The 52,347-nt window shown below is 39.7% G+C and overlaps 3 protein-coding genes and 1 pseudogene across 11 annotated transcripts; 2 read left to right on the forward strand and 2 right to left on the reverse strand.

Annotated features, from left to right (window-relative positions):
* The first annotated feature begins 910 nt into the window (after positions 1–910).
* Positions 911–20,155, forward strand: LOC103712190 (CDPK-related kinase 3-like). Its single transcript, XM_008798648.5, has 11 exons — positions 911–1,895; positions 5,425–5,555; positions 6,112–6,153; positions 6,236–6,344; positions 6,504–6,582; positions 10,996–11,292; positions 11,515–11,624; positions 16,264–16,371; positions 16,553–16,615; positions 19,532–19,699; positions 19,783–20,155. The coding sequence occupies exons 1-11, from the start codon at positions 1,323–1,325 to the stop codon at positions 19,921–19,923; spliced, it is 1,821 nt and encodes a 606-aa protein (XP_008796870.3). The 5' UTR covers positions 911–1,322; the 3' UTR covers positions 19,924–20,155.
* Positions 20,156–22,914: 2,759 nt separating this feature from the next.
* On the reverse strand, positions 22,915–31,901 carry LOC103712186 (MIF4G domain-containing protein / MA3 domain-containing protein). Of its 5 annotated transcripts, XM_008798642.5 has the most exons (14): positions 31,674–31,853; positions 30,657–30,745; positions 30,422–30,513; positions 29,474–30,146; positions 29,284–29,351; positions 29,107–29,189; positions 28,121–28,220; positions 27,693–27,778; positions 27,028–27,110; positions 26,750–26,886; positions 26,570–26,671; positions 25,903–26,196; positions 25,694–25,816; positions 22,915–23,490 (listed from the first exon to the last, which is right to left on the reverse strand). In XM_008798642.5, exons 2-14 carry the CDS (start codon positions 30,658–30,660, stop codon positions 23,101–23,103), a joined length of 2,235 nt encoding a protein of 744 aa, XP_008796864.3. In that variant the 5' UTR covers positions 30,661–30,745; positions 31,674–31,853; the 3' UTR covers positions 22,915–23,100. The 5 variants fall into 5 exon arrangements, with proteins under 5 accessions (XP_008796864.3, XP_038982508.2, XP_088579891.1 ...); XM_039126580.2 differs by lacking the exon at positions 30,657–30,745 and having other exon boundaries at positions 31,674–31,901; XM_088723765.1 differs by lacking the exon at positions 25,694–25,816.
* A 3,389-nt stretch (positions 31,902–35,290) lies between these two features.
* On the forward strand, positions 35,291–36,080 carry LOC103712188 (auxin-responsive protein SAUR32 pseudogene; annotated as a pseudogene).
* A 5,399-nt stretch (positions 36,081–41,479) lies between these two features.
* Positions 41,480–46,728, reverse strand: LOC103712189 (putative methyltransferase PMT17). Of its 5 annotated transcripts, none has more exons than XM_008798646.5 (6): positions 46,389–46,728; positions 44,571–45,271; positions 44,253–44,463; positions 43,388–43,685; positions 42,822–43,289; positions 41,480–42,027 (listed from the first exon to the last, which is right to left on the reverse strand). In XM_008798646.5, the coding sequence occupies exons 2-6, from the start codon at positions 45,264–45,266 to the stop codon at positions 41,802–41,804; spliced, it is 1,899 nt and encodes a 632-aa protein (XP_008796868.1). In that variant the 5' UTR covers positions 45,267–45,271; positions 46,389–46,728; the 3' UTR covers positions 41,480–41,801. The 5 variants fall into 5 exon arrangements, with proteins under 5 accessions (XP_008796868.1, XP_008796869.1, XP_038982513.1 ...); XM_008798647.5 differs by lacking the exon at positions 46,389–46,728 and adding an exon at positions 46,052–46,274; XM_039126585.2 differs by lacking the exon at positions 46,389–46,728 and adding an exon at positions 45,949–45,980.
* Positions 46,729–52,347: the final 5,619 nt, after the last annotated feature.

A 52,347-nucleotide genomic window follows, 5' to 3' on the forward strand; every position in this document is an offset into this window, starting at 1 on the left:
GCATAAATGCACCCAATAGAACAGTTCTTCTAACACGATTAATTTAAACCATATTTATTTTAATTAAAAATAAAATAAAATTTGAAAATTATTTTTTTGTCCTCCATCGCGATCGTCTTATAAATATTCAATTTGCATATTTACCCATTTAAAAATATTTTAATTATTTTAATTTGAAATCATTAATTTTTTAATGACGTTAGATGGTATTGTTACATTATAAAAAATAAGGATAAAAAGAATAGAACATTTTACGAGAGTATATATATAAATATCAATTTTAGGAGAGTATTCATATAAAATTTAATATTAGGAGGGTATTCAAAAAAAAATCTAAACAAAATAATATATTTTTTTTCCAAATTCAAATCATATTTCTAGGTAAAAAAAAGAAAATTCTATAATTAGATAGCACTCGGCTCTGCAAAGAAAGCCTGAAATAATCCCAGCCAACTCAGTGGACTTATCATTTCCCTCACCAATTGAAATAAGTGCTTCTTCGTTCCATAGGATTGCAAGAGCAAAGAGTTATACCGTATTACCAAAAAAAAATCACAATTTTTCTTTCATTTTTTTCTCAATCAGTTTATATATGTATATATATATATATATATATATATATATATATATATATATATATATTTATTTATTTATTTTTCATCAGATTCTTTTACGGTAAAATTATGTTCTTTTCTGAGCTCGGACGCGACCCGCGACATAACGTGCCCCCGGTGCGATATCTGCTCCCCAAACCCAGGAGACGCTATCGGCCAGTGCTGTCCCCACCGGGCCCCAACACCACGCACCCTTCGCTCCCAAACAGATCCCTCCACGTAATCCACCTTGTCCCCTCCCCACTGCTGTGCTGGCTGCCCATTTTAAGAAACTCCAAGGCGTCACCCATCAAATCATCATAAAATATTGAAAATCGAAATTGGAAACCTTACCTTCAACCCCCCTCACTCTCTTCTTGGCGTTGATCCACGCCGTCTTTTAATACTCTTTCCCTCTAACCACCTTCTTTCGTGCCGTTTATGACCATTCTTGATTGCCTCAAATCGTCTCCTAAAACTGAAACCCCATCTCTCTAAATTCTTCCCCTTTTTCTTTGCTTAACGCTGCCGCTGTATCTAGCTGGCTCAATCTCTCTCTCTCTCAAATCCTTTCTGGTTTCTTTGTTTATAAGTTCTTTCTCCTCGAACCTTTCACCTCTCTCTTTCTTGTTTGTCTCGACCGAGAGTGAGAGAGACCCAGACCCAGAAGCGACAGAAAGGGATAGGAGAGAGAAAGACGCGTCGAGCGCCGGCGGCGAAGAAGCGGGGATGGGTCAGTGCTATGCCAAGAACATCCCCGTCGCCGAGGACGACCGCGACTACCAGCCCCCAAATCCTCCCGCCGCCAACGGCGGCGACGGCTCCGTCGGCGGCGGCACCGCCGCGCAACCGCCCCGCAAGGGCGGAACCACCCCGGCCCGCTCCTCCGCCGCCAGCCCCTGGCTCAGCCCCTTCCGCTACAGCTCCTCCGCCAGCCCGCTCCCCGCCGGGGTCTCTCCCTCGCCGGCGAGGTCAACTCCCCGACGGTTCCTCCGCCGCCCCTTCCCGCCGCCGTCCCCGGCCAAGCACATCAAGGCCTCCCTCGCCAAGCGCCAGGGCGCGCCCAAGCACCGGGAGGGCGCAATCCCGGAAGACGGAGGCGCCGGCGCCGGCGAAGGGTTGGATCCCCAGGCGGAGCGACCGCTGGATAAGGGCTTCGGGTATGGGAAGAACTTCGGGGCCAAGTATGAGCTGGGGAAGGAGGTCGGCCGCGGGCATTTCGGGCATACGTGCTCGGCCAGGGCTAAGAAGGGCGATGTCAAGGGCCAGCTCGTCGCCGTTAAGATCATCTCAAAAGCTAAGGTGCGGTGGTATGTCAAAGGAATTTTTTTAGAATGTAAAATTCCTCCTATTCTTGCCATTTTGCATGCTCGCCTTCTATTTTTCAGATCGTTTCGATAAAAATACATGTTAGGGTTCTCAAGTTACCTTCATTTGTTGTTTAATATTGGTTCCTAGTGCTCCCATATACTGGTTGAGATATCTTTAGATCATCGGATACTGGTTGAGATATCTTTAGATCATCTCGGTATTACAACTATGTTTCTTAATTTATTCTGATCGGATTGAGGTCCAGAATTTCTATTTTTAAAAAATCTTATTTATTTTGTTGGATTAGCTTGTCCAAAGAGTTAAAGTGTGCTCCTTTGCAAATTTTTCTTTTTTCTTTTTGTCGTGAGATTATGTTTGTTCCTCTATAAATGTCTGTTACTTCACAAACCTCGTTCAAATTTCTGGCAATTCTGCAGTTGAAACAAGACTGGAACAATCTGCAGGCGAAATGTTTGAGTATCATGTGGTCAAAGCTGAGGCTATAAAGCTTGACGCTCTAAGTCGTAATTAGAGTCACAACTGATTACTAAATCTAGTTTTCAGTTTAGACTAGGGTTTTTTCATTTTTGCTTTCGGTTATCTGGAAAGGAAAAAAAGCCCTTGTCCTCATCTTATCAATTATCCATACAACTCCATCCTTCTTGCTGCCCCATGCATTTTTATGGAATGGTATAGCATGAGGGCCATGGCATTAAGCTTTATCAGTTCTACTTTAGTTTTTAAGAAGTGAAAAGCTACATGCCACGTACTGCAAATTAATGATTGATATGTGTAAGTTGTACTACCCCAATAGCATTAACTCAATTTTTTTACAGACTAGAATTTTGCACATGGTCAATGAGTGGGAAATATAAAAAAGGGCAAAGTTGCAAAATTGGGCATTTGAATGGAGTTGTATAAAGAGGCGGAGTCGCACACAAGGGCACATTTAGAAGATTAGAGAAGTGGAGTTGATGCTAAGGGGTGGGGTTTGGAGTCACATCCTCAAGCATTCGTGTTATTACGTTAGATATAAAAAGGGTGGCATGTTGCACGAGGCTCCTGCTATTATGGGGTCTGGGGAGAGTCAGATATATACAATCTTAGCCCTGCATGCGGAGAGATTGTTTTCGTGTTTCCAACCTATGATCTCTAATCCTAATAGAGGAACCTTACCATTGCTTCAAGGCTCACCCTTGTGTTATTACAATTGATACAAAATCCATAATAAAATTAGATATCGGAGTTCAAGAACTTTTCTTTTTCGACATTCAACAATCATATGCATGCTTGTATAACTCGCAAATTGCCAAAATCAAGAGCAGTTACGGGAGTAGGTACAGGTGCAGGTGTGGTGATGCACATATTAAAAGAACAATTGAGTTAATGATCTGCATATGAAATAGGTATAGGTTTGAGTTTCTACGAAGTTATTGAAGTGGGTATGTAAATGTAGGTAGAAGTTTCTTGCTACCAAGGGCTGTGACACATCTTGTGCCTTGTGCAAAGCTGTGGGCACTCCAATGAAATTTGAAGGTGTTGGACTTGTGATTATTAGCTAGATGTTATTTATCAACATCCATGCAGAATCACTATGCATGTACATTTATGTTTGTGCACATGTATATTTATTCAGCCCTTTTATCAATATAAATAATGATGGAGCATCTTCAAACTGATATTCCACGAGCATCTAATTTAAATACTTATATTGGTTAAATTTAATGACAGCTTACATATATGCTAATTCAAGTTTGCATACGAAAATTTGTAATGCAAAGCTAATGGTACCATATATTTGACTAAGAAATTTTAATAACAATAATGTCTTATTTCGTACAAGTTTACTATTGTAGTTTCCAGCAATGGTGTTAACAGTGATACCATAACAGCAGTGTCCATAGTATTCTGCGTAATAATTCTGATGCTAATTCATGGATTTTGATCAGTATAGTTATTACATCATATTTGACGAGTAGCACTAATGGTAATATTACATAACACAGAGAGAGTATTTATTGCAATCCTTTATATTATAATACATATGCATGTATATATGTATGTATATATGTAAATATATATATGTATATATGTATATGCGTATGCTGAGGCAAATGCCTTATAGTAGAAGTCGCATACCTAATGGGCTGAGTATTGTTGCTAGCATGTTGAACTTTATGTAGAATGTTCAGAATCGAGCCACTGCAGTTAGAGTAGGTGTGGAGTTTTGCTTATTGTATATTAAATAAAAATTTAGATGAATATTAATTTAACCAATTACAAACCTGTTTTGCTATGCTTTTTTTTTTTTTTTTTTTTTTTTTTTTTTGCTAAAGAAAAGGGGTAGGGGGGAGGAAGGGACAAGCCCACCCCCGCGTAGCAGCCCCCACTGGGCCCCCGCCCCGTCAGGAGAATGTTCGATGCGGGCAGAAATGGCCGTGTGTTGGGCACCCCGACCGGTTTTACTCATACCCTCCCCATCCGTGGGTCCGGCTCAGCTACTCCTCTGAGCTCTGGCTCGAGTCCCACGTGTGAGTACGTCACACCCGGCACCACCCCGGCTACTAGCGGTTCAAGAGCGGTCCTACACCACAAGTCCAAGCAGTGGCCAAAGTAGTGAGCTCCGGTCCACAATTTAATCGTCGCCGCAGCGATTCGAACTTGAGACCTTGTGGTTAGAATTGCTGCCCAGTACCACTAGGCTACCACCTTGGTGGCGTTTTGCTATGCTTTCAAATGCGGTGTATATGGCTGCATATGCAGCAGTGTGGATGTGGTCCCCTGGATGCATTATATTGCTTATATTGCTGTTACTATGTTTTCATATCTTATATGGACCAAAAAAATAGTCCACTTAGCATTATGCAGATGCGTATGCTGTCCGTTTAGCACTATATGGCTGCATATGTGGCTTCCTTAGCATTGTGGGGTTGTAACCCACTCTTATTTAAGCCCATGCTGATGGAAATGGGCTAAGCTAATAGGTTGAATGCTGGTGTCGGACAGTTTGGTTACAAGAATCATTAATAATCTGAACATATTAATTATGTTATTAGTTATTGGTATTAGGTAAAAGTACTAAATAGTAAACACCAATGATAGTTGTTATTATTATTAATTTTGCTATTATTTTTCCAAAAGAATTACCATCATTATCTTTGTCGTTATTTGTGTTGAATGTATTTCATTAATTTTTAAATAGTTAAAAAGTACTACCACATAAGCTGGCTATATACGACATGTGTGCTATGTAATCCTTTGACTGCTTTCATATTGCAGCTGCTTTTATACCACTGCCTTTTCCGGATTAGAGAAGTCAACGTCTAAATGTTTGTATTTAGTATCACGTATAGTACATAAGGATTCTTCCCCCCCAATTGTTGATAGTTAGTACTGTTTGGCAACTTAATGCTTGCCTTCCCTTGTAGTCTTTGTTTAAACATCAGAAATTCTTTCCCAGATTGTGTACACGGGTAGTGTTTATATCTAATCGACTCTATTTTTTTTTTTTTTTTGGCAGATGACAACAGCAATATCAATTGAAGATGTTCGCAGAGAGGTGAAAATTTTGAAAGCTTTATCTGGGCATACAAATTTGGTCAAGTTTTATGATGCATGTGAGGATGCCCTTAATGTCTACATAGTCATGGAGTACGTTCCTTTTCTGTTTTTTTTTTCCTGATATTTTCTTACACCAGTCATAAATTTATCTTGACATTGATATAACATGTAGTTGCATATGGCAGAAAACTTGTTATATGTTTTCCTTATTGCTATAGGTTTTCTTTCTTTCTATTTTCGCAAAAACTGGTTGCCCAAGCTACATCCATTTCGATAAGGAAATAAAATGAAAATTTTGGTTGTTGAGAATGAGATTTGAACCCACACCCTTTCGGACCAAAACATAAATCTGGCTCCTTAAACCAAGATAGCCATCTCAACAACAATATCTGTTTTTGTGAAAAATATTTACGTTTTGATGAAATTTATGTATGTATGTATGTATGTACGTACTTATGTATGCATGTACGCACTTATGTATGTTTGTATGTAAGCAAGGCATGTTTTACTCTGGTGATGAATAAGCAAGGCATGAGTTAGTCTGGTGATGAATGACTGGGATATGAACGGATTTTCCTTTTTCAACTTGTAATTGTCATAAAGACTTGGAGTAGTTTCTTATACCTCTTTTATTGTTGTTTATCAGATTGTGTGAAGGTGGAGAGCTATTAGATAAAATCTTAGCCAGGTAATTTCTATTTTATTGGGTAATGAGTTTCTTGTATCATTCGACTTCTAACAAAATCACTCTATACTGTGGTCTGTTATAGAGGTGGGAGGTACACAGAAGAAGATGCTAAAGTAATCATTGTGCAGATTTTGAGCATCGTTGCCTTTTGTCATCTTCAAGGCGTTGTGCATCGTGATTTAAAGCCAGAGGTCTGCATCATGTACTATTCATTTCATATATGCTTTTGCATTATAGGCTATGGCTCTGTTCTAGATTCTCTTTCCTTTTGTTACTTATCTGAATCTTTTGCTTGCACTATAATGGACTTATCTTTGCTGCTGACACTTTTTATCTGAACATTGAAACAGAATTTTCTGTTCACAACTAGAGATGAAAATGCTCCTATGAAACTTATTGATTTTGGTCTTTCAGATTTTAACAGACCAGGTAATTGCTGGCTATATCTTTCTTATTGCCTATGCTAACTACTCTTGACATTTTATATTTCTGCAACTGTTATTCTTTGGTCATTAGTCAGTAATAACTGTTACTTTATTGCTTACTGTTTTCATCACTTAATGGCTTTTGGTACTCTTTGTTTCCATCTCTATTCTAAATCATGCTGTGTTTCAATTCACAGGTATCATGGTTTGCAATGTCAGCTTCTTTCACTGCTTCTTGTTTATTGTTTCACCTTGACCAAATCTAAACATGCTTTGACACTATGAAAATTGAAGCTTTCGATTCCACATGATAAAAAACATTGGTAATAAAGAAAAACTGTAAATCCACAGGCTACTGCCATTTACCCTCTGTTCATAGATATGCATGTTACTTCATGAAGTGAACTGAAATATTACAATTTGGATAGTTGATATGCTGTACATTTAATGTACACTCATGTCATTGCATGGTCTTCTTTCAAGGCGAGAATAGCTGACATTACCAAATGGTTTCCAATTGAGTCCTGCTCTTTGTGAGATAAAACTCTATAACAACTCATATGTTTTCCCCTTTGAACAATGTTTTCTTTTCTTTTCTTTTTTCTTTTTTTTTTCTTGATTGCATGAGTGCTATTATGTTCTAGCCACTATGAGTGTATGTGTGCTTGCAGTAATTTCTTGGTGCTAGGCGGTCATGGCATGCTCTTGCAGAAATATCTTGAAGATCTTTGGTCTTGGTTGTGAATGCCAATAAGATTTAGAATAAATATGTGAAGATATGCTTAACTCTTGATACAATGCACAATATTCAGCTTAAATTTAATTGGAAATTAAAAACTGTAGAGTTATTTCTAGAAGAACTTTTTGTAGAAGAATGTGTGGGTTGGAAAGTTGTGATGATATAGGGTTAAGCTAGTGATATTTGCCTTGATAGCGCTTTTCTTCTTTTCTATGTTTGTCATAGGAAATATAAATGGCATTAAAGTTATAGGTGTCTTAATGGTTATACTTATGAGTTAATTATACATATAGATGTCATGTGCCATAATTTATAGTTACAGATGTCATGTGCCATAAGTTGGAGCAGCTTAAGGCTTCTGGGATGAAAACAATTATCCTGTATTATTTACTTGGTACAAAATATGTAAACCAAGTTTAGTAAAATTACATGATATAATGTTATCTAGATCTTTTACACCCTATTTGGATTAAGTGAAATGGAGAGAAGAGAAGAGAAAGAGATAAATTGAGTTCCTTTCATTTGGTTGGGAAAATAAGGAAGAAGTAGAGGGTAAAAAAGAGAAATGGAGAGAATTCATGTCTATCCAAATCCACTACTCTTTTTCTCTCTGAAAGTGGAGATATTTGGAGAGTAAACAAGCCAGATGTTCAAAGTAATTTTTTTTATTCCACTTTTGTCCCATAACTAGATGGTCCAAATAAATTTCTTTTTTTTCCTCTTCTTCTTTTACTTCCAAACAAGAGGAGAGGAAATCATGTTCTTTTTTAATCTCTCTCGCTCTCTATTTCTCTATCTCTCCCCATCGCTTGGGGTGGGGAAAATTAGCTCCCATAATTTCTCAGATCACTGAATTATGAGTTTTTCTTCATCATGAGTTTCAATCATATAAATACCATAACATGTCTCTACAGCACTCTAACGTATGCCCGTACTATAACTCTGATATTCCCCTCAAAATTTATAAACCATACAGAGTGAGAGTTTGCCCAAAACATAAAAATTGTGGTACTAAAAAGTTAGCTGGTAGCTTAGTGGACCAGATATGTGGATAAGTGGCTGTCTTGATGTGCTTCATCTGTTGGAGAAAAATTGCTATTTGCAGTATGAATATTTCTCCATGTTCATAACAGTGTGGAGTGGGAGTATTAAATATGATCCAGTCCTCCACATGGGACTGGGATGCAATCTTTGTTTTCTACTCTTGTATGAGTTGTGGGTTTCACCATGTGAGAACTGAAAACAAATGGCTTTTAGGTTCTTTGGCCAAATCATTTTCCATAAAGTGCTGTAAATGGCTTTGGGTAGCATGAATCTAAACTATTACTGAATGGACAACAAATGCTGTTGCCAATCAGATCATTTTGAGTCAAAAAATTTAATGCTTTCACCATTATGGACTGGTGCAGATCAAGTAATCTTAGACTCTACCTATCACAATGTGAGAATACATGATGTAATTTGAACTACCCCACAATAGAGTGGAATGCTTGCTGCTAAACTATGGCTCTATGGACCCAATATGATCCAATCTATTTCTGGTTACCCAAGTTCTAGGTCTTTGGCTGCTATTGAAATGGCTTTTTTTTTAAAATCATGCTCGACTCTTCCTCCAGGTTCAAGAATCATCATGTGAGCGTGAAACTTGCTAGGTGATCAATGTTAAGGCTATATGAAATGACAAATTTGTTCTAGCTAGTTTTTCAGGAAAAAGAAAATTCAGTTTCTTAATGAATTAAAGTGTATCCCTGTTTTCTTACACTAGCAGGTTGATGTTGGTAAGTCTGTCCCCTGGTAGCTTGTACATAAGGTGCATGACATCCACTAGGAAGTTTCACTCCCTTTCTTGTACCCATGCTTTTACTTCTATTGTCCATTGTCTATTACTTTTTCGGAAAAATGATCTATATCTCTAACAACATATGTCATTTGTTTTATCAATTTTGACCATCCTATAACTTTTTTTGAAGAAAAATATTACTACTAATGTAATTTAAGTTTTTTACTTAAGATGCTTTCTGGTTGTTCTTGCTCCTAATTTTTCTTTTTAACAGTATATTACTTATGTTTGCACCTGAGCTCACTATTGCATATGTTTTCAGTTCATGCTACTAACTTCCGCCTTCCTTTCCTCTTTGTCCAGTACTTTTATTTGACAATTATTTGTGCCAATATTTTTTTTCCTTAAAAGCACAATCTCACATCTTGAGGATCAAAATGTGCAATCCCCTTCCCCCACCCTTCCCTGTATACACACCCTCAATGGTGATCATAGGTGGTGAATACATCCCGGCATCTCAGAGAGCATAAAAAAATTATATATGCATAAGCATTGTTGCACTTGTACATGTTTGAACATGGGAACATTCTGGAAAAAAATAAAACAGCCATACCGCATATATGGGACTCTCAGTAATGTTTGATGGTGGTGCACCTCTTTTTGTGGATTTCTGGACTGAAACCTTCTGGACGATTATGTCAGCTGATTCCCAACTCAAAAAGTGGGAAAATCAGACCATACATGCTTCATGCCAACTTATATCTTCTAGTTCTTTTATTGTGTTTGTAGGTCCACATTCCTTCTTGCTTCAGATACATGGTTGAATTCAAGGATAAAAATTGCCAATGGATTTTAGTGATAATAACAGATGCTGCAACGTTTTAAAAATGGCAGATATATTTTATGTTGTTGTTCGTCCTTTATGATCCCACAGCTATCTAAATATCCTGAGCTATAAAAAGGCAGCTAACTAGTTGTTCCTACTCCTATGTCCTTATATTAATGGCTTTAATTGAACCTTAAATTGAATAGTCTGTATCATATCAAAATCTTTTTGCTAAGAAGAAGTCATTTCTGCAAGCACATATCTTTGTAATGAATAAAGTGCAGTACTTATAATCCAAAATCCCAAACATAGTATTGGAGTATCACTTTATGCAATTTTCTTATATGCCATCCTTTGACCAGTCAACCATGTCATTCATTCACAAAGAGCTTTGAAGACCAACAAATCTTTTGTTATGATCAAGCGTTTCTTTACAGTGAGAAGTAAACTACATGCATTAATATAAGGCAATTTTGTCATTTAGAACTTTCATATAATGTTGTGCTAATTCAACATGTGTGTGTGCATGGTCGGATGCTCATACGTCTGCCTGCTTGTGCAGACATATACAATATTATTTCTTAATCATAATTTTCATTATGAAGGATAACTTGTATTGTACACTTATCGACAAATTTCAGAATACTGTACATATGCTATTGTCAAATTGCTACAACAGGCAATACCCTTTTTACCCCCTAAAAGATTTGTATGACCTTTATGAGCATTTTTACTTTGTCACTTTGTCTTTTTAAAGGTTACTGTATTCATATCAGATTTGAGGAACCGCAAAAACTTAAGAAAGTATCTGTCTCTTTGACTCGTGCGCTTGTAGTTGGTAGATATTCTTTCTTATACACATATTACTTGCGGCGCGATTAACGATTGCAGATTGTCTTTAGCGACTAATGATCAGTTTCCGTTTCGTGTTTTGGTTAGTCTGGATCCATTATTTCTGTGAACTCGATTGATGTATCTGACATATTATTTGCTTTTATCGTTACCCTTTGTTTACTTGCTTGTGGAATCATTCTGTCTTACTGGAGGCCTAAATTTCTGCTACTTTTTGCAGATGAAAGATTAAATGACATTGTTGGCAGTGCATATTATGTAGCTCCTGAAGTTCTGCATAGGTCATACAGTATGGAAGCAGATATCTGGAGCATTGGTGTCATAACATATATCCTGTTATGTGGTAGCCGACCCTTTTGGGCACGGACAGAATCAGGAATTTTTCGTGCTGTGCTGAGAGCTGATCCTAATTTCGATGATTCACCTTGGCCTGCTGTATCTCGAGAAGCTAAAGATTTTGTGAAAAAGCTTCTGAATAAGGATTATAGGAAAAGAATGACCGCTGTACAGGCTTTAAGTAAGAATTTTGTTCAATCAACTAATTATTTTGTTTTTTCTCTAAGCATTATTAGATTTGCTATTTTGCCATTTCATAGTCATCTAATTACCTTGTCAAATTTGATCCTGAAACTCTTTCAACAGCCATTGGATATGGACTATATGATACTTATAATTCAATTGCCTTTTGAGACTTACAGTGTGCTTGACTGATGGAAACTATTTACTTTTCTGATGGCAGCTCACCCGTGGTTGCGAGATGAGCAGCGACAAGTCCCTCTAGATATACTAATATATAAGTTAGTCAAATCTTACCTTCGTGCCACTCCTTTCAAGCGTGCTGCATTGAAGGTTTGACATTCTTTATCATTCAGCTTGTTGGATGAGAAGTAGTATCTCCTGGTTTTCTGTATCAGATGGCATTCATTCTATATGCTTATTGTTCTACTTTCACCTATAGATATTGGGTGCTCATATCTGTGTGAAGGCTTTGGATGTGAATGTTGTGTCCACATCAAATGAAATTTAGCTAATTAATTTTCATAGGTTGTATCAAATAAATGTGGATACATGGTACTGCATAAAAGCACTTCTAGCCTTCTACATTATCTACTATTGTATAATCATGTCACCCAGTTGCTATGAGTATGCATGTAATTTATACAATTTACATATTCTGGTTTATACGTTTAGATTTGCCAAACACTAATTAGGCAATATAGACAGGCAAGCTGAAAGGACTTGCAGTGTCCATTATCGCTCACCTTCTTATCTAGATGTGTTTATGGAATTGGAGGATGAACCACTGTGGCTGGCGTCAAGTTTAACTGTTTTGGTTGGTTATTGTGTTATGGCTTGCCTAAAGTTGTTTGGTCTCTGAATTGTGCTACTGTCTGACTTTTCTTTCGATATTCTTTGGTTGATTCATTATTTTGCTTGGTATGCTTTTAGGATGCATTTTATCAGAGGGGAGAAAAAGGTGCGAAAGTACGATAGGTGCATCACGGTACCTGTAAGGGGTATACTAGTTTTGATCATAGTTATATAAACCGAATGCCTGGCTGGTTCAGCTCTCCTGGGAACGGATTGACGTCTGGACCAGCTGAGCTCCGCCAATTGGGTCAGTTTTTAGAAAAACCCAGCGACCCACATGGCTTAGACTGGGTTAACCTAGTTCAAAAAATAGTATGAAAGGTGTGCTAAAGAGTGGATTCAAACCTCTGCCCATTCAAAGGGGTACAAAACATATTAAGAGACAATTTGGTTTGTTGAATGGTGATACTTGTAGATTTATATAGCAGAGATACTTCCAGTACACTATCATATTTCAACAATCAATTCTTTCCATAAAAAAATAATTATTTTCCTCTTTGATACAAAATCAAAAAACAATTTTCATTATGTTCTTTTGGATATTTTCAAAAATCATTGTTTAAAATGATTAAAATGTATCAATAAGTTCTAGAATTTTCCATAAAAAAGTTGATTTTTCCTTTTTGATTCAAAACCAAAAAAATAAATATACTTCATTTTATACTTTTGGATATCTTCAAACTTTACTCAAATATCAATATGTTTACATAATTTACTACATTATATATAAAAAATAAAATAAACTGGGCATGATTATTTTCTATTTATGCTATAACTAAAGAGTGCCATAAAATGCACATTTCTATGATTTAAAATAATAGTATTTAAAGTAGGAAATATAGTACTAATTATGCATATTTTCTAACATATATTTTAATTTTTCAATATTTTTAATTATAATCCCGTTAAACAGTTGACCACGGTTGAACCATTGACCCAATTTTTGACCTAAATGCTTGATTGGGGCGGTCTCTGATTCGTTTTTAATAACTATGGTTCTGATGTCTTACATGGGTGTCTAGTATCTAGGTGTATGGAAGAGTGGACACAGGAACATTCAAAAATCTGGACACGGGGACACATTTGCATCATGCATATATGTATAAATATTGAATTATTTTGTTGGACCAATTGCTTTCTAACTAGATTGTATTGAAAAACCAACGGTTGAACTATTGGTATATGTACCCATACTAGAACCTTACTGGTATGGTATGGCATGGTACCTCTATAGTGGTAATACTAGTTTTCATAACTTATCGGTAATCTAGTATGGACCTATACAGCTGATATGAACCAGTATGGAATGATTCTTGGACAAAACCTTGGCTAAATGTTATACTAAACTTGAAAGCTTCTATGTGCCAAAAGTTGATTTGTAACTACAAAGATATAATGATCATTAATATGATGTCATCAGTTTTCATGAAATTTTCAGATGTGTAGCTTTCCAGAAACAGCAAAAAACCCAAAATTTGATGCCTTTGGTTAACATTACCAGCAACTTAAAATTTCTAAAGGTCCTGGCTGCAATAGTAATTGATGGCTGTGGTAGAGTCAATATGCTCTGACATTCAAAAAGGAGATAATTTTATTTTACTTTTCTTTGGTTGATTAGTACCTAACACAACCCTAATGACTAGGATCTTCGTAATTCAACTTTTATCCAGCTTACAGCATTTAGCCAATAATTTTTTGCTAGAAATAAGACTTACAAGCATAAAAACTCCTTCCTTTAAGACTTTTTTTAATTGAATATCAAAGTTCATAACTTAATAACTTTTACATCTACAAGAGCAAACAACCACCTACAAGAGCAAATGTCAAAGTTGTTTATTAACATCCAACACTTAGTGCATGCATAAAGCTTTCAAGCTTAGTTGCCTCAAATGGAGTGAGTGTGGAAGTGGATTCCGGTTTTGGAGCACTCTCAAAATATTTTAGAGTAAAGAAGCTCCTTGGAAGTGGGTTTGAAGAGGATAGCATATTCTGAAGCAGGATGTCAGGTACATGGCTCTTAGGCGTTTATGTGCACCAGAAGGCAGCTTGAAGGTCTACTATAGGTGCAATTTGATAGTGATTGAAGAATTTTTTAGTTGTGCTGGTGGGTTAGGTTGAAACTAGAAATTTATTTCTACTTGGTAAGTGTATTGTATTGCATGGAACTATTGGATATATTAGTTATATTTGCAAAAAACTAAGACTTTTACGGAAGGTAAAAAGCTATTTAAAATTAAAATATGTAGTGAATATGATTGACAATAAAACAATTGATTTGACATTCCAAAGCTATTATCTTTTAAAAAATATATCATTTGATTTATTGAGAATATTATACACCATGTATATGCATCCTTAATTTTTAATATTACTCACAAAAAATAAATCTTATTATGTGAATTTTCAAGTGTTCGTGATGCTTCCTGAAAAGTTCAAAAGCTTACAAGGTCTGGCTTACTTTATACAATTTTAAGATACTAATACGATAAAATATCTAGAAAATTTTATTTGCCTAGAATTTATTGCATCCAAGGTACGTCATAAGTATGTCATCTCAATAGCGGACCCCATCCTGGTGTCACCCTATCATTGTGTCGGTAGGATATGGTATGAGCATGTTCGGCATACCAAGTATCGGTACGTCCCCTATTTTGTACCGGTACGGTATGTCCCGTACTACTAGGTACGCCACGTCAAACCTTGATTGCATCAATACCTAAATTTTTTAGGTCTACTTAAAACTTGCAAAATTCAAGTTTAGTCTTGTTGGGCAAAAGCTTCCAAGAGGCTCAAATAAACACCCGTGAGTGATGGCTCAAAAAAAAGAAGAAACATGGCATCTTTAAGATAACATAGTTTTAGAAATGACTCATAAGTCAAATGGATCTTTAAGCTAATGTAGTGTACAATGACATCATTCCTTGTTTCTTTTCCTAAGTTTGTCATTTGAGTTCAAGCACAATATGCTATGTCATGACCACCCTCCCTGTCATTGGCAGTGGATAAAACCAAACCTTAATGTGTATTCCTCTGATGAAAGGTGAATGTATGCCTCATTCTGTCCAGCCTGATTGGCAGACTTCAAGGCACTTTAAAGGCCTTTAGCTTGAGGCCTTCAAAGTCACATGGCATCTTTAAGTCATAAGTCACATGGCATCTGGACTCATAAGTGTTATAAAAGTGTTATAATATCTTGACTCATAAGTCACATGGCATCTTTAAGAGCCTCCTTGCCTCATGCTAATATCACCATATGGTCTGTGAGGTGTACAATGACATCATTCCTTGTTCTTTTCTGAGTCTGTCATTTGAGTTCAAGCACAATATGCTATGTCATGACCACCCTCCCAGTCATTGGCCGGGGGTAAAACCAAAGCTTAATATGTATTCCTCTGATGAAAGGTGAGCATATGACTCTCTGTGCCCAGCCTGATTGGCAAACTGCAAGGCACCTTAAAGGCCTTTACCTTGAGGTCGACAAGCCTCAAATTAGTGTTTCTAAATATTGGTTTCAATCAGAAGGCACATTCCATCTATTTCCTACATTTTTGTAGCTTTATTGTGGATATTATGTTAATTTAAAGGTGTACAAGGTAAAGATTATTAACCAAAAGATTAGTATAGTCCAATCATCCACACGAAGCCATAGAAAATTGTAGGATTTGGTCGCCTTGAATCAACTCAGTATATCAAAATAGCTATGCACTTTAGGAAGAATTATCAATATTTTGTTCAATTTCTTCTCCAAATGGTTTTTAGAACTTTTAATGTCATCAGTTTTGCCTAGATATCATTTACTTTTTTAGCTTTATCAACTTCAAAAAATCAACTTTATAATGCCCTTGTATCATTAGTAGTAACAGTTGATCAACTTTATGAGTAATGAATATTTTTCTTATCATGTTTCGTTTTAGAGAAAGTTAAAATGTCGTGTAGTTGACTGGGTGATTATAACATTATTTGCATTCTTTGTAAGAAAGTAAGTTAAATATTTTGACACTCTAATGGATAATTTGGCTTAATCTATTAAAAGAATTTGCTAACCTGGTTAAACTTTCATGCATAAGTAATATGGATTTTTGATATCACCTCGTATTTTCTGCCATTTTCTTCGCAGGCTTTATCAAGGGCTCTAACAGAGGATGAGCTGATTTATATTAGGGCTCAATTTAATTTACTGGAACCAAATAAAGATGGGCGAGTGTCTCTGGAAAATTTTAGAATGGTTAGCTCTTTGACTTTTGATATCTTACAATCTTTCCACAAAATTGTTTTAAGGATGAAATTTTGGGTTTGTAAGCAGTATGTTAATTTTGTTACATTTGATGTGCCTAAGTAATTTTACTTATCTACTAGTTGTTATTGGCACATTCAGGTATGTTAAGTTTGTCCTGAATTATATGCAGGCACTCTTGCGAAACTCAACTGATGCTATGAAGGAATCAATGGTTCTTGAAATCTTGAGTGCGGTACGGTTGCATTTACTTTCCTTGTAATTAGTAAATATTTTAAATCTCCTTAATAGAGCCAAGTTTCTTATTTCTTGCTAGCATTGTCCCCTCGTTATTCATCTTTCTTTTGACCATATCAATCATTAAAAATGTGATATTGGCTGCTTTAATTATTACTATAAGACAGCATCTTGATGATGCATACTCGAAAATGTATACTGGTTTTATTTTGGGTAAAGAAGATTTTTTCTTCTCTTTTTTAATTTAAAATATATGCTATCTCGTATTTCCACTTTGAGTTAAGTTCTTGCTAAAGCATCTCCTTGGCTTCTAGTCTAACTCTGTGAAGAAAAAGGAAACATTACTAGATGTCAGTTTCGGCTCGATTAGGCAACATTGGATCCAATTTTGGATTGTTCAAGCTTGCTTTGGTTGAATTTAGCTTAGGGTTCGAGCCTGTCCTGCGCTTATACAACACCTAAGCTTGGTTTCGTGTATTTGGTTGGTTCAAGATTGTTCACAAATGCAGTATCTTCTTAAAGAACCTTATCTAACATCCATTTCTATGTTTGGTATTCCAAACTTTGATAGCGAAATTAGCAACAACAATCCCAGCTGTTATAATGAACTCTAGAGATCACTCATTTTCATCGATATCTAACTGTTTTGATCATTTGTTATATTTGATAAGTGCTTTATTTTGATAAATTCTTGATGGAGGTTGTTATATAATTGAAGCTTCAACCGTGCACGAGCCTAATAGCACTGAGCTTAGTGTCATTCAACAATGAAGCTGAAGCCTCTTTCAGCGTTGTTCATTTATTTGCTGAATGAGCCCAAACAAGCTTCATAGTTCATAACAAGGCAAGCCTGAGTTGTTCATGAGCTGCATGGCTTATGTTCATCCCCAAGTATATCATGACACATGTATGCAAGAGATTTACCCCAAATCTCAATTATTTCGATGCAGAAAATAAACCCTTAAGCTATCTAAATGATGAATGATCAAAATTTGAACTACAAAGATCTAAAATTTGAACTGTATCCATGGCATGACTTATTGGCTGGGTTTTATAGTACTTAGAGACACTCAAATATCAGTCTTTTCTAGGAAATGACTTATCTGGCAACAAGCAGTCATCAATTCAGAATCATCATTAAACCCTACGAGGAGGTCCTTTGTCTTTCCATCTGACTTGAGTGTCTGAGCAGTTAATATCCTTGATTGTTGAGGTGGAATCTGAAGCAAGACCACCAGCAATAGATCTAAATAACAATCCTCCTTGGTCCAAGGCCTTGCCCATTCTTGAAGCTTGTGCAACCAAATCCATGTCAAAACCAACCCGGAGAAGACCTTATCTTGTCTGTAGAACCATCAACAAAATGTTCATTTACAGTACTATGGTTCTAGAGGGTCTCTTCCCTTCTCGTTTTGATGCTTTTCAAAATTTGCATTGAATTGAACATTGACTCAATCATGTAACTGTTTACTTCTATGTTTTTCCTTCTAGTTGCATGAATCCACAAGTTAAGATATTGTTTCGATTTGCCAGCATCCAATGAAATGCATATCCACTTGGCAAAATATCATTTAAATGTATTTGCAGTAAATTTAAGCAGTAGTGAATTAGATCCCTTAAATTTCTCCAATTTCTTTCATGTCTGGAGAGCTGCATGGCAAGGATTTTTACTGCCATTGCTAGTAATTGCAGCACACCATATCCATACACTGAGTCACCGACCACTGGTAAGCTTCAAGCAAATGACAAATCTGAATATTCTAAATAGGTATTATATGAAATGCTGAACTATAAATTCAAAATGCAAAAATTATAACTTATGTTTTAGTGACCAAATGACTAGCTGCATTGCAATCACCATCTTCTGTGAATTTTGTGCAATTGCTAGTCATCTTCCAAAAGTCTGTCACATTCTTATATGCTTTCATCTCCACTCAGAGCAAGTAAAATGGTCATCCATGACAACGATGTTCTACTCTTACTACTTAGTATCTTTGAAATAGCAAGAGTTATGATAACAACCCCCGGCATTCAACAATCTATCAAGTTTTTGTATAATGGCCTATGGAAATATTATAAGACTTGAAAGAACACACAGCACTCCTGAATGTTGCTCTCGGCTCTCTTTGCATCTTCTTAATTACTATATACAAATTATATAACTGGCTTCCAAATGCCATTAACAACTCAGAGCACTTCAAGTAAAGCTGTTAGTATCCTAATTACTCAACGGACTTGATTACAAAATTATGAGCTTATGACCATAGAAGCGGCCCTCCCCCTTTTGATGGTCTAGACCATTTGCAACACCTGCAGTCATTAGACAAGAACAATACTCTCTCCATTTTTCTTTTTTCTCCATATTACTCCGCAGAGTAAGAGTTCCCTTGACTTCTCAACTGCACCCTTATCTTTTCCTTGTTTGACTATATCATCAAGCGTCAAATGAAGACATGAAGAGTGGGATATGTGATTGCTCTTGTCCATCATTAGCCTTGTAGCTGATCTATGAACTGATTCTTGACAACTAATTACTACCTGGATTGACTAAGAAAACTCTTCTTATTCTTTGGAAGGAACTCTAGTGCGACAAATATTCTGTGATTAGAATTTAACCCAGTATTTTGTAAAGGATGGAATAAAATTGCAAGTAATGCAGTGAATTGGAATTTTCCTTCGAAACAAACCGTATGATGAGCTATTTTTTTTTCATTCTATGTTATCCCCCATGATGTTACTGCCTAGGAATATCAAAGTTGTTACCTGTCTCATTGTACTATTGCGTGTTCTGTTTGCTGTTATTATCATCTTACCACGCCATCTTTCATCTCTTTTGAGTTACCTGGTTGCTTATAGTGGAATTTTTTCCTGTTAAATGACACTCACAAAAGCCACCGCATGATGTACATCACAGTTGGAACCACTCGCATATAGAAGGATGGACTTTGAAGAGTTCTGTGCTGCCACAATCAGCCCGTACCAGCTCGAGGCTTTGGAAAATTGGGAACAGATTGCAAGCACAGCTTTCAAGTACTTTGAGTGGGAGGGTAATCGGGTTATCTCAGTTGAGGAACTGGCTCAGGTACCAGTACCAAATAAACTCGATGGGACTTCGTACATTTTTTATTTCTTTACTACTTAACATGACCAAACTGCCATGTGCAGGAGATGAACCTTGCTCCAGCAGCTTATTCTATTGTTCGTGACTGGATCAGACCATCTGATGGCAAACTCAACTTTCTTGGATACACCAAATTTTTGCATGGCGTGACAATTCGTAGCTCCAACACAAGACACAACCGTTAGATATCTATTGCCATTCATCTCATTGTTTTTATTCATGTCATTCATATAGTACTTGCAGATCTCTTTTTATCCTTGTTCTTTGTCCTTATTTTGTTTTTCATTGTAGAGAGTGGATGTAAAAAGTGAGTTTATGGTCAAGCCCAGATGTAAGGTTCCTCGGGCAACATATGTTTTTGAGGACAATTTTTTTAAGAAAAATACCATACTATAGGCTCTGATGTTTCTGATCTTATGTCTGTTGCCAAATGATAATGACTGCTGGTAAATCTTTGCGAGTATTGTTGCAGCTGAAATATAGGATGTAATTTAGACTCAAGTTCAATAACAAAAGATCGGAAGGATGTATAATGATGGGACTAATATTTAAGTCGAAATCTTTTTTCAATCCGACATCAGGTTTTCCGATCTAGTAGGAATGTTGTACAAGGATGTAGTCACTTGGATTTTTAACTGACCGTTGGTCCATTCTTTTTCCTAAATTTGCTTCACATTATGCGATTACTATACCCTTATTTTCTGTGAAAGGCACACCCACTACTGAAATAGGTGGGAGTATAATCCCCACCCTGTTTAAGCAACTATTTATACCAGTGTCTATCTGAAATTTTGAACCACTAGCTTGGGCAGGTATGAGTAAGCAAGGCAACAAGCAGCAGTGTCTCTGGAGGCCATGGATCTTGCCATTCCAAGATCAATTGGATATAAAACTCAACTTTTAGGTGGATTTCTGGAGCTTGCGGAGCTCAGTAACGGGGATTGATCACTTTCTTTGAATCTTTCGGGTCCCTACGTCCTTCCCTCTCTCCGTAACTAATTAGCTGGGCATGGAGATGTTCCATGAATAGGGTGAGCAGGCGTCCGGATATGTGGAGATGGGTGCAAGATTTCCTAGCCTCAAGGTGTACCTATAGGTACATATAAAATTTTGTGGAAGATCCGCTCTATAATATAGGGTCAAAAGGCCAAAATAAGTAATTAGTTTTGAGTCCTTATAAATAAATAAAAAAAAAGATTCTTGAACCCTTTTCATGCTCTTGTCACTTCAAGGCACCGAAGAAAGAAGAAAAAAAATTCAATTCAATTTATCATGATTGATTGGTTAACATGTTAGTTGACAAATATGAAAAAATTATCTTCTAGCCAGCTGTGAACAGATTCGACAAAAGATAGACAAATCCAGTATTTATCTTACATTAAGCAATAAATGGAGTAACTACTGCGATAGTGGTAAAAGGAACGATATGTGGGAAGCAAAATAGGGGCATATTCATCTATAGGACACCAACTGCTTGTATAAATATTAATGATTTATGATAATGAATCGTAGGCTTAATAACTTTTTTGATCTCCCCATCTTCTTCTTCCTCTAATCCTGCCAACCAAATAGAAATCTCCCAGTAACATTTCCAGCCACCAACGATTTAAAACATGAATAAAAAAACTAACATTCAAGTACCTTTTAATCCCATTTTAGTATGCTGCTTTAATTTATCTAAGAGCAAATAACAGACTTAATTGAAATTGCATATTGTGTGTTCAGGTTGTAAGGATCAAAATCATTGTGTTTCATATTGTTATTACTATTATTATTATTTGGTGATTTTTGGAGCCGATCCTTGTAATGGATCTGGATGCTCACCAATTGGAAGCATTTACCAAGGCCTTTTCAGAACGAGAATCATCACTCTGGTTTGAATGTGCTTATTGAAACCTACTTCGCTGACGTTCCTGCTGAGGCATGCAAGTTAGTTTGTCTCATAACCTTGTTGAATGAACATTTTTTTTTTTTGGACTTTTGACAAATAGCATTATGTGTTATAGGACTCACTTCCTTGAATGGCATCTCTGGTTTCGGTTTTGATCTTGTCCGTGGAACCAAGACACTGGATCTGATAAAAAGTTCAGCTTTCCCTTCTGGCAGATATCTTTGTCTGGAGTTGTGGTTGCGCCAACGTCCCCTTTAGAACTTTGGTTTTGTTCTTTTTAGTAATGTGGCAAATTGGATCTGCTTCCTATGAGTCACACGACGTTATTTGTTTAGTATTTTTTTTGGAGGTCGTTGAAGCATCCGTATGCCTCTATGATGTACTATGTTCTTCTTCCTATGGGTAACTTTCTGGTGACAACATTTTTTTTTTTTCGATACAGGTGACATTAAATTCTATTATGGAAGTAAATTATATTCAGTTATGGGATTGGGATTCTTTTTATTGTGATATTCCATCTCAAATTGCACGAAGTCTTCCCTTCTGATCTTATTATTGAATTTTCCATATACCTGAGCATGTTTGCAGCCATATCCTTTTAGTTGCCTGCTTATAAAGCAGCAAGGTACCCATTACACCCATCGATGTCCATGAAGAAATTACATGCAACATCATATTCCTTTTTTCACACAAAAGAATGATTGATCTATGTACTCCTTTTGTACATTTATGCATCTGTCCGGAGTAAAGACCCAACTCATATGCTACAACCACCTGAGTTCTCACTTACCTATCTTGAGTAGGAGAAATTTCACTGCTGAAATTTTCAAATGGAGATTCCATCTGATATACCAGATATCGCTGCTGCGTCAAGGATGACGACAGTCCTGGAGACAATTCCATTCCCTCGCCATAATTGGAATTTGAAGAGGAATGTCCTACGTGCTGCAAACATGTATTGAAATGACACGCCAAGACATGGGAGCAGCTTCATGAAGGGCTTGTATCTTCTGCAACCCAAATTACAGTACTTCAAATTTGTGAGCCCCTAATCTGTGTTTACCGATCATTGCTATTGGTGCGACCATGATCATCATAAACCGGAGTGGTGAATCGTACCTTTGAGAACAAGTACAATTAGGACCTCCATTTTGGTTTTTGGTTAATTTTCTTTCATAGTAAATGAAACCTGATTGAATTTAGCCTCTCATTTTTCTTCAGAAGTCCCAATTTTCAACATTTAAAGTTCGTTTCAATTTTGCATGCATAGCAAATCTTCCGTAGCTACAGCTAAAATCTTCAGAAATTTCCTTCCTACAGTCATCTGTTACACTGAAACTGTTCGGCGGCAATCAGCAGCACTCATGCAAGTTGACTTGCATAGCCTCTCAGGAAAATCAAAATTGGAACAACTAAACACACCAACGAAGAGGAAAAGGAAGAGAGAACAGTCAACCTAACTTGAAAAAAATTACATGAGGACCCCAGCCACATTATCAAGTGCTTTCTTCGCAATCTTGAATTTGCCAGCAATGGATTTTCCCGAGTTTGCAGCAACAACATACTGCTTGATGAAGAACACAAGGCTGCTCCGCAGCATTTCAAGCTCCGGGAGTCCAGCTATACGAGTGAAGATGTTCCAGACAAGGGCATCGGAGTTCTCAAAAACAGCCTCAAAGAGCATTCGGAAATGCATGATCCTTTTAGGTGTCAGCTGTGCAGGGTTTGTCAGATCTACAGTCTTCAAAATAGCCAGGGAGAGCAAGAAGGTGGAAAGCATCTCTGCAACAAATTTTGCAAGGTTCATGGAGCGGTTTAACTCCATTGATTCGAGTTCCTTGAAGTGATCCCATAAGCAATACTGAAATTTACATTAAAAAAGGCAAGTTCAGAAACATGATGAAATTTGGAAAACATCTGAAAACTAATTTTTTTTAAAAAAACGAAGAAGTCAACAAACAGAGCTCAACAATATAATGACGTAATCCAGAACTTGCAAATACCGATGTCCTGGTAAGGATACATCTCATACAAACAGGAATTCATAAATGATCCAACAAAATTATAAGTAGCCAGTAGACATAAACTTACATATACACTTAATTACTTAAAATTATCTTCTCTTCTCTTGGCATATAAATGATGAATTTCTTTAGTTGGATTACATCAAGACAAGCATTTTGGACCAAAGACACCATTAAAATTCTCTACAGCAAATCCATGGCATTATACCTAGAGGTACATATGGTTAATTTTGGCAACAAATGGCAAAGCATGATTATCACTTCTGAGAATGAAACAATCATGATTCCTGATGAGAAAGTAAAATGTGATGGCTCAATAGGGAGAATAAAATATTATGCAGATCATATCCCAATTATATAATTCAACAAAAAAATTCCATTACAACTTATGACATTCCTTATACATAAGCAGATGATAATGACCTTTGACAGTAGGATGAACCAAGAGTCGACCCCCTAACAGATGTCTTTTGTGCTAAGCAAGAATATTCAAAGTACACTACCAAATGAAAGTTCCTTACAGATGATGTAGTGCTAAATTTACGGCCAGAGAACGGGCTAGATCTAATCATAGGCATGGAGGAAAACACTGGAAGACATGGGGCTAAAATTTAGTCAAACAAAAAAATTGTAATTTGCTATTTTTTGTTTTTGAGTAAAGTTACAGACACAAGGTGACTAAACTATTTTATTGATCAAAATTCAGATACAGTCTAAGAAACCCCCAACACCTCCAGCCTCAGCCCCTTCTAACTCTAATCAGCTTACAAAACAACGGGACAGCTCTAGCCTCCTCCGGAACTAGAAGTAACCATGATCTCAATATTCTCTTGATTCTTCTAAGCATGTCCATCATGGAAGACTTTGACTTCCTAAATATCCTGTTATTCCTCTCCAGTCATATCTCCCAGCACTGGGACTTCTTCAGCCATTTCCTTCTCCAAGGCCCCCATAGGTCCTGCACGTCCCATGCTTTCTGCCTGATTTTAAGCAAGAATAAACAATTCTTAATGCACAAGACTGCCTTATGCTCTATGAATCTTCTCTGCCACAGAAGATACAGTCTGATTTGCAACTTTTATGAGTAGCCTTTCAATAGGGATGCAACTCCAGCTGCTTGAAGAGTAAGGTTAGAGGTCAGCCCAGGCCCGATACAAGATTCAGTCAATCCACAGCAGACCTAGCCTGACATGGTCAAGCCAAGCCCAACCAAGGCGTGCCTTTTAGAGCTTGTGTTTGAGAATATGGTCGTGTTGGGGCTAGTTGGGCTACTTTATGTGGTTGGCAGCTTTAGCAGCAAGCAAGGGGACAAGAGAGCAGAGAAAGAGAGAGAAAGGGAGGGTGGGAGGAGAGAATGAGATTCTGACCATCACCTGTCATGGATGTTGATATTCAAAGAGCAGAAAACCCTGAATCTAGGGTTTCAAACTACCTAGAATTATTAATGATTTCCTAGTTCTACAATTTCAAATGTGGTCAGGTGACTGGTAATATTTGGAGGAAGTACCCCAGTGTTGTAAGGGTGGCAATTTACTTTGCTCCATCGGGTACCCGGCTTGACACTAATGGGATGGGTTTTACCTCACATAGTAGATCTGGGGTGGGTATGGATAATGGTAAAACCGACCCCCAATCTGACCAGATATATATAACTCTTCACAAATCCCCTCACTGAGGCCAAAAAAAAAAAGATTTATATGCAACCCGCCCCATATGGATAATGGCCTAAAACCAACCCATTGCCATCCTTAAACTACCGTCTACCGCTGCTAAGGCCAGATTCAGACATATATGAAAATGAATTCAAAAACATGATATAGTCATCAACAATTAGGATAAAATGGTTCACAGAAAATAGTAAAGATACTGGTAGTCCAGACCCTAAATCCCTAATACATGGACAATATTATCTTATTTTATAATACTATCTTCAATCAAACTGAAAAATAGGCCCTCATTCAGGCCAAAGAGTATTCGCATTTGGACAGATTTTGGGAAAAACCAAACATGACTTTATAAGGAAAAGCTGAATGTACCCACCTGCAAGCTGAACTTGTGATTTTTGTCATGGCTACATAATTTGGAAGCCAAGACAGTGTAATACTTGTTAAACACCTTTTCTTGCAAACAGCAATCAACAAGTACCCTCATTATTTCTCTATCCTACAATTCATTAGGAAAATTGAAATGTAAGCAAACTGTAGGTGAAACCACAAACAAAGCATGAAAGAGTGGTGCAGAATCGATACCTGCTTCCCAGATAAATCCAGCCTCAGAAGCTTCTCAAAAGCATCTATATAATCTTCCCCACTCATGATAATACAAAAAATTGCTCTCCTTAAGTCAGTGTTCATCCTTTGTGCAGCCGCGAGATGTACCAACTTTTGTGCCTCTAGAACTTCTTTGTTAATTGTCATTGCCACGTCTTCAACATTATCTGTTGAGGGTGCAACATCTCCTGACAACCACCATTGACCTTTCTTATCAGGATCAAGCAATTTGCTCCATTTGAGCCCACGGAGGACAACATCCTCTGCTCTTAACTGCAGAAGTTTTTTAGTCATCAGCAACTGATGGAGGATACTGCAATAGCATGATGATATATATAGCATAATATGGAATTCAAGCAGAAGCTACAAAACTGGCAAAGCCACCTTATTCTGAGTTGCATAAAATTATCATACAAATAAAAAGATGTGAAGATTTATGATGTTAAAAGTTCAACTGGCTTCAGCAACAAGAATATACAGTGGAAACAAGATGTCAAAATAGTAAAATTTTCTTACTTTTAGCTGTTGATGACTTAACTAAATTATTAAATAAACTAGGTAATGCATAAAGGGAAAAAATTATTTGTTATATTTGCATAAGAATATATAAAGGGGAAAAGAGTAACATATAAGTAATATGAACGACCTTTTGTAGCCATTTTTTCATCCGTATATGATGAGCAGTAGCTTCGTTTGGCCTTTTCTTGTTGTTTTTTATATCACATATCGTCTCAAGCATGAATTCCATCTGCAAGGAGAATTGATCCCCAAAAATCAGAAGCATGTTCAAAACAAGATAATTTAGGAAGAAAGTATGTCAGCTTACTCTTTTACTGTTTATATTTGATTTCCCATTTTCTTTTCTCTCAGAGAGAGATTTCAGCTCATTCACTCTATTCTGAATTCCAAGGACGAAATCTTTCATAGCAGTGGGATCATCACTCCTCAGCTTCATCCCACAACCTGCTTTCATAAATAAAAGGTGTAAAAATGAGCCAGAGCAATTTTGAGTTTCATGATCTAGGACTTGCCAGTTTACAATAAAATTGGTTTACATTGATCATAAAAATATAAATTAATAAGAAAAAAATGGAAAAGATATACATTGTAGAATTGTCAAGATAGTGGACACATCCAACTCTGTCAAGCGCTTTGTCAACATGGAGAGGAGATCATATATGAGATCGCTGCAAATCAGACAACAAAAAATGGTAAATTTATGCATTGAACACATGAACCACCTGGACTCATAGAGAAACAAATCAATACAATCATAATGCGCAACAAAACATAAACACCAGATATGAATGATTATGGGTACCCACCAAACCAATCTATTTGAATTTTGAAGTTTAGCCTACGAATGACCTTATTGAATAGATGGACCATTATCTGCCAAATTCCTCTAGTAAAAACTCTCTCCTATACATCACAACTTATTCATGCTATTTACACACCACAGCTCATCAGGAATGCTAGAAAAAATCCTAACCATAAACAAACACACACACACAGAGACAAAAAAAAAAAAACATAATGAAGTGAATGGAATCATTGGAATCTTGCATCTTTATGTAGATACTCTGTAGAATATCCAAATTCCTACATACAAGCCCAAACCACGTAATTTGCTTTTTCAAGCACATACTTACATGCAAATAGTAAAAGGTTTAAAAATTTAAGGACAAGATTTCAGATCTTCTCAGAAAGTTATAGGAGACTACAAGCTTAGAAGCCATTCATGCATCTCAATTGTCAATAGTACTAACCTGGCACAAACATCAAAGATGCACATATATGACAGTAGTAATGTAAGATTACGCAAAGATAGGCCATCCTCCTTCAAGTATTCATCCTAAAACAGAACGAAAATGTCAATTAGAAGAAAAGCCAGTGATACACTGTACTGAAAGCATATAATGCAATATAATATCTTCAATGAACAGAACTGATGGTTAATGACATTCGTGGATCAAATCATGGATCAAAGGAATCTAACCACGAAGCCAAATATAGGGATGGACAACTGCTACAGAAGATGACCAGTCAAAGGCATAAAGAAAGAGAAAAGTATCTTTCCCAGTGACTACAAGCCCATCAAATATTTATACAATAAATATACTGAAGCTATGGATGCCTAAAATCATGGTTGCTGCCGCTAGTTTCTCTTGGTCTCATTTTAGACTCCCAATCATACCTCAAATGATTTAGCAAGAGAAGAAAGGAGCTTCGCACTGAAATCAATCCCAACTAAGCATGCCAAACCTGCAACAAAAGTTGCAAAAACAGCAGCATACCTACATAGACAGAAAGGTTTAGAATTATACTACAGTAGTAAAGCAGATAATATTTGAAAAACCAAAAGGCAAGCAGTTTTACCAATATAGACTTTGACATAAGAGCAGATAAAAGTGGATATAAAAGAAAAAGAGGGTGAAAAAGAAAGCTCAATGCTGATTAAAAATGGCCAGAACATTTTAGCAAGAGTTGAACGAGAAATCCAGAAATATAAAAACAGAAAGACATAACTATTACACTCTATTATCTCCAAAAGGGAGACATTTTCAAAGTTTGATCTTACCACAATTTTACAATTAAGAACATACCACATACAACAATCAACAAGCATTAACCCTTTAACTTGCTCTTAGAATGGGTGATCAGGTGCAAACATTCCTCATGATACAAACCAAGCAATTTTGCTAAGGTCATTTAGGATTGATACGTAACTAACACCTTAACTAGCACCTAACTAGTCTGTTTGTGAGAAGATGCAACCACACTCTTGAAGGAAGGTGTCATAGGACTAGATCCCTTTCTTTTGATGATATCAGAAGGGAGTAGGTTCATATGACATCTATAGGGTGTAGGAAAGATGGATAATATAAAGATCTTTCGCATGTTGGTCTTTAAGAAAGGAATAATATGATTTGTCCTGGTCAACAAGTTGTCAGTGAGACTCTCTTATGCTTACTTAATTCTCCACGACACTCTGATACCTCCTTATACCGCTTCAGTATATGACAAGGAACTATTTTTTTAATTTTCATCTATTTATGACAAGACATATCACTTTCACTGCAAAATAAAAACCAGTAGCATTTTGAAAATCACATGTAAATAGATTAATAACCTAGAATGTGGTGCCAACTGAGCTTGAAATCAAGAAAAAAGGGACTTAACTGTTCATTGCTACGAGGCCCTCCAGAACAAGATGCTACAATCTCCTGTCCAATTATTTGGCAACCAACACTGCGAGAAACTGACTGGGAAAATGTCAGCTCCAAATAAGTCACAAAGAGAGTTAACAATATTATAAAGCCCAAAAGAAATAGCAAGACATAAAATTAATATTATTACTCGAAAGAGTGTAGCCATTTCTTCTGTAATTGACTCCACATTTGATTCAGAAAGCCTATTCAGAAGTCCTGAACACAAGTAATTAGTTAAATAGATTTGGATATCAACAAGACTCCACATACCTGAGAAACCAGAGTTCCACAGAAAATAATCACCTTTACTCCACCTTAAGATATAATTGAACTCTTACCTCTCACTCTACGACGAACCTGAGAGAGCTCTTCTGATTCCGCATTTGCTTGAGCTCGCAAGTGAGGAGCCACATACTTCACGCGTGAATCAACTGCAGTTTCTTCCACATGTGGTTCTTTTTCATCAGATGTATCAAGCTGCTCAGCATCCCCACTATCCATCTCAGTATCCTCCATCGGCACTTCCACAGCAACCTCACCCTCTAGCTGCTTCAGTGAGGAGACAGATGACTTCTTTCTCTTGTGCTTCTTCTTGCCTGTTAACACACTCTCCTTTCCATTACCACAATCTGACACACTCTCCTTTCCATTACCATAATCTTCTTCTGCTTCATCATCTATATCTGTGTCGTCGCCTACCATGGAGTCCGGAAATGATGGGGCCCCCTCTAAAAGTATATTTAATTCGTCATCAGGACCACGTAGCTTCCCATTCTTCACCTTGAGCTTCTTCGCCAGCCTCCTCTCCATTTCCAGATCATCTTCAGCACTAACCATACCCTTCCCCGTCTCCATCTCCAAAAACTCTTGGAATTTGGTCTTCAATTTACCCTCTGAACCCCCCTTCCTCTTCTTCAAAGATTCTAACTTCTTCTTGGATTTCTTCTCCAAAACCACATCTTCAGTTTGTGGTTTCGAATCCAAGGATGCTTTCTTCTTCGTTTTACCTCCCTGAACCCATAAAATCCCCACTAAGATCAGAAATCCACCGGATATTTCTAAAAATTTCAAACTTTTTGATACCAATTTAAGTAAAACTTTTGAAAAATTCCCTTTTTACCACTTTGAAACTAAAAACAACGAAGACATTTCAACAAGTTACTCTCTTCCCTTTTACCACTCTGAACCCAAAGAATCTTATTCCACTGGGGATTTCTTCAAATTTTTACCGTTGATTATGAATAAAAGTAAAAAATCTAGAGAGAGCGAAAGAGAGATTTGATAACCTGGTGGTGAACCCACGAGAGGAATCGGTTCTTCTGCTTCGCCAATCGAGCTTCTTTCCTCTTCTCTTTGCGAGACTTCTCTCCGACTCTTTCTGCAACCAAAGAACAAAACAAAACAAAAAAAAGAAAAAGATCACAGAGCGATTTTTTATTGGAAAAATCGGCCAAAAAAGATCTTTAAGCATCTACTCTAAAGAAAAGATGGTAGAAAATTTTTTTCCTATGGATTACGCACCCATTATCAAATTACTCGGCGATCAAGTGATGGCGCTTCGCTAAAACCCCAGAACGCGGAACGGCAAAGGAGAAGAACAGCACTAGAAACTGAAGTCAGCGGAGAAGAGTCAGAGGTAGCATGGGAAAAAGACAACACGAGGTGGCTTAGCGAACCAAACCAATGACCGTTGGATCTAAGTCCAACGGTCCATGATCAATATATATCGTAACCAAGACCTAACTGAATCTAATACATATACACACAAACATATATATAGCAACAAACGTTTCACATCTCCCTCCGATCCTATTTCGGTTTCGAGTCTGGTTTCTTCGCACCTCCACCACCGCCATTAATGTCGAAACTTCCCATCTCCTTCAACTTCAACCCTCCCTTTGGCGGCGTCGCCACCCCGTCTCCCTCTGCCGCCGCTGCCGCACGCGTTGGTACTGTTCAGCCCGCGAAGGACCAGAAGATGGCGCCCACGGAGCGAAAAGCCATGAAAACACGAAAAAATCGAGCCAAAAAATTTAAAAAAAAGGAGCAAAGATAGAGGCATCGGAGGGAGAAGGATCGAAATCCAACCCTACGTCCTCCTCCAATCGCCAATGGCACAAACCGCAACCATCAGATTAAATACAAATCACAAGAAATCCGACCTTTCCGAGAAGCGAAAGCAAGAAAGGCAGGCGAACCGAATCCGGGGAACAAACATAGGAACAGAAGCACAAATCTTCAAGTAATTCGACAAGGAGGAATTGGCAGCGGCATTACAAAAGAAGCTTATCGCCGCCGCGCTGCCGGAACCCTAAGCGCGCTGCCAGAGGAGCGCCGCTGCTGTTACCAAAGAAGCTTATCGCAGAGGGAGCTGGCGGCGGCCGGGAGTCTCTGGCGGGCGGCAAGCGTCGCGGAGTACATGCGAACCGGGGAGGCGGGATCGAGGAGATAGAATCATGGCGGCAGAGGGCGGTTGTAGCGGAGCGGGCGGACGGGGAGATAAATTAATCCATCAAAAAGTTAGGAGAGGGATCTCACCTTTCCCAGGCCACAAGCTGTGGTTGAAGGGGAGACAGCAGCGACGGAGGAGGAGAAGCGGTTCTTCCTGGAAGCGGCGGATGAGAGGAGTCGTCCCGTTCCCCCGTTCGGCTCTTCGACCGAGGACACGAGAACCCTAGCCGTCTGATTCCTAGCGAACCGGCAGATCGGGAATAGACCACGAACTCACCAACCAGCTCATAGTTTAAACCCCGTCACCTATAGTTTGGGCTGGGCTATGGGCCTATGGCAGAGTATATATAATCTGGGCATCACCTATAGTTCGGGATGGGCTATGGGCCTTTGGCATGGTTTTAAACTCCGGGCCGGTCCAGGCTCAGGCGAGACTTCAAGATCTAAACCGTAGTCTAGCCTGTTTGCCCGAGAGCTTATATGTCAGGCCCAGCCCAGGGCCTAATCCCATCCAAAAGGTTTCAGGCTTGAACGGGCCGGGCGAGCCATCCGGCTCATGAACTGATCTACTCCCGAGTTGAAGCGCTATCACCGGTGCCTCAAGCACAAAAACTTGATCCCCTCGAGAGCTTGGGAGCTAGAGAAAATAGTAGCAGGGCAGTCCGGTTCAAGTCATTACCTGAAGAACTTCAATTTTTTTTAACAAAAAACTGGGGCCGACCAACCGACATGCATGGAAAGAAATGTTGAATAACAAGGAGAATGTTCAGTGATCCTCGCAGATGAAGAATCTAGGACAAGTATATGCAGAAACATGAGACTATAGTTGGTGGATACAATCTCTAAATAGCACGAATCATCTTTCAGAAGCCAATAAAGAAGATAGGTAAGTACGTCAAACCCTCGTCTATTGATGCTCGCACGTTTGACTACCCAATAATGGAGCAGTAGCGAACATAATATCGGCATAGGTCATGAGAAAGCTACGCAAGAGTGAGGACGATCTGTTAACAGCAAATCAGGTTCTCACCAACTTTATGGACGTGCAAGTGGGGTCAAGGACGTCTAATGACAGCTTTTTTCATCATTAGCATGCCTTCTTCCTTGCACCAACTTTCCGTTCTATAGATCTAGGTGCTAAGGATGAGAACGACAAAATAGAGATCGTCCTTGCTAATAATAGGCCATTTATGATAAATGCCGACATTGGTGGAAGCAGGGGTCTATGATTCTAATCCTGGTCCAATTAAGTTTTGGGGACAAGGTAGCTATGGAAAGTCAGACAAACCTGATGGCATCCAATATAGTGAAAACAGAATCTTTAGTTCTGGCTTATGTCTTAAAGATTGAAATATTGTTTTTATTAACAATGGTCTTGGCATTTAATTCATGTAGAATGCTTTTACATCAATGACACATGTTACATTTGTTATGTCTCTCTTTTATGGCTCCTTAATTTATATCCCGCATGAACATTGCTTTTGGCTGCACCACCTGCCGGGGTGTCTTCTTTCGTCTTATTGACACCTTTTTCATCGTATTCATGACCATTGCTTTATTCTGATGAATGGTCTTCAGCCATTGGCTTTGGCACTACCACGTACAGAATTCCTTCATCAAACTTGGCTTTGATCGTCCTCACATTGCAATCCTTTGGGAGTTGGAAGCTCTTCAGGAAGTGACACCATTGATTGCCTCCTATCGGGCGTTCCCCGCTGATCCATAGGTTCCTTCATGTGTCAACTTTGGCCTTCTAATTGTTCCTTCTTGAATCCTTTGTTCCAAGTAATTAAAGAAGCACTCATGCAGGATAAGCAGTTATATACCACAGATTAAAAGGTTTGTATTGTGATTTAAACGATCTTCAGGTAAAAACATAAACAGGGTCATTTTTACTATAATGATTTTGGATAATGATTTCTAAGGCACCACCGTATTGCTCGAAAAAAACAAATCAAGGGGCCTTGTTGTGTTACACATACGTATAATATTGGGTAGTTAAAAAAGTGCCGTTTAGTCATCATTCAATACAAAATCATCATTAGTAATAGCAAAAAATACTAAATTAATTTACATTAATAAGCTTCTGGATAACCCAAAAGGTAATAGTATGAATTGAGAGCAAGGGCTCTGTCAAATAGCACCATAATGTCAGCCAAATTGTTTTTTGCTTCCTAGAAAAAAAAAATGCCATGATGATCTAATTTGTTTGAAGGTAGACTTCTCAGAGTCTATAATTTTCCTTATCTCACCTTATGGTCTGGGCTAAATCTTCTATGCAAATGAATGAAGAAATCATGCATGTTTGAGACCTAGGTTCGCAAGAATTAAGGGACTTGAGGCATGGAACTATCTAAAAGGTTGATATACGAGCGGGAACTCGATATTTCTTTCAGATGGATGGTGTCAAGTAACTTTGATGATTTATATTATTGGGCTCATGTAAGTTTTATGTTGTCTTAAACGTTATGTTGTCCTATACATACTCTCTCGCATTTTCAACAACAGATTTCTTATGGATTTAAGTTGTTATTATGTGGTTGATACTTTTTGCTGATGGCATTTTCACGAAAATTCTATCATGTACTTGTGTTATCTGTAATTTATTGAGATAGATTCTCTCTCGCGAGCTGATACTTCTTTGGGCAGAAGTTTTCTTATAATGAAGGTCATGATGAACTTGTGCCCTTGGTTGTCAAGGAATTGGTAATCTCCTGTTGGTGATATACAGTGCTACTAGATATGTGTTGCAACTTGGTACTTCATGAATTATGCTTCCACCTGCTTTGAAGAAATTAGTTTGAGGAGGGGGAAGAAAAGAGAAGTTTGAGTGGATACTGTCAGTTGAGTTGGAATATAGAGATAGTCTCGGTCATCCTTTCTCAACTAATCCTATTACAAATAGTTACCGTCAGCTCGATGTATTTTTTTTAAAATCAGCAATGGTAATGATCGACATTGCACCCTCCTCATTTGACGGCATGTTCTGCCGACCTTCCAAGTCAACCTCTATAAGAAATGCAAGGTTTTAATGGAGAGATGCCATTTCTAGAGGGTGAGAATTTGACATAAATTTTAGTTGGATCCGATGTGCCGCTAAGCTGGTGGGTCGCTACACGCGGCAACGATTTTGGCAACGGTCCCACGCGGCGGCTGCTTCCTAACAAAATCTTGTTCCTCCAAACGTGTAGACCTTGCACACGCTTCTCTGGCACGTGTCATTTAACTGGGCTTATATTCGTTCCCCTTTCGTTTTCCGAACGTTGCGGAGAACGAACACGCGAAGGAAGGCTGTTGCGAGGCAGCCTTATTCCATTCAGCAGCATCATAACTTTTCACAGTTTCCAAATCCAAATTCCAAACCCTAGTTCGAGAAAGCCCCGAAGCTTAACCTGAGAGCAACGAAGCACAAACGCAACAGGCACGGTAGAACTTCTTCAAGAAGGAAAAAACAAAATCAAAGACGGCAAGTCTTCTTACCTAATCTGATGGACTGCGTCCTTATCCCTATTCCCACTATTCTTATCCATCTGGTATAAACCTAAGTTTCACCCAACCCCCTACGTTATATAGCCATCTCTCGGAGACCTGACGAGCTTCGTATTCCTCTGCCGGCTATCATCGGAAACATCATCTCAAAAGAAAAAAAAAGGAGGAGGACCATGTCTAACGTCCCCACGTCCCTCTGCAACTCCTCTCTCACGCTCTTCCGCCTTTCCATCTCCAGCTCCGATCCTTGGCCCTTCTCTCTCTAAACCCTGACTCTCTTCCCTGCACAAGAACTCCAATCTTTCCTTGCCCTTCTTGGTTTCCTTTTTTTTTTTTTTCTTTTTCTCTCACTTTTGTCGATGAGAGGTGAAGATATACACAAACAACATCATCATCATAACCACCATCAGCGTTTGCTGAGCTTTCACTTCCACATGCCCCACCTGAGCCACGGGCACGGGCACGGGCACGAGAAGGGGATGAGTCTTCCGGCGGCGATGGCTCCGATGAGGAAGGGGTGGATGGGGATAAGAGTGGGCCAGGAGGGGGAGGAGCAGGAGCGGTTCGTGGTGCCGGTGGACTACTTGAAGCACCCGCTCTTCGTGGGGCTGCTCGACCAGGCCGAGAAGGAGTACGGGTTCGAGCACAAGGGCGCCATCACCATCCCCTGCGGCGTCGACCACTTCCGCCACGTTCAGGGCATCATCGACCGCGACACCGCCGCCGCCGCCCACCACCACCACCACCACTTGGTTGGATGCTTTAGGGCTTGAAGATTTTATTGGCTTTTTTTTTTTTTTTTCTCTCTTTTGATTTCTTCATTTCTTCGGAAGAGATAAAAGAAGATGGATGATGACGATAATTTGTGTACGGGCGCCTTCGTGCTTTTGTCTTTTTAAGGCATTACGTTAGCTAAGATTCCTTTTATGTCTGCAAATTTTTCTCATAATTTCTTAATTTGTAATATGAGAGACAAGGGGGGATTAAGGAGAGTTTATTTCAGCATATATGGAAACATGGGATTTGGATCCTTTCACGCTTGGAAACTTATAATGACTTTCTATCTTTTGTAAGATTGGTAGCTTTTAATAGATCGTGATAAGTTATTCTTCTTTAGTTTTCTCAGAATAAAAGTTTTTTCTTACAACTTTGTAGAATAATAGATAACTTTGTGCTAATGGAGCCAAAAAAAAAAAAACATGTTAGGAAGAAAAAAGAACCCTAAAAGGAACATACATAAGAAGGGAGAGACGGAAAAAATAAAAAGGGTAAAGTGGGCTTAGATTGATTGTATTTATTGAAAGAACATTTGGCTTCCACGATTCGAAATAATTTTATAGTGAATCTTGAAAATGATTGGATTAATCGGAGGATTGACTGCTATGATGATCTCTTCTAATTTTTTGTCTTGCTCAGCCTCAACCTACTCCCACTTATATAGAAGATTACATGGATACAATAGTAAAAAATGCCATCAATATAAACCTAGAAGTTATTTATAATTTTTTATATATTAGTGATTCCTTATTAAAGATGGGAAAAACTCCATTGTATGGCAATATCGAGAATAAATTGGCACAATCTTGTCAACCATAAATTTAATTTCTATGTCATCTTACAATGATAATAAAAATGCAGCATGTTTCTTCAATCTATATCTAGAGCTTAGTTTGAAAAAAGAATAGAATATCCTAGTGTCGCGGTCCAAAACCCAACCTTATGGTTTTGATTTATATAGAGAGAAAGGCGAGAATTCATTACGATCCAGTTATGTGTTATCAGACAAGTTGTTATACCCTTTTTCATCTACCGCCCTGAGATCACATCGAGCTATAACTGTCTACGCTAATCGCTTGGAGGTTCATCCAAGCGTTGATTGCATGCGTCCCATGTCACTCAACACTGGTCGACTAAGCTAGCAATCGTGATTTTAGTAGGCGCTAAATCCGGGCCATATCATCTAGTATAATTTTTTCTATCCCTGACTAATATAGTTAACTCCACATTAAAATGGGATAAATCTTAATTTGTATTTGCATAAAGTGATTTTATCCTAACTTAATCAGTATAATAGTTGACAGCATTCTGGTTGCTTTTTGGTTAAGAAGGCAAATGTGCTCATTCCTTTGTGGTTACTTTTTTTTTTAACAGGGATGTTTTTGCTTGTTTCAAGAATTAGGTGGGAACTAAATGGCTAGGATAGCTCCATTTAGAATAGTTATGGAAAGATTAATCTTCATAACATCTGTACATGACCAAATGGCAGGGGATTATGTATGTCGCTCCTATTTTTGACTATCAAAATAAATTTTAGATAAAATCCTTTATCCTTATTTCATCTACATTCCAAATTAACTATGCCTAGGAGAACATTGCAAAATATTATATGTACTCTTTCAAGCAAAAATACAATGATGTGCAATTATAGCAAATGGTTTAGATTCCTAATCTAGTCTCCTACTCAACCTATAGTTGAAATTCGAATCCATATGTTGGGTTTGGTTCACAATTAGGGTCCTTTTATTTTCGTAGAAAGCCAACTAAAAATGAGCACAGCCCTCATCAAATACCCTTGCTTTCCTAAATCCTAATGAAGGAAAGATCTGATTGTAGGAAATTAATACAATGACAAAGAGATTTTGCCAATCAAGTAAGATCACATATTGTTGACTAAAGTAGAATCTTCAATATATATCACTTGAGTAAGCTACATATTTCATGAAGTTGGACTAACTTGTTTAGAGCAATGGAAACCCAACCCTCCTTTTTTTCATAAAAGCCAGTAAGTGAATCCATTGCTGGGATTACTAAATAGTATATTAAAAGATATAGCAATGAAAGAAATTTAGGGTTGAGAACTCTGTGATCTTAAAAAGAAGAGTCTATCTGCAATTATTATATTTTCTTGATCGAATTATAAATAGTAATAAGAGGAGGTCTTGTATAACATTTTGATAAAATATTGAATTTGAAATTTAAAAAATCCTATACAATAAAGATTGATCTTGTAACAATCTAAAACCTTATCCGAAAAGGCTAGCTAGAAGATATTATTTAAGTTCCTTAAGTTTGTATAAATACTTAAAATCTACCCAGCGAATAGCCGATATAGGATAAAACACACACCTGCACTCGTCTTCAAATACTCTTTCTATTTAAGTCCTAATGTCCTTCCCAGGCTAAGGATTTAAATCCATTTAAATCTAATCACAAGCACTACGACTGGTTCGTGGTCAGCCTTAATGAACCCGTGCTGCAGTGTCTCTTAGTTTGCATAGGTTATGGATTGAATCTGCTTTGATACCATTTGTAACAACTCAGAATCTCATCCAGAAAAACTGGCCAAAAAGTATTATTTGAGCTTCTTGATCCTATATAGGTACCGAAGATTTACCTATGTAGCCTGTTTGAAAAGGAATCCATTGCTTTTTCTTTTTCAACATCTCAGTCATGATTTAATGGGCAAATAGAGGAGTCTAGAGGTTGCAATGGTTGGATGTAAACAGCACTTGAGCCGTGGCCCTCCCCCATTAGTGGACAATATAATTGGTAGAGCGGCATCGCATCCACTATGCTAATGCTGGTTGAGTGTAGCTTTTGCTTTCTAAAATAGAGAATTTACCGAGAAAAAGAAAAAAGAGAAAGCGGGGATGCTTCTCTTTATGTCATGTTGCATAAAAGAGGCGTTTTATTTCCCTCTTTTATCATGATATCCACTAAATCAAAGCGAGGTTTGGATGCGATTGAGATAGCTGCATCATGTTGTTACCACCAATGAATTGCACTCATTTTGGAGCGAGAAGACTTACTAACGCTCACTTGCATCTCTTGAAATGTAGGCTGAGGATTGTTGGCTTCTTCATGCAGTTTCAGTGGATGTCTGTTTGCAATCAATGCTAGTGTATGTATATATGATCCGTAGTGATTGCACAAAGATAGCAACATCTAGCACTATTTCCGGATGTTTGGTGGCCCATTTCCATCCAAAGATCCCCAACTATCTTGCTGATTATTCGTATGGTTTTCATGAATTATCCTAATAAAAACCAACAATTACAATAAATTTTTTTATTTTTGTCGTAATATATGGTTGTAGCTTGAATCAACTGTTACCCAAAGTTATTAGTACGGTTGCATTTTTGAGAAGTAGTTTCTTGATAAGTGAACATAATCGGTTTCTTTTTCAATGAAGAAACCATTTATTTCCCTATAGTTTACTTATTTCAAGAAACTAATGAGTCTTGAAGTAGAACTTTGCTGTGATAGGGTTAATGACCCCGCTTTATGATATAATTTTTTTTTTGTTGTTGTGGAACACAACCAACTGAAGGAAAAGGAAAGGTACATCTAATGTGGCAAAGCATATATTCAGTGGCTGATAGAGCAGCTAGCTAGGTGACTTCCTTTTTTATTAATTATAGCAGATCTAAGTTGCGGCAAATTAACCTTTTCTGTATTACAAAATTATCTTCGAGATCAGTTGATGGCTAATGTGAGTGGATATATCTATTCAAGGGCCATATGAGACACCCAATACGCCAAAAAAAAAAACGTACATCAAAAGAAAATGTATATCCTTACTCTAAAGAATCTATGATGATTTTCTAGATAAAGAATGTAGGAAGACCTATCTATATTATAATTATCTTGATCCATATTTTTGTGAATTCACAATCTGAAAGATGGTTTAGATCACAACTTACTATAAATTTGTAATTGCAGTAGGTTGTGGACGGGGTGGGTGAGGGGCCTGCATTTAAGAGCCCGTGAAGTGCATCCATCCCATGCAAGATGGACGTGGGACAGTGCGAGGGGCAAAATTAAACCCTATTCCTGCCGCCACGGGGAGCATTGGATAACTATTGTGAATGTTGCAATCATTTGTGACGCAAACTGGTGCTGTGAATGAGGAGGAATAGTGAGATATTCGCCAAATGCGAGAAGTATGATGATGGTTGAACTTTGTAAAGAATGGAATTAATTTGGAATAACTGTTTCCGGAAATAAATTCTAGATGCTCAAGTCTCTGTCATCAGAGACTGCACACTCAACTGCTTTTGGTTATTATCTTGCTTCTCGAGTAAACTCTCTATCAAGATGGGCGCCCAACAAACTTGAGAGGCATTAAGCCATGGATGCTGCTGTCTTTTTTACCCCTTGTTTTCCCATCTATGCACTCACACGTCGCATATTGTGGGTTTCTTCTACTGATGCTTTCTGGGTTTGCTTCAATCTTTATGACACTAACTCTATTGTGAGTTTGTGAGGCTAGATAGTCTTCTTTCTTCTTCATCATCTTCGTCCTCCTCCTCCTCCTCCTCCCCTGATTTGGTTGGCAAGATCTTGAAACCGTTTGAGCTTCTATTGTTCAACAGGTTGAGGTCTGTTTCACCCACACACACCCAAAAGAGAGAGAAAAAAAAAACTGGTTGAGGTCTGCGTGCCAAATTCCCAGGCCTCTCTTGCGTCAATATGTCATTACTCTTGCACTCGATTGACCAAGGCCAGTGAACGCAATAGCAGCACGTTAGAGTCATTATTGCAACAACAGCGCAAGCTTATCGTTCACATAATGTCTGACTAGATTTTCAACAAGAATTGTAGGCACTTAGAAGTGTTTAGACTGAGTATAGCTAACAATTTAATTTTTAATTATGTTAGAAAGAATTCCTGTCAAGTATTACTTTCCTCCTTGTAGCCTATTAGTAGATGGAATTAATCATAATAGCTGATTTATGTTTACACTAGTAGTAAAAGGTTGTATGCAAATGTTAAAATCTTTATCGATGTTCTTCATAGACAAGTATGGATGACCTACAGAATCGTCTAATTGCTCTTACCATAGAGATTAGCTTTGAGAATGACTAATTTCTGTAGTGTAAACAAAAGTAAGCACATACGGGGTCTTGCCTGCTTGCCTCTTTATTTTTTCATTTTTTGAGAAGTTCCCACCTGCTTGCTTTGAACATATAATTCCAGATATGAGAATACCGGGGTCTTGCCTGCTTGCTTTGAGAAGTTACCCTCTCCCCCAAGCGTGCATGCCTACATGGAGAACGTGAAATTCTCTTTGTAATTTTTCAAAAAAAAAAAAATCTAGTTGCATGCTCTTTGGAGGAAGTGGAATTCTTCATTATTATTGAAATAAAAAAGTATTTCTTTTATGTGCTAGAGAAAAAAAAAACATATTTCTTTTGAATAAAAGGGAAAGCATTGCTCTCCAAGCTACGAAACTCGGCATTTTTATAACTGCCTTTCCAAGTTCTACTGCAGGGGGATGGATATTGTGCTATAGAGATGAGCACATACATCATAAAAGATGGCAGCAGAAACGAGTAGCATCATCTATAAGTTTTCCTATTCACACTTCAAGGCAAAGACTGCTGCAAATAAACCAGAAAGGATGGTTGACAATACAAATTGAATCTATTCTGAATTGATGGTTGAATGCAGACAAATAAATACAACTCTCAATTCAAAGATGATAATTTCAATAATTGATTTAAGACCAATCATAATACCATTACATTCCCTTCCCCCCACTCCCCTCTCTAAATATTGCAATTAGAAAGCAACTCCTTCTGTCACCAAAAAAATATAACACCAACCAACCCATAACCATCAAGCCTAGCAACTCCTCTCAGGACAGGGTCAGAAAGAATCAGATGCTTCAAGCAAAAGTGAAAGACGGGGGCGATGAGATATTGCAACACAAAAAAAGTTTAGTCAGTCATGTTTGGAGGCTTCAGCAGTCCAGTATGTCTTAACAGCCACAAGGATTTTTTCAGGGTTGAAGGGTCCACTTTCATGGTCCAGGATCTGGCTTTTCCATCTCATCCCATCTGTTATTGCCTTTACCTTTGTGAGGACCTCCACTATGTCCCGGATTATCACTGTCCCCTCTGGCCTCAATATCCTATCCATCTCCAAGAGAATGTATGTGATGTCGCACCTGCAAGCCATTCCATTCAGTGAGCTTGGATACTGGTGGAAATCATGGTTAGTAAAGAATCAAGATTAACATAAAAAATGAAAACCAAATATAACCTCATTTTGGCTACAACTGCAGTACTTTTTCTGCTCAAGAATGTGCAACTTAAACAGATATCTTGATAACTTTTAACTAAACTAAAATAACCTGACATTTTAGTTTTCTTGGGTCCCTGAAATAAGGCATCTTCAAGTGCAAAATTAATGACATACTGAAACAATGAATTTTATCTGATACCGGAGCAACCTCATATGAGTATCTTACTGAACACTACACTCTACAGAATAATCACAAAGTGGTGATAGATTAAAATTCATGGGAGCCATATCAGGAAAGATGCAATCCAGATCTATGGATGGCATGATGATTGTGTTTGGCTCTAAATTTTTTTCATCCAGAAAAAAAGCTCCATTTCGAATCTTTTAGTGAAGATGCCATGTTTTTTTATTTTTCCTGCCTACTAGACTAACCAAAATAGCCTAAGTCAGATCACTTAATTGCAAGTTTAGAACATTTCGACTACCTATGGAAAACAAAATGTCAGACACACACACACACACACACACATATATATATATATATAATTCATTGTGATGAAGGAATTATGAAATAAGAGAAAACCACTTTCAATGCAGCAAAAGGTAAAATGGTATGAGCTGTAGTTTAAGGCAAAATTTGAGTATAACACAGCTCAGCTGTGGGTATCACAAAAGACTCGGGGAACTTCTGAACAACAGAGAACCCTTTCTGTTTACCTGTCCTGATAGGCGCTGAACACACCGTCGGCATGGAGGAGATCATAAGATCTTGGATACGTCGAGAAAGCCTCACACCAGTCTTGGTATGTGCCAATGAAACCCCGCTCGTAAATGACACCGAGTGTGTCTCGGTCTGAACTGATAGGGACGACATTCATCACCCACACCGGGTACTTTATCAGTGCCGCTGCAAAACCTCCCAAGTTTGCATTCATGTCCATCACATTCCGATATCGGCCCTGAAGCAGAGGAGGAACAATACGTTTATAGTGTGTCACCCGCTCTTTCCACATCTGGTTGTCCTCTTCAAAGTTCTTGGCAGCGACCCCTGGAATTGAACCCCTGCTTATTCTTGGCGGGACAGCAAATGCCCGATAAGGCCATTTCTCCAGCTCTCCACCAGCAACTTCTTCCTCATTATTCACCTCTGGTAATGGTGTTATACAAACCTCCAATTTCTTGTACCTATATATACAATTAGTCCACGGCAATGCAAATGTTTCCAAGTCAATCAATGTCGTAAGAGAGTTAAATCATGTCATCTACTGCAATACGTTTCATACCAGGCAGCATCAGAATTGTCATTCTTGCAGATGTGTGGTGTTTTATGGATCTCGCGACTCTGAATGCATTCTATGTGGTTGATCGGCTTTTGCCAAATTGCAAGATCATCCTTCTCTATTATTTTCTTCCAGCATAGGCGCTTCGCCACATCCTCGATTGAATCTTGCTCGTGCTTCAGATCATCTTGGGTTCTCTCCCAACCTTTGTAGTACTTCTTCCAATGGATTGGAGGACCCGACAGAATCCAGTAGCCTCCTGGTCTTAAAACCCGGTCGACCTCGATTAGGTAAAGACCATCTGAAAAAAAAGATTAGCACATACATTTAATATTGTGCGGACCAACTTCTCCTAAAATTTCACACCAAAATGGTAACGCATTTCCAACATAGTGAAAATAACATAAGGGATTTAGATAGCAATAATAAGAAGAAGAATAAGAACGACGATGACGATGCAGGTGGCTCTAAATAGGATTCATATAGCTAACTTTAAATTGACGGGATAAGGCCTGAGATTATGGCTACGGACTTCTAACATACTGTATTTTCAAATTTTTCAACTAGTTATGTTGGAAAAATAATTAACAACAACATCGATCAAAGTGATTTTTTTGCTTTGTTTTTTAAGTGAGTGTCTCTTGCTCAAATTACTTATGTAAAGACAGAAAAAAAACAGCCCATGAAGGATGGAATAGAAAAGGTGAAGACTAATTACATTTTATTGATTTAGGGATTAGCTGTGACCTGTGAGTGGCTTCGGATAGCACCATAAAGATCTATCAGGCTTTTCAGAATTTTAGCATTAAGCTCTACTCAAGACATGTATCGCATCTCATTGCAATAACTTGGCATCATGGTTGCTTACCATTCTTAAACCATGGGATAAGACACCGCGAACAATGAGCCATGTCGAAAGCCCGTGCTGGATATGGCATCCGCTGCGATCCGATCACTCCGATCATTGCTGGAACTCCTCGCTCCAGAGCAAATTGCACCTGAGCCTCATGTGTATCCCTTGGTGCAAATGACATTGTGATGACATCCCTCTTCAGAAGATAAGCTCCGAAGCTAGCAACCTCCAATATCCAAACATAACAACACATCTCATATATCCACATTTTTATACGATGAAATCATACTCTCAATCTCAGAAAACCAGAAAGCAAAGGGATGCTAAACTTACTCCACAGCCTGTGTCAATTGCAGTTCTGATGCTACCATCAGTTAAAGAGAGAAGAGCATTTATATCATCAATATAAGCATCGGCACCTCGTGGGAACATTGTTCCACCACCAGGGAATCTGAACCGGTCACCCTCCACTATAACCCAATTTTGGACAGCCTTCTCAATACTGAGCTCCTTGTGAGGAATGTTGTCAAACCAAGCATAGTCTCTGCTCTGAGGCCACTTAAATGGTGTCTTATAGTTCGGTGGTGCAGGGATTAAGCATCTGATAAGCTCCTCCTTTCCAGGACAATGGCGCTCTCGGTATATCAGCATTTCTCTTTCGAACCTCCTCCCCCTCGTTCGGTCCTGGCAAGGAGTGTACTCACTGAAGTTCAGGGGGCAGGGATGAAATTTCTCGACCGTTGCCGCCGTTTCATCGAGGTCCGGCCGGTGGCGGGCTTCGAAGTCGAGGGCGGCATTTGATGATGAGAACGATGGCACGGCGGTGGAATGGGGATCGGACAATGGATTGACAGAGCCACACTCAATTTTGTTGGACACATCGCCACTGGATTTGGGTACAGCGGAGTTTTGCCAAGCCCCAAGGATGTAGAAAAGAACACAGAGACCACTTACACCTAATATATAAGTTAAACGCTTCCTTCTTGAATCTAGATGGACCTTTGGAGATCCATAATTATCTTTGGCCATTAGACCTGCAAAGAAAAAGAAAAATCTCATGTGAGGCTTGAGATCTCAAACAGCAGAGCTAAGATCTATAACTAAAGATAAACCATTTTTTTTCTAAGAAAAAGGCTCCAGGCACCTGGAAGAACAAGGGAAAATATAGGAAGACCTTGATTAATGAGTTCACTCAAAAGAAATGGATCTCGAGTCTGTATTTGTACTTGAAAAAAATGAAGATGATGGTGATGAATTAAAACATTAATAATTTAAAGGAGAGACTTGTCCTGGCGACAGCACAAGATTTCACAACATATACCAGCAGGAATTTGGTCGATGTATGCTCTAGAGAGAAGGCACAAGTTCTACTGGTATATAATTCAACACAGTTGTGGGGAAGGGGAAACTAAAACTGCTCCATATAAACATCAAGAAAAGAGATCTATGCCAGAAGTAAACATCAATAAGAGAGATTTAGGCAAGAAGAGAACCGCTTCATATTTAAGACAAAGCACCAGAAAAGAAAAAAAAAACACAGAAAGGGTCTGATATTGATGGGCACTTTAAGAACAAAAAGAGTTGTAGCAGAGCTCTTTAATTAATGCAGCATAATGAACTAGAAAGCTTCATTTAATTCCAAAGACCAAATCAAATCTTGCTAGGCAGGAAGAAATAAACATAGAAAGAGCAGGCTCAGTCAAGTGCCTACTGGTAGGTGTTTTTATGATAGAGATGACACAACACACACCAGAAAGAAGAAGAGAGACCAGAGAAGCAGAGAAAAGTTAAAGGCTCAGCAGGCTGTCAGGTACCTCCAGAGGCAACAGATCATGGAAGGAGAAGCTCTAGGAACCTCACTCTACAACACACTGCACCAAAGCGAAAGCTCAAGACAAAAGCTAGACTCCACCACCACCAACCTAGTGACAAAACAACATCATATTTTCTCAAAAAAAAGAAAACTATCACTCTACCATACATCCGTGTCTTGATATAAAAAAGTTCAGCTATAACACCATCCCATCCATCTGCATCTCGAAACGTCAAAAAGCCCACCAAACCTTCTCCAGAGCAGCATGGCTAACTTTTTCTTTAAAAATATAAAAGAAAGAAATAAAAACCAAGAATAAAGTACTCATATGGCCATACCTGAACAATCTTCCTTCCCACCTCACTAGTGTTCCTTCTAATTTCCTTGGCTAACCCCCCAAGCTCTCTCTCCCCCTTCTCTATTATGGATTACGTGAAGGGAAACTCATGATGGCCTCTGCTTCAACAAGACATCATTATCTCATGGTATCTAGGGAGACATGAGAGGATATCTAACATTTGTTTGTTTTTTTGACCTTTTTTTTTTCCCCTTTGTGTCTTCCCTTTTATTTCTTTTTCTAATGGCTCGCAAAATAGGATCTGGTCTAAGCTGGGACAGTACAGCGGTCGCCGGGGGAGAATAATGAGGAGCCTGACCAGCCTCAAATTGCTCCGAAACGGATGGACAGTCTCTGTTCTTTTTTTTATTTTATTATTTTCCCTTGTGAGTTGAGTTGTGCACCACACCCCGATATGACTGGTGGATTCAAACTTCAAAAGTTTCGGCCAAGTTTTTGTTACCAGATCTCTTTACGAGAATAGTCAATAAATCTTTCATTCCAACTTTCGGATTACTCCACACCCAACTGTTCACCCCCCTCAATTATACCTAACATGTCAGAAATCAGAAGGTGGTGGGTATTGGTAGATGCCAGAGGCCGAGAACACAAAACATGAAAGAACAAATTAATACAAACAATATGAAAAAATACGTATATTAATGACATGCTCCCTGTTTTTAAGATTGTTTATGATTATTGATATTCGTCATTTTTTTTTTTCTCTCCATATATACGTTTGATAGGTTGTGCTTATGTTAGAGTGATATGAAATACGGTTTTTATTAAAAAAAAAAACTACTCCATCTGTGAAATGTAGTGTTGCACGTGGCAAACATGCAGACAATCGCACTACATGACCATCTTGTCCTGCTTCCGGTCTCTAGTTTCTCGCATCCTTCGTCCCACCAAAAAATTCCACAGCTGGGTGCTTTGCTTCTCTCTCACCATTCGCCACCTTTTCAGATAGAGAACTATGCATAATAATTTGAAATAATTTTTGCACGCGAATTGCACTTGCTACTTCTAATTAAGCTTCGGAACTGTGGCAGTACATATTGTGGGGGCCAAGCCATCTCTTTTTAAATGTCCTTCATGGACTCCATGGAAAGATTGATCCCTTTTTAATTTATTTTTTTATTTGTAATTATATGGAATGTTGTGCCATTGTTAATCCATCTCACCGCCACCATCTTTCCAAAGCTAGACAGCATCTTATTTCTCTTTATAAGAGAGAGATCAAATATCTGAACTTATAAATATTTTTACCTTTTCGTATGCAGTCCTCTTATTTCTCTTTGTATGAGAGAGAGAGAGAGAGAGGGCAATATCTGAACTCATAGAAGTATGCCAACAAAATTTTTAGTTTAGATGATTGGCATCTGATCATTTCTAAATATTTGTCCTTCAGAAAGATCCAGAGTTCGAATCTTAAATATTTCTTAGAAACTTAAAACAAGATATTTACGAACAGAAAAACAAAAACCATTTATGGATGAGGATAAATCGAGCAAAAAAAGTGGCCATGTTGATCAGTCAGTCTCAGACGTGCAGTGGGCCAGGTTTTGGGCCAAAATATTTGTGTGAGTTTTGGATAACCTCGACCGAGGGTAATCAAACGCACACGTATTATCCACGTAGTAAGGTTGTCAACTGAGTAAACAGTATGAATCTGGGTCCCATTAAGTTCAAATCAAGCTTAGTTTGATCATAACGAGAACAAACTTGAACCGGGTTCATGGGTTCAGTATTAATTTCAAACGGAGCTGGAAAAATCCGAGCTTGGTTATGTTATTAGCCTCAATAAAACTCCAGTGCTTATCTATTATGTCCATAACTAAGTATCTGACCAATTGAAGGATCTCTAATGACTAACATTTTGCCTTTGATTTGACCAAGGAATGTAAAAAGAACAATCGGATGTGGAATTTTTCTTTTTCTTGAATCCTAATTCGAGCATGACAGAAATCTCGATTAAAGCTTGAATTGAGCTTAAATGAAGCCTGAATCAAATTGATTCAAGCATGATACGAGCTCAAATTAGTTTCAACTCATCTCAAGGTTATCAAGTTGATCAGATTAAGTTCATACGGGACTAGGTTTAAGTTTGAATTGAGGTCGATCAGATAATAAACAAGCTAAGTTTGTCGTCAAACGTCATGCTCGAAAATAATTTCGAGCCAAGTTGACCAAAGTAAACTTGTCTCGATCATAATCATACTCTACGAGCATGTGGTGGTGTGATGAAACACAAACCCTCTACGTTATAAATATTTGTAGTTCTGGATGTCTGTCACCCTTGAACATGAAAAGGCCATTGAGAAGCATTATAAAAGTCGAGAGAAGGGAAGAGTTGATAATCTGTGTCTGTCCAGAGAGAGAAACTCTGGTTCTAGAGAGAGAAGCCACCCAACGGCTACTGTCCCTAGTTGTTCTGCAGCCTAACGGCTAGTCCTCACGGCCACCTGCTTCTCCGGCGAGGTCACCGGCGGCCTTCGGCGAGGTCCTTCTCTGTGGGGGGCACGGGAGTCGTCTGCGAGCTGAGGAGGAGCCGTCTTTCTCTTCCTTGACATTTCCATTTCTAACTCTCTGTGTGCAGGTCTGGGGACCAGCTTCGCCGGAGCTGCGCCGATGGATCAGCAGGCGGGCCCTTCGGGGACAACGACAGATGCGGCAGTGGTGGCGGGCAAAGGAATGGGCAAAAGCCTCGCTGGAGCTGCGCCGATGGATCAACAGGCGGGCCCTTCGGGGACAAAGACATACGCGGAGGTGGTGGCCGGCAAAGGTACGGGCAAAGGTAAGGTTAAAAACCTTGCGGGACGGGGGGAGACATCTAGGGTTCCGGCGAAGCTGGGGCCATGGGTGACTCACTGGCCCTCGGAAGCGGATGTGGCTCGGTTGAGTCGCCGCTTTCCGACGGTTTTCGAGCCGTCGGAGGCGCCCATTGAGGCCGCTCGCAAGGAGTGGGATGGCCTCTCGGTGGTGGTCCGCAGCCTCGGCCGTCGGGTGCCGGCCGAGTGGGTGGCCAAGGATGTGGCCACCCGAGGAAGATTGGCAGGGAAGGTGGAGGCGGTGCCGCTAGCCGATGATCACCTTGCCCTGAGACTTGGGTCGTCGGCCGACCGGGACAGAGTGCTCAATGGCGGCCCATGGGTGGTGGCGGGGCAACTCCTCGCCATGGAGCCGTGGATGCCGGAGTTTGTGCCGGGGGAGGTGCCCGTGAAAACGGCCGCTGTATGGCTCCGGCTACCCCGGCTCCCGCCGGAATATTGGTCGGCCGCGACCATACTGGAAATAGCATCCCAAGCGGGGCGGCCGCTCGCCGTTGATGGGGTGACCGAACAACGGCGAGCCATGGGCTTCGCCAGGGTGAAGGTGGCGATCGATGCCACCGAGCCCCTTCTTCCCGGGGTTCTGATTCGGGGGAAGACGAGGGTGCGGTGGCAGCCCTTCGTCTTCGAGAACATCGGCGATTTTTGTACCGGGTGTGGCAGGGTGGGCCACTTGGTGAAGGTGTGCTGCTATTCGGCGTCGGAGCAGTCGGAGGAGGTGGGGGTGGACTTGGGGGCTTCTCATGTAGGGCCGGCGATGGGAACCGGGGAGGTCGACCAAGGGCTGATTTTCGGGCCTTGGCTAGTGGCAAACCGATCCCGGCTCCCACGAGGGCCGCCGCCGCCGCCGCCGCCGCTGCCGCGACCGGGGAAGACGGCCGAGCCGAAGGCTAAGGCGCCCTCGCCTCGGCCGCTGACTCCGGAAGACCGGGTTACCCCACCGGCCATACCCGCTCCGGACCGCGACGGTTGGCAGAAGCCAACCAAGATCGCCCGTCGCCACTCACCGCTGAAATCGCCGACAGAGGGGGTGGGCGACGGAGCACCGGAACCCTACCGCGGTAACAACCGAGTCGACTCGGCGTTTCAACCCCGAGTTGGCCTGGTTGACCCGGACGGTGGGCCTGGTATGCCTGGGCCGGACGTGGCTGGCCCGGTCGCGATACCTGGCCCGCTGATCGACGCGGGTGGGACCATGGGCCCGTCGGGCAAGCGGCCCAGGGATGATGGGCCGCGACTCGATAAGGGCCCATGGGGGTCCTTTGGGATGGGAAGGGCGCGCGCACGTGCGCTGCGCGTGGTGCGCACGGCACGTGCGCGCGCGCGTGTTGTCCGGGTGTCGATGGCGCCCAAGGGAGCGCGCGACTCAACTGGGTCGCGCGCTCACAGGGGATCCCGCGCGCCCAAATGCCCCATGATCCCGCGCGCCCAGGGGCTTGGCGGGCTGCGTGGGGCCTGCGGGCCGCGCGCGCCTGGCGGGCCACGTGCGCCTAGTGGGCCAGGCCTGCCTGGTGGGCCGCCCATCCTGGCTGGGCCCCGTGGGCGGGTGGCTCCGATTGAGCCTGTTTGTGAGCAGGTTGACCCCGGGGCTGTCCTGTCGGGGCTTGGTCCTTTCCAGTTTGGCCTTATGGCCGAGGGTATGGGTCTGGCGAGTAGTCATGGTGTGATAGAGCCGGAGATTGTTGGAGAGAGGCTCGGGTCACCAGGCGCACTGAGTATGCCTGAACTGATGGACACCATCGAGGGTCCAGCACGGGGGGCAGCTACAGTATTCCGGTTTGGTTCCCCACCCCAGGTGGAGGAGAGACCCCGGCCGGAGACCTCTCTAGCAGGCACTGGAGTCATAGTATACCCCCCGCAGGAGTCTAGCCCGGGAGAGCGCGACCTAGGCGGTGGGGCCCACGGGGCAGGGGGTCGGGTTTTAGTCAGCCACCCTGAGGCTGAGCAGCTGGCTCAGGCCGGCCGGGAGGGGATGGCCCGAGGGGATAGCAGGGAGACCAGAGATGACCGGGTAGCGGTCGCAGGGACTACCAGTACACTGTCGGTGGATCATCCGACGGTGGTGCAGAGAGTCCGAGCGGCTGTTATGCGGGCTGTCTCCGGAGTGAGCGAGGATGACGGTCAGCTAGGGGGGATGCACTCCGAGGTAGTGCTGGACCCGATGGCCCAGGGGGCGGATGAGCCTGTGGCCGACCTCTCAGACTTTTCTCCATGAGGATCCTAGCTTGGAATTGCAGAGGGGCAGGTAAGCCGTCCTTTAGGACGTCGTTCAGGAGGTTAGTGCAGGTCCATAGCCCAGAGATCTGCTTCCTCTGCGAGACGCGACTATCTGGTAACGGACTTCGTTGTGTGCAGCGTCGTCTGGAGGCCGATTGGGAGTCCTATGCGATAGACTCCCAAGGGCTTTCAGGGGGCATTTTAGTATTATGGAAGCGGGGGGTGGCGTCTGTGGATGTCTTCCACAACTGCCCCCAACAGGTAATCATGATCATTACCGAGCCTGATGCGGCTCCATGGGTTTTGTGTGGGGTGTATGCGAGCACTGATTATATGAATCGGAGGGTTCTCTGGGATGAGATTACTAATCTGGTTGCCCAGGGGTTTCCGACCATGGTGATAGGTGACTTTAACTGTATCTTAAGTGCGAGTGAGAAGAGAGGGGGACGACCCTTCACCGATACAGTAGATCGTAGAGAATTCCGGGATTTTGTATCTCAGAATGGCTTAGTGGATCTGGGTTTCTCGGGACCGCGATTCACGTGGTGTAACAACCAGTCTGGTATGACTAGGGTTTGGGAGCGGATAGATAGGGCTATGGCGAGCCCCGATTGGATCATCCGTTTTCCCACCTACTAGGTCAGACACTTATCCCGTATTGCCTCTGACCATTGTCCACTGTTGTTATCGACGATTTCGGATACTGGCCATCACAGCCCTTTCCGTTTTGAGAAGGTGTGGCTGTCCTACCCTCAGTCCTGGGATATCGTTCGGGAGGCATGGTCCTTGCCGGTACACGGCAATGCCATGCAGAGGGTATCACGGAAATTGGAACTAACTAAGAGGCGGCTCCGTCGTTGGAACCGCGAGGTTGTGGGAGATATTTTTAGGAAGATGGAAGTGGTAGAGGCT

Source organism: Phoenix dactylifera, chromosome 6 (assembly GCF_051530095.1).
Source record: "Phoenix dactylifera cultivar Ajwa chromosome 6, Ajwa_hap1_PhDact_Kaust_v1.1, whole genome shotgun sequence".
In the NCBI taxonomy this organism is placed as follows: domain Eukaryota; kingdom Viridiplantae; phylum Streptophyta; class Magnoliopsida; order Arecales; family Arecaceae; genus Phoenix; species Phoenix dactylifera.

Excerpts from the sequence above, each read along its gene's own strand:
- LOC103712190 (XM_008798648.5), top strand. The coding sequence starts at position 1,323 with ATGGGTCAGTGCTATGCCAAGAACATCCCCGTCGCCGAGGACGACCGC. Across the intron at positions 5,556-6,111 it reads AATGTCTACATAGTCATGGA|ATTGTGTGAAGGTGGAGAGC; the intron begins GTACGTTCCTTT and ends GTTGTTTATCAG. Across the intron at positions 16,372-16,552 it reads CTCTGGAAAATTTTAGAATG|GCACTCTTGCGAAACTCAAC; the intron begins GTTAGCTCTTTG and ends AATTATATGCAG.
- LOC103712189 (XM_008798646.5), bottom strand. The coding sequence starts at position 45,266 with ATGGCCAAAGATAATTATGGATCTCCAAAGGTCCATCTAGATTCAAGA. Across the intron at positions 43,686-44,252 it reads TATCCCATGGTTTAAGAATG|ATGGTCTTTACCTAATCGAG; the intron begins GTAAGCAACCAT and ends CTTTTTTTTCAG. Across the intron at positions 43,290-43,387 it reads GACAATTCTGATGCTGCCTG|GTACAAGAAATTGGAGGTTT; the intron begins GTATGAAACGTA and ends TTGTATATATAG.
- LOC103712186 (XM_008798642.5), bottom strand. Across the intron at positions 29,190-29,283 it reads AAATGGCTACACTCTTTCGA|TCAGTTTCTCGCAGTGTTGG; the intron begins GTAATAATATTA and ends ACATTTTCCCAG. Across the intron at positions 27,779-28,120 it reads CTCTTGCTAAATCATTTGAG|GATGAATACTTGAAGGAGGA; the intron begins GTATGATTGGGA and ends GTTCTGTTTTAG.